Source organism: Dendrobates tinctorius, unplaced genomic scaffold (assembly GCF_039654945.1).
Source record: "Dendrobates tinctorius isolate UK_male_01 unplaced genomic scaffold, ASM3965494v1 ptg000054l, whole genome shotgun sequence".
NCBI classification, from domain to species: domain Eukaryota; kingdom Metazoa; phylum Chordata; class Amphibia; order Anura; family Dendrobatidae; genus Dendrobates; species Dendrobates tinctorius.
In genome coordinates this window covers 18,701,772-18,773,860 of record NW_027361722.1, presented here as the reverse complement: position 1 = coordinate 18,773,860, position 72,089 = coordinate 18,701,772, and the positions used below count along the sequence as shown (strand labels likewise).

Here is a 72,089-nt window from a genome sequence, read left to right as displayed (position 1 = left end):
TGTACTATACCGCTATTTCTCTGCCGTATCGGAGCATGATGAGTTGTGGTATGTGTTAAAGGGGCGCTCTTTCGCCCAGGGCACATGAAAACCTGCAGCCAGCCCTCCCCCCCCACAACTTTAGCCAAATAACCCCCATTTTTCAGTGCGTAACTTGTATTATGAAGTTAATTAAGGTTGACAAGCTTAAGTAAGAAGAATTGATGCTTTTGGCATTCAAATGGGCACTGTAGGTGTGTTTCCTGTCATCCTCTCACTGCCGACTTTTATTCCCCATTGACTTACATTGGGTTTCGTGTTTCGGGACAACCCCGACTTTTCCCTATAATCGGACGATCTTGCTCGACCCGACTTTTGGAAAAGTCGGGTTTCACGAAACGAAACGCGACCCTAAAAAAACAAAAGTCGCTCAACTCTACTGCTCACTATTAATTTAGGATATAGTCACTTTGCCCATATGCCAGCACCACCCATAACGACAGCCCAGTTTTCAGTCATACGGTAATCCTCAAATTATGGTCTTTGTCACAGGCAAAAATGTAAAGCATTCCCATGTGAAATGTTAAACCTAATTGCACACAGTGAGAAGAGCAATCACTCATCACCATGCTGATAGGAATCATACAAACTCGACAGTAGGCCAAGGCGTGACACCTTTAAAATATTATATTGCCCCTGGGATGTTCTTAAACAAAGAGTTACCAACTTGTTGGTTTTGTCCTTTTGATGAGTGCAAGCTTAGACGTAAGTTCTTCACTTTTGCGTTTGCTGGTTCCATATTTCCATCTGATGGTATTCTTCAGAAAAAAAAAATACAGGTTGAGAGGAGTGAAGCTTTCCAGAAGACCTTGGTCAAGTGGCCATGTCAGTAGTCCATGGCTGCTGGACAGGAGCCTTGTGAGCCTCCTACAACCTTCTGGAATAACCAGTGCCTGTGAGTTTTAGGCCCAGCATGATGTCATCTTTGAAGAGTAAAGAAGTATGACCTTGTGCTGGGCCTGCTAATCAGAAGAGACGCCGTTAATATTGGAAGATATGAGTTGCTTCACAAGGCTCATGTATGATCACCACTGACAACTGAGGTGACTGCTGGACTAGCATACTGCCAATCTATTTGTTCATCTCTATAGGTCTTCTATGACGTAAGAATACGGATTGCCATAAGGTAAAAAACCTGATAAAACATGTTTCAGTGCACTAGTTACATATTGAAATTTTTGTGTCCCACATGTGCCTGCCATATTTTGATTAACAAGGACCATAATTGTTCCCTTCATGTCTCCATATGAGGGCTTACTTTTTTGTGTTTGAATAATTTTTTTGGATACAATATGAAGAACCATTATTTTTTTGGGGGTGGACAGGGATTCAAAGAGAAAAGTAATTCCTCTTTTTATTTTACAAATCTTTACACATTTTTTTGATTTTTTTAATACCTCCTTTAACCTACCCGGTTAGTGTACCTAGGAAAGAACAGAGAGAGAAAAAACAGAGAGAAAGAAAGAAAGAAAGAACAGAGAGAGAAAGAAGAAAGAACAGAGAGAGAGAAAGAGGGGAAAGAACAGAGAGAACAGAGAGAATGAAAGAACAGAGAGAGAAAGAAAGAATAGAGAGCAAGGAAGAACAGAGAGAGAAAGAAAGAGGGGAAGAAAGAAAGAACAGAGAGAGAAAGAAAGGGGACAGAAAAAAGAACAGATAGAAAGAAAGAAAGAAAGAACAGAGAGAGAAAGAAAGAGAGGAAGAAAGAAAGAGGGGAAAGAAAGAACAGATAGAGAGAACAGATAGAAAGAAAAAAAGAAAGAGAGGAAAGAAAGAACAGAGACAGAGAAAGAAAGAACAGAGAGAGAAAGAAAACAAGAAAGATTAGAGAGAGAAAGAAAGAACAGAGAGAGAGAAAGAAAGAGGGGAAAGAACAGAGAGCAAAAGAAAGAACAGAGAGAGAATGAAAGAGGGGAAAGAAAGAAAGAAAGAACAGAGAAAAAGAAAGAACAGAGAGAGAAAGAAAGAGGGGAAAGGAAGAAAAGAAAGATAGAACAGATAGAAAGAAAGAACAGAGAGAAAGAGAAGGGAAGAACAGAGAGAGAAAGAAAGAGGGGAATGAAAGAAAGAACAAAGAGCAAAAGAAAGAACATGGAGAGAGAGATAGAAAGGGGAAAGAAAGAACAGAGAGAAAGAAAGAATTGGGGGAAAGAAAAAAGAAACAGGGAGAAAGAAAGAACAAAGAGAGGGAAAGAAAGAACAGAGAGAGAAAGAAAGAGGGGATAGAAAAAAGAACAGAGGGAGAGCGAAAGAAAGAAAGAGGGGAAAGAAAGAACAGAGAGAGAAAGAAAGAGAAAGAGAAAAAACAGAGAGATAGAGAGAAAGAAAGATGGGAAAAAAAGAAAGAACAGAGAGAAACAGAGAAAGAACAGAGACAGAGAAAGAAGTAAAGAAAGAAAGAGAAAGAACAGAGAGAGAGAGAAAGAAAGAAAGAGGGAAAAGAAATAGAAAGAAAAAAAGAAAGAGGGGAAAGAAAGAACAGAGACAGAGAAAGAAAGAACAGAGAGAGAAAGAAAACAAGAAAGATTAGAGAGAGAAAGAAAGAACAGAGAAAGAGAGAAAGAAAGAAAGAAAGAGAGGGAAAGAAAGAACAGAGAGAGAGAAAAAAACAGAGAGAGAAAGAAAGAACAGAGAAAGAAACAGAGAGAAAGAAAGATTCTATAAAGATACTATAGCAGCCCAGCTCCCTTTGTAGTGCCCACCTGAGCCTCCTGATGCAGGACATATCATGATCTGCTCACATGCCCGGCATCCCCGATTCCAAGGCAATCCCGCTGTCTGCGCTGTCAGCGGAGGAGGACATGGTGATGGATCTGAAGCATTCCCTGAAGTGCCTCCTTGTGTTGTGAATTCACTTTCTGGCCTACCTCTGGTTACTAATGAAGGTAGTGGAGCTGGTTATATTGACAGAGGGGTCGCAAGTTCTCTTTCTGGGCTCCCTCTGGTGGTTACAGGAGGTAATGGAGCTGATCTAATTAACAGAGGTCTGCCACCTGATAATGAGGAGGATGATTGGATATCTGGAGTTTCTGATTGGATTTAAGACAGCCGACTTCCCTGCTGGTGATTTTTTCCTGCCTCCTGAGGTCTTAGTTTCCAGCTCAGTCCCTGCTTGCTCAAGCTAAGTGTTCTTTTGCTATTGCTCACATTTGATTTGATTTTGTCTATTTCAGTTTTGTGTGGTCAGCCAGCCCCTGCTGAGGCTGTGCTGAATTTCCATCCTTATGTTACTGTTTGTGCCAGTTTGTTTTTGTCCCTTATTAGTTTGGCCACTCTTTGCTCTGTTTTTAGAATATACCAGAGTGATGATATAGTGGGCGAAGTCTAGTGACTTCAGTGTTTTTTCTATCAGACGCGTTGGGCATTTTTGCAGGGTTTTTTTGCGTGATTGCATACAATGTCTTTCCTTTCCTGTCCTGTCTAGTTAGTTTGGGCCCCATCGTTTGCTCAGCCTATTTTCCCACCTGCGTTTGTGTTTTCATCTTGTCTCACCGACAATATATGTTTGGGGGCTATCTATTCCTTTGGGGTCTACTCTGGGGCAGTTTAGATTTCCCCTTTCTTGCATTAGGCTTATTTAGTTCTCCGGCTGTGTCGAGGCATCTAGAATCATCGTAGGTACGCTTCACGGCTACTGCTAGTTGTGTGGATAGGATCAGGGGTCTGCAATCCACTTAGTTACCAACCTCTCTGGTTTTCTGTGGCTTAGCTTGGTCTTGCTTTCCTCCTCGGTGACCCAATCATAACATCCATGGTTCTGTCACAATCTCCTCATGAAATTACCTAATTTCCGGTCAGCTTCCAGCACATCATTTCCGGTGGACCGTCATGTGCGAGTTTTAAAGAGGCTCCTTGGGGCTCCGCCATATACTCCTGTGTCCGCGGGAAAAGTAAGCTCCCGGCCGGGACAGCAGAGCAGACTCTCAAAATTGGGACTGTCCCGCTGGATTCGGGATGGTTGGGAAGTATGAATGCTCCCCACCATACACCTTGTACATGCACAGCTCCACACACCTCACACTCACACGGTTCCACTTTGTATGCCTTGTACACACTTGGCTCCGCTCCGTATATCCCGTACACACATGGCTCCACTCCGTACACTCCATACACATGGCTCCGCTTCGCACACCCCATACACACATGACTCCGCTCCGCATACCCCATACACACGCGGCTCCGCTCCGTACACTTTGTACACACACGGCTCCGCACACCTCGTACACACATGGCTCCGCTCCATACATCCCGTACACACACGGCTTCGCTCCGTACATCTCGTACACACACGGCTCCGCTCCATACACCTCGTACACACACAAGGCTACGCTCCGTACACCTCATACACACACAGCTCTGCTACATCCACCCTGTAAACCCCTCCTGACCCCACACAGAAACTTCACCTCATCAGCACCATGACAACCAGCACAGCAGAGTCCTGCAGAAAGACAGGAGGCCCCTGATCATGTGACCCCTGACTCCTCCCCTCCTGTGACCTCATCACAGGTCCTGTGCACACAGCCAAAGAACAGCCTAGCGACGTCATTGCAGGCTGCAGTGGGTCTCTCTGGGAGGGCGAGGATGGGGTCGGTGCATGGGGAGGCGTGGCAGCTCAGTGTAGTGCAGGAAAAATAGAGTCCTGGGCGGGACGCGGAGGGGGTCAAAAACGGTACTGTCCAGCGAGAATCGGAACGGTTGGGAGATATGCTTCCATAGGAGGCATCACTCAGCTTTCCTATAAAAAGGCAGCAGGTGCAGAAATATCTGTTAGTTTGTTACAACGTATCAGTCTAAAACATCAAATATACCAGCGGTACATATATAATTATATACAGGAGATGCCCAGGTTATACCAGTTGTACATATACAGTATGGAAAGTATTCAGACCCCGTTAAATTTTTCACTCTTTGTTTCATAGCAGCCCTTTGGTAAATTCAAAAAAGTTCATTTTTTCCTCATTATTGTACACTCTGCGCCCCATCTTGACTGAAAAAAACAGAAATGTAGAAATTTTTGAAAATTTATAAAAAAAGAAAAACTGAAATCTCACATGGTCATAAGTATTCAGCCCCTTTGCTTAGTATTGCATCAAGTTTTTCACCCCTGGATTTGGGGATCCTCGGCCATTCTTACTTGCAGATCCTCTCCAGTTCCGTCAGGTTGGATGGTGAACGTTGGTGGACAGCCATTTTCAGGTCTCTCCAGAGATGATCAATTGGGTTTAGGTCAGGGCTCTGGCTGGGCTAGTCAAAAATGGTCACAGAGTTGTTCTGAAGTCACTCCTTTGTTATTTTTTAGCTGTGTGCTTAGGGTCATTGTCTTGTTGGAAGGTGAACCTTCAGCCAAATCTGAGGTCCAGAGCACTCCGGAAGAGGTTTTCATCCAAGATATCTCTGTACTTGGCTGCATTCATGTTTTCTTCAATTGTCGACCTGTCCCTGCAGCTGAAAAACACCCCCATAGAATGATTCTGCCACCACCATGTTTCACTGTTGGGATTGTATTGGGCATGTGATGAGCAGTGCCTGGTTTTCTCCACACATACCACTAAGAATTATTACCAAAAAGTTTTATCTTTTCCTCATTAGACAAGAGAATCTTATTTCTCATAGTCTGGGAGTCCTTCATGTGTTTTTTAGTACAGTTAGGTCCATATATATTTGGACAGAGACAACATTTTTCTAATTTTGGTTCTAGACATTACCACAATGAATTTTAAACAAAACAATTCAGATGCTGTTGAAGTTCAGACTTTCAGCTTTCATTTGAGGGTATCCACATTAAAATGGGATGAAGGGTTTAGGAGTTTCTGCTCCTTAACATGTGCCACCCTGTTTTTAAAGGGACCAAAAGTAATTGGACAGATTAAATAATTGTAAATAAAATGTTCATTTCTAGTACTTGGTTGAAAACCCTTTGTTGGCACTGACTGCCTGAAGTCTTGGACTCATGGACATCACCAGACGCTGTGTTTCCTCCTTCTTGATGCTCGGCCAGGCCTTCACGGCGGTGGTTTTCAGTTGCTGTTTGTTTGTGGGCCTTTCTGTCTGAAGTTTAGTCTTTAACAAGTGAAATCCATGCTCAACTGGACTGAGATCAGGTGACTGACTTGGCCATTCAAGAATATTCCATTTCTTTGCTTTAATTCCTGGGTTGCTTTGGCTTTATGTTTTGGGTCATTGTCCATCTGTAGTATGAAATGACGACCAATCAGTTTGGCTGCATTTGGCTGGATCTGAGCACACAGTATGGCTCTGAATACCTCAGAATTCATTCAGCTGCTTCTGTCCTGTGTCACATCATCAATAAACACTAGTGACCCAGTGCCACTGGCAGCCATGCATGCCCAAGCCATCACACTGCCTCCGCCGTGTTTTACAGATGATGTGGTATGCTTTGGATCATGAGCTGTACCACGCCTTGGCCATATTTTCTCTTTCCATCATTCTGGTAGAGGTTGATCTTGGTTTCATCTGTCCAAAGAATGTTCTTCCAGAACTGTGCTCGCTTTTTTAGATGTTTTTTAGCAAAGTCCAGTCTAGCCTTTTGATTCTTGATGCTTATGAGTGGCTTGCACCGTGCAGTGACCCCTCTGTATTTACTTTCATGCAGTCTTCTCTTTATGGTAGATTTGGATATTGATACGCCAACCTCCTGGAGAGTGTTGGTCACTTGGTTGGCTGTTGTGAATGGGTTTCTCTTCACCATGGAGACTATTCTGCGATCATCCACCACTGTTGCCTTCCGTGGGCGCCCAGGTCTTTTTGCATTGATGAGTTCACCAGTGCTTGCTTTCTTTCTCAGGATGTACCAAACTGTAGATTTTGCCACTCCTAATGTTGTAGCAATTTCTCGGATGGGTTTTTTCTGTTTTTGCAGCTTAAGGATGGCTTGTTTCACCTGCATGGAGAGCTCCTTTGACCGCAAGTTTCCTTCACATGTTTCCTTCACCAATGTCTCTACCTTGTGCCAGTCATTACACTGGCTACCCATCCACTCCAGAATCCAGTATAAACTTATTACCCTCACCCACAAAGCCCTCCATGGCTCAGCACCACCCTACATCTCCTCCCTCGTTTCAGTATACCACCCTACCCTCGCCCTCCGTTCTGCAGTTGACCTGAGGTTAGCATCCTCAATAATCAGAACCTCCCACTCCTGTCTCCAAGATTATACACGTGCTGCGCCAATTCTTTGGAATGCACTCCCCTGGTCAATACCATTAGTCCCGAATCCCTTCAATTTTAAGCGTGCCCTGAAAACGCATTTATTCACACTGGCCTACCACCTCAACACATTAACCTAATCTATCCCTGTGTGGCACAGCCAAAAGTTTTACCATAACCAGGTTCCCTGCATCATGTTCCCACATGCTTTATACATCCATTAGCCCTCTGTGTCTGTACTGTTACACATTTAACATTATGGCTGGTCCAAACAATCAGGGCAACTGTTACCACCCACATTTCGTGTCTCCCTTTTTTTTCCTCATAGATTGTAAGCTTGCGAGCAGGGCCCTCATTCCTCTTGGTATCTGTTATGATCTATGTGATTATTGTTATGCTGTAATGTCTATCGTCTGTACAAATCCCCTCTGAAATGTAAAGCGCTGCGGAATATGTCGGCGCTATAGAAATAAAATTTATTATTATTCACAGCAAAACCTCCAAATGCAAGCACCACACCTCAAATCAACTCCAGGCCTTTTATCTGCTTAATTGAGAATGACATAACGAAGGGATTGCCCACACCTGTCCATGAAATGGCCTTGGAGTCAATTGTCCAGTTACTTTTGGTCCCTTTAAAAACAGGGTGGCACATGTTAAGGAGCTGAAACTCCTAAACCCTTCATCCAATTTTAATGTGGATACCCTCAAATGAAAGCTGAAAGTCTGAACTTCAACTGCATCTGAATTGTTTTGTAGAAAATTCATTGTGGTAATGTCTAGAACCAAAATTAGAAAAATGATGTCTCTGTCCAAATATATATGGACCTAACTGTATACTCTATGCGGGCTTTCATATGTCTGGCACTGAGGAGAGGCTTCTGCTGGGCCACTCTGCCATAAAGGCCCGACTGGTGGAGGTCTGCAGTGATAGTTGACTTTGTGGACCTTTCTCCCATCTCCCTACTGCATCTCTGGAGTTCAGCCACAGTGATCTTGGGGTTCTTCTTTACCTCTCTCACCAAGGCTCTTCTCCCACGATTGCTCAGTTTGGCTGGACGGCCAGGTCTAGGAAGACTTCTGGTGGTCCCAAACGTCTTCCATTTAAGGATTATGGAGGCCACTGTGCTCTTAGGAACCTTGAGTACTGCAGACATTCTTTTGTAACCTTGGCCAGATCTGTGCCTTGCCACAATTCTGTCTCTGAGCTCCTTGGCCAGTTCCTTTGACCTCATGATTCCCATTTGGTCTGACATGAACTGTGAGCTGTGAGGTCTTATATAGACAGGTGTGCGCCTTTACAAATCAAGTCCTATCAGTATAATTAAACACAGCTGGACTCCGATGAAGGAGTCGAACCAACTCAAGGAGGATCACAAGGAAATGGACAGCATGTGACTTAAATATGAGTGTCTGAGCTAAGGGTCTGAATACTTATGACCATGTGATATTTCAGTTTTTCTTTTTCAATAAATTTGCAAAAATTTCTACATTTCTATTTTTTTCAGTCAAGATGGGGTGCAGAGTGTACATTAATGAGGAAAAAAAAGGAACTTTTTTGAATTTACCAAATGGCTGCAATGAAACAAAGAGTGAACATTTTAAAAATTATATACAGGAGATAAAAACTAATTCTTAAAAAATCCTTTATTGTCAAATCTTTAAAAAATGAGAAAAAATCTCAAGAAGGCACAAAAACACTGATCAATATTTAAAAAAAATCCCGCTTAAATCCATGATATGATACCACGTCAGGCAGTGGTATATACCCTAATTTGACCCTATAGGGCCCTATAATTCTTCCCTGCCTGACAGCGGAGGTTGGCACCCTCTTGGAACGCAAGTGGCGCCCTCACTCCACGGTGGCTGTCCCTACTCACCCTATTAAGTTCTGTATCTAGAATATAACAGATTGCGGAACAGACATATGGCTGAGTTCAATAAACCATACTCAGAAAACTCATGTCAAAAACCAGCAATAGGATGCAAAAAAGGGGTGAAATACAGTAGCTGGAATAATCATTATTTTATGGGAACATAGTGCATAGGGAGACAAATTACACTATACTATCGGTCCCTAATTATGGATAGCCCTACTTATCAGCGGAGCTGTTTCACCCTAAGTTGTTCTGGTGCCCCCGCTCCACGTGGACTATCCCTTTCTGACCCTCCATAATATTGAAGATTTCTATATGGGTACATATAGGGCCAGAAAAGCAATATTGAAAATTGCTGTCACAAAAATCCCCCCCAAATAAATCAAAAAATACGTCAAACAGAATCCCCTTAATGAGGGGCGGGTTAATAACATGTGCCAATAGTGACCAATGATATCTATGGGAGATCAACCTTAACCTTTTAGATACCGGTTTCAACTAACAACAACATTATTCTCCCATGAAAAGGAAACCACTAGCAATATAACCCATACCCTTCATGTTCAATAGAATTGCACTATGCCCAAAAACAAAAACCAGCAAAAAGTCATATAGATGTAACTTAGCTCATCACTGATAAAGTATCGCCTCAACGCGTTTCCCTCCTAAGCACGGACTTCATCAGGAGGCCCATGATGCCAATAAATGCTCCCACAGAGCATCCGATGTTGCGCCTGGTTGCAGGTGTCAATCAGAGTGTAGTGACCATTACCAATTTACAGTTACCTCGCCGCTTACTACAAATGATAGAGTAGAAGGTCATAATGTTATCCCCTCCTACATGCCCCCCCCTTTCAGTAGTACGCCTGCGCTGGATAGCTTAAACCCTAGAGGTATCTTATTCATATTTCACTTCCTGTCAGGCAAACCCCCAGAGCTCTATTGCGCCTGCGTTCCTCAATCCAGCGCGTCCCCCATCTACCACTGCGCATGTCCAGACTCTCCCAATACATCCGCATGGAGTCCATCCATCGTGAGCGTCCGGTATCCTCCCGTCAGACGTATCACGCATGCCCACTTTCTCAGTCAGGAGATGCGCATGTCCAGACCAAACTAGATGATCGGCCTATCGCGTCCATCCCCCTGGCGTCCGATGGACACTCCTCCAGAGTGCGGTGCGCGCCCGGATTTGGCCAGGGGAGCTACCCCACTCTCTCGATAGCAATCCTGGGTGCACGCTCCCATATCATAGCGCGCCCGCCCAGATTCTCAATCCATGGACGAGCGCACCATAACTTATTACCAGGATAGCCACCCTGGTCCTCCTTCATCCTCCGGGCACTCGCAGTCGTCCGGACACACACGTATTATGCAGCCCCATCCCTATGTAGAGTATTAACCCTGTTAAAGTGAATATCATAAGTCCGCTGTCTTGGTACGCATTATTAACACATGATGTTGTTAACCCACTGCAGCAGTCAAAGACCTTACTGGAATATACTCCACCTGAAGGGGCACATAGACGTACAGAAATACACTCCACATAGAGGTGCGCATAGATGTAAGGATAAATAGATTGAGGCAACCAAACCCTTAACCCCTTTCTGCCATCCGACGTACTATCCCGTCCATGGGACCCGGGCCCCTATGCCCATGGACGGGATAGTACGTCGACGCGATCAGCGGCGCCCACGTGGTGAGCGCCGCTGATCGCGGCCGGGTGTCAGCTGATTATCACAGCTGACACCCGGCACAATGTGTCAGGGGCGGTCACGGACCGCCCCCGACACGTTAACCCCTTGCACACCGCGATCAAACATGATCGCGGTGTACCCGGGGGTTAAAGGGAAGCATCGGCAGGGAGGGGGCTCCCACGGCAGCGCAATGTGCAGCGCTGCTGAGGGGGGCTCCTTTTCTCCAGGCCCCCGAATCCAAGATGGCGACGGGGGCCTTCGGGGGCCTGCAGGAAGCTGGCTTCCTCAGTGCCTGCAAAGCGCAGGCATGAGGAAGTCTGCAGAACTGCCTGTGACAGATCGCGCAGACTTTCACAGTGATCTGTGAGGTGACAGATCAGCGATCTGTCACAGGACAGTGATGTCCCACCTGGGACTATTTAATAAAGTAAAAAAAAAATAAAAAAAGTGTTAAAATAATTTTAAAAAAATCGCCAAATAAATTAGAAAAAAAAAAAAAATATTCCCCCAATAAATCCATTTTTTGGAAATAATAAAAAAAAACAACAATAAAAGTACACATATTAGGTATCACCGCGTCCGTAACGACCCGCCCTATAAAACTGTCCCATTAGTTAACCCCTTTAGCAAACCCCTTAAAAAATGAAAATAAAAAACGAAGCAAAAAATAATGATTTATTATCATACCGCCAAACAAAAAGTGTAATAACGCGCGATCAAAAAGACGCATATAAATATCCATGGTACCGCTGAAAACGTCATCTTGTCCCGCAAAAAATGCACACAGCATCATCAGCGAAAAAATAAAAAAGTTATAGCTCGCAGAATAAAGCGATGCAAAAGTAATTATTTTTAATATAAAATAGTTTTCATTGCATAAAACCGACAAAAACATAAAAAAATGACCTAAATGAGGTATCGCTGTAACCGTACTGACCCGAAGAATAAAACCGCTTTATCAATTTTACCGCACGCGGAACGGTGTAAACGCACCCCCCCAAAAGAAATTCATGAAACGCTGGTTTTTGTTCATTCTGCGTCCCAAAAATCGGAATAAAAAGCGATCAAAAAAGTCACGTGCCCGAAAATGGTACTAATAAAAACGTCAGCTCGTCCCGCAAAAAATAAGACCTCACATGACTCGGTGGGTCAAAATACGGAAAAATTATAGCTCTCAATATGTGGTGATGCAAAAACTATTTTTACAATGAAAAGCGTCTTTTAGCGTGCGACAGCTGCCAAATATAAAAACCGCCATAAATAGTAAATCAAACCCCCCGTTATCACCCCCTTAGTTAGGGAAAAATAATAAAATAAAAAAATGTATTTATTTCCATTTTTCCATTAGGGTTAGGGCCAGGGTTAGGGCTAGGGGTGTGTTGGGGTAGGGTTAGGGCTAGGGTTAGGGTAGGGTTAGGGCTAGGGTTAGGGCTAGGGTTAGGGTTAGGGTTAGGGCTAGGGTTAGGGCTAGGGTTAGGGTTAGGGCTAGGGTTAGGGTTAGGGGTGTGTTGGGGTTCGGGTTGGAGTTAGAATTGGGGGTTTCCACTGTTTGGGCACATCAGGGGCTCTCCAAATGCAACATGGCGTCTGATCTCAATTCCAGCCAATTCTGAGTTGAAAAAGTCAAATGGTGCTCCTTCCCTTCCAAGCTCTGACATGCACCCAAACAGTGTTTTACCCCCACATGTAGGGTATCAGCCTACTCAGGACAAATTGCAAAACAATTTTTGGGGTCCAATTTCTCCTGTTACCCTTAGGAAAATAAAAAATTGGGGGCAAAAATATCATTTTTGTGGAAAAAAATGATTTTTTTATTTTCACGTCCGAGTGTTATAAACTTCTGTGAAGCACTTGGGGGTTTAAAGTGCTCACCTCACATTTAGATAAGTTCCGTGGGGGGTCTAGTGTCCAAAATGGGGTCACTTGTGGGGAGTTTCAATAGTTTAGGTACATCAGGGGCTCTCCAAACGCACATGACACCCGCAGACCATTCCATCAAAGTCTGCATTCCAAAACGTCACTGCTTCCCTTCCGAGCCCCGACGTGTGTCCATACAGTAGTTTTCTCCCACATATGGGGTGTCAGCGTACTCAGGCCAAATTGGACAACAACTTTTGGGGGTCCAATTTCTCCTGTTACCCTTGGGAAAATGAAAAAATTGGGGACTATTTGATCATGTTTCTGGAAAAAATACGATTTTTTTATTTTCATGCCCGGGCATTATAAACTTCTGTGAAGCCCTTGGGGGTTCAAAGCGCTCACCACACATCTAGATAAGTTCCTTAGGGGGTCTCGCTTCCAAAATGGGGTCACTTTTGGGGGTTTCCACTGTTTAGGTACATTAGGGGCTCTCCAAAGGCAACATGACACCCGCAGACCATTCCATCAAAGTCTGCATTCCAAAACGTCACTACTTCCCTTCCGAGCCCTGACGTGTGCCCATACAGTAGTTTTCTCCCACATATGGGGTATCAGCATACTCAGGACAAATTGGACAACAACTTTTGGAGTCCAATTTCTCCTGGTACCCTTGGGAAAATAAAAAAATGGTGACTAAAAGATCATGTTTGTGGAAAAAATACGAATTTTTTATTTTCACGCCCGGGCGTTATAAACTTCTGTGAAGCACTAGGGGGTTCAAAGTGCTCATCACACATCTAGATAAGTTCCTTGGGGGGTCTAGTTTACAAAATGGTGTCATTTGTGGGGGGTTTCCACTGTTTAGGTACATTAGGGGCTCTCCAAAGGCAACATGACACCCGCAGACCATTCCATCAAAGTCTGCATTCCAAAATGTCACTACTTCCCTTCCGAGCCCCGACGTGTGCCCATACAGTAGTTTTCTCCCACATATGGGGTATCAGCATACTCAGGACAAATTGGACAACAACTTTTGGGGTCCAATTTCTCCTGGTACCCTTGGGAAAATAAAAAAATGGTGACTAAAAGATCATGTTTGTGGAAAAAATACGGATTTTTTATTTTCACGCCCGGGCGTTATAAACTTCTGTGAAGCACTGGGGGGGTCAAAGTGCTCACCACACATCTAGATAAGTTCCTTAGGGGGTCTAGTTTCCAAAATGGTGTCATCTGTGGGGGGTTTCCACTGTTTTGGTACATCAGGGGTTTTCCAAACGCGACATGGTGTCCGATCTCAATTCCAGTCAAAAATGTCAAATGGCGCTGCTTCCCTTCCGAGCTCTGCCATGCGCCCAAATAGTGGTTTACCCCCACATGTGGGGTATCAGCGTACTCAGGACAAATTGCACAATAACTTTTAGGGTCCTGTTACCCTTGGGAAAATAAAAATTGGGGTGAAAAGATCATTTTTGTGGAAAAAATATGATTTTTTAATTGTACCGCTGTACGTTATAAACTTCTGTAAAGCCCTTGTGGGTTCAAAGTTCTCACCACATATCTAGATAAGTTACTTGGGGGGTCTAGTTTCCAAAATGGGGTCACTTGTAGGGGGTTTCCACTGTTTAGGTACATCAGGGACTCTCCAAACGTGACATGGCGTCCAATCTGAATTCCAGCCAATATTGCATTGAAAAAGTCAAACGGCGCTCCTTCCATTCTGAGCTCTGCCATGCGCCGAAACAGTCGTTCCCCCCCACATATCAGGTATCTGCGTACTCAGGACAAATTGCACAATAACTTTTGCAGTCCAATTTCTCCTGTTAACCTTGGTAAAATAAAAAAAATTGAACCTGAAGTATTTTTTTTATGAAAAAAAGTTAGATGTTCATTTTTTTTTAAATATTCAAAAAAATTCCTGTGACGCACCTAAAGGGTTAATAAACTTCTTGAATGTGGTTTTGAGCACCTTAAGGGGTGCAGTTTTTAGAATGGTGTCACTTTTGGGTATTTTCTATCATATAGACCCCTCAAAGTGGCTTCAAATGTGATGTGGTCCTAAAAATAAAATCGTGTTGTAAAAATGAGAAATCGCTGGTCAACTTTTAACCCTTATAACTTCCTAACAAATAAAAATTTTGGTTCCAAAATTGTGCTGATGTAAAGTAAACATGTGGGAAATGTTAGTTATCAAGTTTTTTGTGTGCCGTATCTCTGTGATTTAAGGGCATAAAAATTCAAAGTTGGAAAATTGCGAAATGTTCAAAATTTTCGCCAAATTTCCGTTTTTCTCACAAATAAACGCAAGTTATTTGAATGAAATTTTACCATTAACATGAAGCACAATATGTCACGAGAAAACAACGTCAGAATCACCGGGATCCATGGAAGCGTACCAGAGTTATGACCTCATAAATGTACAGTGGTCAGAATTGTAAAAATTGGCCCGGTCCTGAACGTGCAAACCACCCTTGGGGGTGAAGGGGTTAAGATTAGCCCATACCACACCTTTCAGTGTAGAACCATGTATGAAATAATTTGATCTACCCCCTAAATAACCCTATGACTCTTAGTAGATACATATAAAGGTCTCATTACTCCCCAAGGTATGATATAAAATAACAACGGGTTCCCACACTCATGATTCCCCTTAGTCTTATGATAACCTGATATAACAAAACTCATCATAGGGGTCAATAATCATCATAGGCTGTTTATATATAATTATATACAGGAGATGCCCAGGTTATACCAGCTGTACATATATAATTATATACAGGAGATGTCCAGGTTATACCAGCTGTAGATATATAATGATATACAGGAGATAAACAGGTTATACCAGCTGTACATATATAATTATATACAGGAGATGCCCAGGTTATACCGGCTGTACATATAAAATGATATACAGGAGATGCCCAGGTTATACCAGCTGTACATATATAATTATATACAGGAGATGCCCAGGTTATACCGGCTGTACATATAAAATGATATACAGGAGATGCCCAGGTTATACCAGCTGTACATATATAATTATATACAGGAGATGCCCAGGTTATGCCTGCTGTACATATATAATTATATACAGGAGATACCCAGGTTATACCAGCTGTACATATATAATTATATACAGGAGATTCCCAGGTTATACCAGCTGTACATGTATAATTATATACACGTGATGCCCAGGTTATACCAGCTGTACATATATAATTATATACAGGAGATGCCCAGGTTATACCAGCTGTACATATATAATTATATACAGGAGATGCCCAGGTTATACCAGCTGTACATATGTGATTATATACAGGAGATGCCCAGGTTATACCAGTTGTACATATATGATTACATATAGGAGATGCCCAGGTTATACCAGCTGTACATATATAATTATATACACGTGATGCCCAGGTTATACCAGCTGTACATATATAATTATATACAGGAGATGCCCAGGTTATTCCAGCTGCACATTTATGATTATATACAGGAGATGCCCAGGTTATACCAGCTGTACATATATGATTATATATAGGAGATGCCCAGGTTATACCAGCTGTACATATATGATTATATACAGGAGATGACCAGGTTGTATCAGCTGTAGATATATAATGATATACAGGAGATGCCCAGGTTATACCAGCTGTACATATATAATTATATACAGGAGATGCCCAGGTTATACCGGCTGTACATATAAAATGATATACAGGAGATGCCCAGGTTATACCAGCTGTACATATATAATTATATACAGGAGATGCCCAGGTTATGCCTGCTGTACATATATAATTATGTACAGGAGATACCCAGGTTATACCAGCTGTACATATATAATTATATACAGGAGATTCCCAGGTTATACCAGCTGTACATGTATAATTATATACACGTGATGCCCAGGTTATACCAGCTGTACATATATAATTATATACAGGAGATGCCCAGGTTATACCAGCTGTACATATGTGATTATATACAGGAGATGCCCAGGTTATACCAGTTGTACATATATGATTACATATAGGAGATGCCCAGGTTATACCAGCTGTACATATATAATTATATACACGTGATGCCCAGGTTATACCAGCTGTACATATATAAATATATACAGGAGATGCCCAGGTTATTCCAGCTGCACATTTATGATTGTATACAGGAGATGCCCAGGTTATACCAGCTGTACATATATGATTATATATAGGAGATGCCCAGGTTATACCAGCTGTACATATATGATTATATACAGGAGATGACCAGGTTGTATCAGCTGTAGATATATAATGATATACAGGAGATGCCCAGGTTATACCAGCTGTACATATATGATTATATACAGGAGATGCCCAGGTTATACCAGCTGTACATATATGATTACACATAGGAGATGCCCAGGTTATACCAGCTGTAGATATATAACTATATACAGGATATACCCAGATTATACCAGCTGTAGATATATAATGATATACAGGATATACCCAGATTATACCAGCTGTAGATATATAATGATATACAGGAGATGCCCAGGTTATGCCAGCTGTAGATATATAATGATATACAGGAGATGCCCAGGTTATACCAGCTGTACATATATAGTTACATACAGGAGATTCCCAGGTTAAACCGGCTGTACAGATATAATTATATTCAGGAGATACCCGGGTTATACCGGCTGTACATATATAATTATATACAGGAGATGCCCAGGTTATACCAGCTGTACATATATAACGATATACAGGAGATGCCCAGGTTATACCAGCTGTAGATATATAATGATATACAGGAGATGCCCAGATTATACCAGCTGTAGATATATAATGATATACAGGAGATGCCCAGGTTATACCAGCTGTACATATATGATTATATACAGGAGATGCCCAGGTTATACCAGCTGTACATATATAATGATATACAGGAGATGCCCAGGTTATACCAGCTGTAGATATATAATGATATACAGGAGATGCCCAGGTTATACCAGTTGTACATATATAACGATATACAGGAGATGCCCAGGTTATACCAGCTGTAGATATATAATGATATACAGGAGATGCCCAGATTATACCAGCTGTAGATATATAATGATATACAGGAGATGCCCAGGTTATACCAGCTGTACATATATAACGATATACAGGAGATGCCCAGGTTATACCAGCTGTAGATATATAATGATATACAGGAGATGCCCAGATTATACCAGCTGTACATATATAGTTACATACAGGAGATGCCCAGGTTAAACCGGCTGTACAGATATAATTCTATACAGGAGATGCCCGGGTTATACCGGCTGTACATATATAATTATATACAGGAGATGCCCAGGTTATACCAGCTGTACATATATGATTATATACAGGAGATGCCCAGGTTATACCAGTTGTACATATATAATGATATACAGGAGATGCCCAGGTTATACCAGCTGTAGATATATAATGATATACAGGAGATGCCCAGGTTATACCAGTTGTACATATATAATTATATACAGGAGATGCCCAGGTTATACCAGCTGTACATATATAATGATATACAGGAGATGCCCAGGTTATACCAGCTGTACATATATAATGATATACAGGAGATGCCCAGGTTATACCAGCTGTACATATATAATTAAATACAGGAGATGCCCAGGTTATACCAGTTGTACATATATAATTATATACAGGAGATGCCCAGGTTATACCAGCTGTACATATATAATGATATACAGGAGATGCCCAGGTAATACCAGCTGTACATATATAATGATATACAGGAGATGCCCAGGTTATACCAGCTGTACATATATAATTAAATACAGGAGATGCCCAGGTTATACCAGCTGTACATATATAATTATATACAGGAGATGCCCAGGTTATACCAGCTGTAGATATATAATGATATACAGGAGATGCCCAGGTTATACCAGTGTGGTCCATCTCGCCATACAGGGTGCAGTATGTGGTCACAGCCATTGTAGTCAGTCTCTGGGACGTTCTTAGTGACAATGTGACTTTCTACACCTGGTGCTCGGGCTCTCGCACCTCTAGTGGCGCTTCATCCAATTTCGTAAGAGGAAGACAAAGAGACGATAAACATCAGATGGAAACGCGTCGCTGCAGGATATTTATAACCTCATTGTACCTCAGTGGCCAAACACAGGTATTACCGAGGACAGGTGCCTCTTCAGAGATTTCCTGCTCTGTTCTCTCCATGGCCTCACCCACCTGTAACACACAGGCTTCATAACCCCACACTCCAGGGCTGCAGCACATTCACTCCCGGGGAGACCCACACACTGCCGGCCATGGGAGCCAGGAGCTATTTATTGCTTATTATTGCCCTCAGCTCATGTAAGTCATGCCTCACACCTTTATACATCTGTTACATTTAGATTCATTTTTTTTTTATATATTTTTTCCTCTATTATTATTAAGAAAATAGATAATTGTCTTCAATAATATTGAGCAGAATTTTTTTTTTTCATTTTTTAACATTTTTATTACATATTTGAATATAATTTTTAATATACCGTCTGAAAACGTAACATTTTGCCTTTCGGCAAATTATTTTTAGCTAATATATATATAATATAATAATAATAAAATATATATATATTGTGCTGAGAGACAGAAAATGTCAGGAACTGAAGTGAGTGTTCATACTAAGGTTTCTGATTTATGGAAATGAAGCAAAAACTAATGACAATGAAACTTTTTAATATAAGGATGTTCGTATAGGATTTTTCTTATTATTGCTATGGTTATTGCTAATTTATTACAAATTTTTTAAAAGATATTAACAAAAAAATATTTTTTTCAAGTAATATTTTTTTTCATGTCAAGTAGATCTGTCTCTGAAATAAAAAGATATAGAATCGTACAATAAACAATTATTAACTGTTAATAATAATAACAACATGTTATGACACTTATTTGCATTATTATTGCTATTTTTTACACTTAAAAAATGACAATATTATTGAAATTAATAATAATAATAAAAATAATAATATAATGTACTATTGATAAAAAAAAGAAAAATCATAAAAACTTAAAATGATTTAAAAATTATTAAAAATTATAATATTTAGTGCATTTTATTTGTCCTATTATCAGAGTGTTTTGCAATCTATTAAAAACCTTTATTTGAAATCTTGACATATATTTATATTATTATTAGTAATATAAAAATAAATTAAGTATTATATATTTATTAACAATATGTATTATTTAATATACCGCAATTATATTATTGTAAAATAAAATCGTAAAATAATAATAATAATAATAATATTAATATAATAATAATAATAATAATAATAATAATAATAATAATAATAACATTAATAATATTTTATAATATTATAATAATTCTAAAAATGTAGTTCTATAACTTTTAAATACTAAATATATGTGTCCTGATTAATAAGGAAGTTTATGGGTTGAGGTTTACTGGTTAGGATTAGGAATGGAGATCATCAGGATTTGCTCCGATGTGGCAGAGTTGTCACATGATTGCGGAGGAGAAGTTTACATTATATTATTAGTGGACATGTGTTTTCAAAAACTCCCACCACACCCAGTGGGAGAAAAAAAAAATATCTGCAGAAATATGAACACGCTATAGATTTTCCAATCTACTACATGCTCGATTGTGGGAGAAACCGCACAAATGGATTTGCAGAAACTATCCGCCACTTCTAGACTATTGACCCCCAATTATGGGAACGTAACTTTACCGGTTGACCCGTGAATGGATCGAGAGGTCTCCTCCATTCCTTACCTGTATTAAGATGATATACCAGGGGGGGAGGGATACAACAAGAAAACACGGAATGACAGATTTGCAAAAATACTCTGCAATAAAAAATGGCAGTAATCAGCAAGTGCTGGATAACAAACACAGGGTATTTAGTCGATACGTTTTTTTTGCACAAAAAAATGTATACCAAGCTGCTCCACCACGTCAAGGTAACCCCTATCGAAGCAGGGGGGGGAGGGAGTAGATATTTATGATTCCTGTTGTTAATGAAATAGAAAAGATTGTTATTGGCTTCGACGTAAGAGTTTGGAAATATCAATTCATCAAACTTTGTCCCGTTTGATCTCCCCGATATTATAAGTATAAAGAATAGGAAGGCAATGGGATAATAGAGAAATTTATGAAGGAGCCGTCAACATATGTCTGTTTAGTTTTCAGAAATAGCGCCACTGTGGTCTACAGGTTGTGTCTGGTAATGCAGGTATTCACTTAAAGGGATTTTCCCAATTTAAATGATATTCTATCCACCTGTTGGGACTAGCCCTTTAAGTGGGGCACAGACGCACTAAGCCCTCATAGGGTGTATGGACAATTCCTTGACGTCTTTCCCATGAAACATTATTTACAGGGTAGATTTTATAAGCATTATGTGCAAATAAAAAAATTCTTTTACTTGGCAGCACGTAATGGTCAATATTGGTGATAGTCATCGTCTGTGCCGTAAACTTGTGAAAGTAGACGCAAAATATGAGTATAAGGAATCCGCAGTTAAATATTAATCCTGAAGAAGGATCTGATGCATAAAGTGTCAATGTTTGCAGTGAGAACGTAGCCAGGGACGGTCCAGATATCCGTGAGACAAACCCTAAGATTCAAATCATCACATGCTTCAAGCGAGACGGCAAAACTTGTACAGAATAGTCACAGCCAACCTGTTTTTCACGTATTTAGAAGAGGTTACAGCATCCGGTTCTTGCTTTTAGCAGCGCTGAAGAGGAAAATAGTTTTGTTGAAATTCTCGACCTTTGACAGTATAATTACAGGATAACCCCTTATCTAATTTAAGTAGGTTTTATCTTACTTTTTTTCATTTTTCAAAAAGAAATGACTGTAAAGTGACGATCCGATATGTACAGTGCTGTCAGGTATATGGGGCCATATTTATGATAGGAGATAAAGATGTAGCTAAATATATAAAACGGACGTATCCTGTTCTGAGAATGGAGCTCCGTCTTGCGCAGTTCTGTCTGTTTACTTTTTTGGGGGAGTTTTTTTTTTCTAGCATAATATTTGAATGTTAAAATATCTGTAATCTACCTAATTTGAAGTGATTTGATTTCCTGTCTGCAGGTTCTCTGTAAAAGTTCAAGAGTAGCAAAAAACAAATCTGTGTAAATTCATACACTAAATAGTAGAAAAAGTGGAGGGGAGAGTATGGGGATGAAGCTGCAGTTTCAATTTCACAGTGTGTCTCTGAGACTGCGTGCTGTGAGAGGGGAGAGGGAGCTGCCCATGGAATTTCTGACACTGATAAGGAGGAAACGTCTTCTGATTTTGCATTTGGTTCTTTGAAAATCCAGTATGACTGTACAGTTTAGTGCGGTTTTATGCAGTTTTACCTGATTGTGTCGGTTTATTACCTCTTGATTGTGTTTCCTTACCCTCTTTCAAAACACAAAGCAAACACATGACACAATCCAAATATAAAATGCAAGGTAAGGAGGCCAGGGTCAGGATGAATGTGTCTCTCTTCTTTGTGTTTCTCCATATAAGAGAGCTCTGTGTGATGAAAATGTCAATGTTTTATTTTTTAGTTTGTTTTAGAAAAGTTTTTTTGTTTTTTTTCCTTTGTGTTTTACTAGAGCCGTGTCCTCTACTGTTGGTGTTCTCACTGTGCTCTCATAGGTTTTGAAGAGGCTGCCTGGTAGAACTTACGGAAAGTGGTTAAGATGATACTACTAAAAAGCCTTTGAGATGTTCCTGTTTCTCCAAGAAAGTACAATATTAATGTTCTTTACATGGGAGATTTCATTATTTATAAAAAATAATCGGATTAAAATTAGCCAGTCCGGTCAGTGGGATTGTCCCCAAACGTTCTTAGGTCTCCAACTTAAATGAAACTTGCTCTAAACTGAAGGCAGAATACAGGTGACAAACTAGGACCGGTCTTCTCTATCAAAGGTATTGTCCAAAGTAGAAAACCTATTTCCATGCTCTATAATATCTATAATAGTGATACTGGAGTCCACATGTTTATGATCTTCACCTTATGAATAAAAGGGAGAGCAATTATAAGTACCATCTCTGTCTGGAGGACCTTTCCTGACCAGCATTAAACAGTAACCCAACGATTGGTTTCGGTTGACAGCTTATTGTCATGAAACCTTTCCAAAAAGTAGGGATTCTCCAAAATAGAGAATTCATTTAACTCTACACTATGAGGGATATCTTTCAAAATAACAAGGCACATTAAAGATCACTTGGAGATACATTATTTAGCTCAAAATCCAATCATTCTCCATGCAAGTTTTCATAGTGAGATTCAAATGTGTAACATAATTTTTGATAAAAGAAAACATTTTGAAACACAACCTGACCTCTATGCTGTCTTTCTTATGTGATAGTCCATCTGATTCAGTAGATTCAGTGAGGGAATTCTTTATTACCTGGGCTCAGGCACTATATAAATGGGTGTGCAAAGGGCAAAATAATACTAATTGCCGACGAGGATTCGTACTGATCAACATCATTGATAAAATGCATACTTTAATTTCCTAAAAAGTTTCTCAAAGATTGATTTTGTGATGTTTTATATGTTTTTATAGATATTATAAATGTTACTACCCAAGACTTTACATCCACAAATGTATCCACTACTTCCTCACTTGAAGATTCAACAATATCTTCTACAACATCAAGTGACTTAGAATCACCATCCACTGAAATTACGACAAGTGTGACACAATCAGAAACAGCAGCAAGCACTGCCGAAACTGAAACTTCCCAAGATATTTCTTCAACCACTGTAGACAGTGTCTCCACAGATATTTCTTCCTCTGAACCATCTTCAGCAACATCAAATAACTTAGAGTCATCAACCACGCCATCCACTGAAATCACTACGAGTGTGACACAATCAGAAACTGCTGTAACCACTGCTGAACCTGAAACTTCCCAAGATATATCTTCAACCACTATAGACAGTGTCTCCACAGATATTTCATCATCTGAAACATCTTCAACAACATCAAGTAGCTTAGATTCATCAACCACACCATCCACTGAAATCACTACAAGAGAGACACAATCAGAAACAGCAGCAAGCACTGCTGAACCTGAAACTTCCCAAGATATTTCTTCAGCCACTAAAGACAGCATCTCCACAGACTTCTCAACCTCTGAAACATCTTCAGCAACATTAAGTAACTTGGATTCATCAACCACGCCATCCACTGAAATCACTACAAGTGTGACACAATCAGAAACAGCAACAACCACTGATGAACCTCAAACTTCCCAAGATATATCTTCAACCACTATAGACAGTATCTCCACAGATATTTCATCATCTGAAACATCTTCAACAACATCAAGTAGCTTAGATTCATCAACCACACCATCCACTGAAATCACTACAAGTGTGACACAATCAGAAACAGCAACAACCACTGCTGAACCTCAAACTTCCCAAGATATATCTTCAACCACTATAGAAAGTGTCTCCACAGATATTTCATCATCTGAAACATCTTCAACAACATCAAGTAGCTTAGATTCATCAACCACACCATCCACTGAAATCACTACAAGTGTGACACAATCAGAAACAGCAGCAAGCACTGCTGAACCTGAAACTTCCCAAGATATTTCTTCAACCACTAAAGACAGCATCTCCACAGACTTCTCAACCTCTGAAATATCTTCAACAACATCAAGTAACTTGGATTCATCAACCACGCCATCCACTGAAATCACTACAAGTGTGACACAATCACAAACAGCAACAACCACTGATGAACCTATAACTTCTCAAGATATTTCTTCAACCACTAAAGACAGCATCTCCACAGACTTCTCAACCTCTGAAACATCTTCAGCAACATTAAGTAACTTGGATTCATCAACCACGCCATCCACTGAAATCACTACAAGTGTGACAAAATCAGAAACAGCAACAACCACTGATGAACCTCAAACTTCCCAAGATATATCTTCAACCACTATAGACAGTATCTCCACAGATATTTCATCATCTGAAACATCTTCAACAACATCAAGTAGCTTAGATTCATCAACCACACCATTCACTGAAATCACTACAAGTGTGACACAATCAGAAACAGCAACAACCACTGCTGAACCTCAAACTTCCCAAGATATATCTTCAACCACTATAGACAGTATCTCCACAGATATTTCATCATCTGAAACATCTTCAACAACATCAAGTAGCTTAGATTCATCAACCACACTATCCACTGAAATCACTACAAGTGTGACACAATCAGAAACAGCAACAACCACTGCTGAACCTCAAACTTCCCAAGATATATCTTCAACCACTATAGACAGTATCTCCACAGATATTTCATCATCTGAAACATCTTCAACAACATCAAGTAGCTTAGATTCATCAACCACACCAACCACTGACATCACTACAAGTGAGACACAATCAGAAACAGCAGCAAGCACTGCTGAACCTGAAACTTCCCAAGATATTTCTTCAACCACTAAAGACAGTATCTCCACAGACTTCTCAACCTCTGAAACATCCTCAGCAACATCAAGTAACTTTGAGTCGTCAACCACACCGTCCACTGAAATCACTACGAGTGTGACACAATCTGAAACTGCAGCAACCACTGCTGAACCTGTAACTTCTCAAGATATTTCTTCATCCACTAAAGACAGTGTCTCCACAGATATTTCATCATCTGAAACATCTTCAACAACATCAAGTAGCTTAGATTCATCAACCACACCATCCACTGAAATCACTACAAGAGAGACACAGTCTGAAACTGCAGCAACCACTGCTGAAACTGTAGCTTCCCAAGATATTTCCTCAACGACTACAGACAGCATCTCCACAGACTTCTCAACCTCTGAAATATCTTCAACAACATCAAGTAACTTGGATTCATCAACCACGTCATCCACTGAAATCACTACAAGTGTGACACAATCAGAAACCGCAACAACCACTGATGAACCTATAACTTCTCAAGATATTTCTTCAACCACTAAAGACAGCATCTCCACAGACTTCTCAACCTCTGAAACATCTTCAGCAACATTAAGTAACTTGGATTCATCAACCACGCCATCCACTGAAATCACTACAAGTGAGACACAATCAGAAACAGAAGCAAGCACTGCTGAACCTGAAACTTCCCAAGATATTTCTTCAATCACTAAAGACAGTATCGCCACAGACTTCTCAACCTCTGAAACATCCTCAGCAACATCAAGTAACTTAGAGTCGTCAACCACACCATCCACTGAAATCACTACAAGAGAGACACAGTCTGAAACTGCAGCAACCACTGCTGAACCTGTAACTTCCCAAGATATTTCTTCAACCACTAAAGACAGCATCTCCACAGACTTCTCAACCTCTGAAACATCTTCAGCAACCTCAAGCTTAGAGTCGTCAACCACACTATCCACTGAAATCACTACGAGTGTGACACAATCTGAAACTGCAGCAACCACTGCTGAAACTGTAGCTTCCAAAGATATTTCCTCAACGACTACAGACAGCATCTCCACAGACTTCTCAACCTCTGAAATATCTTCAACAACATCAAGTAACTTGGATTCATCAACCACGTCATCCACTGAAATCACTACAAGTGTGACACAATCAGAAACAGCAACAACCACTGATGAACCTATAACTTCTCAAGATATTTCTTCAACCACTAAAGACAGCATCTCCACAGACTTCTCAACCTCTGAAACATCTTCAGCAACATTAAGTAACTTGGATTCATCAACCACGCCATCCACTGAAATCACTACAAGTGAGACACAATCAGAAACAGAAGCAAGCACTGCTGAACCTGAAACTTCCCAAGATATTTCTTCAATCACTAAAGACAGTATCGCCACAGACTTCTCAACCTCTGAAACATCCTCAGCAACATCAAGTAACTTAGAGTCGTCAACCACACCATCCACTGAAATCACTACAAGAGAGACACAGTCTGAAACTGCAGCAACCACTGCTGAACCTGTAACTTCCCAAGATATTTCTTCAACCACTAAAGACAGCATCTCCACAGACTTCTCAACCTCTGAAACATCTTCAGCAACCTCAAGCTTAGAGTCGTCAACCACACTATCCACTGAAATCACTACGAGTGTGACACAATCTGAAACTGCAGCAACCACTGCTGAAACTGTAGCTTCCCAAGATATTTCCTCAATGACTACAGACAGCATCTCCACAGACTTCTCAACCTCTGAAATATCTTCAACAACATCAAGTAACTTGGATTCATCAACCACGTCATCCACTGAAATCACTACAAGTGTGACACAATCAGAAACAGCAACAACCACTGCTGAACCTCAAACTTCCCAAGATATACCTTCAACCACTATAGACAGTATCTCCACAGATATTTCATCATCTGAAACATCTTCAACAACATCAAGTAGCTTAGATTCATCAACCGCACAATCCACTGAAATCACTACAAGTGAGACACAATCAGAAACAGCAGCAAGCACTGCTGAACCTGAAACTTCCCAAGATATCTCTTCAATCACTAAAGACAGTATCTCCACAGACTTCTCAACCTCTGAAACATCCTCAGCAACATCAAGTAACTTAGAGTCGTCAACCACACCATCCACTGAAATCACTACGAGTGTGACACAATCTGAAACTGCAGCAACCAGTGCTGAACCTGTAACTTCTCAAGATATTTCTTCAACCACTAAAGACAGTGTCTCCACAGATATTTCATCATCTGAAACATCTTCAACAACATCAAGTAGCTTAGATTCATCAACCACACCATCCACTGAAATCACTACAAGAGAGACACAGTCTGAAACTGCAGCAACCACTGCTGAACCTGTAACTTTCCAAGATATTTCTTCAACCACTACAGACAGCATCTCCACAGACATCTCAACCTCTGAAACATCCTCAGCAACATCAAGTAACTTAGAGTCGTCAACCACACCATCCACTGAAATCACTACGAGTGTGACACAATCTGAAACTGCAGCAACCACTGCTGAACCTGTAACTTCTCAAGATATTTCTTCATCCACTAAAGACAGTGTCTCCACAGATATTTCATCATCTGAAACATCTTTAACAACATCAAGTAGCTTAGATTCATCAACCACACCATCCACTGAAATCACTACAAGAGAGACACAGTCTGAAACTGCAGCAACCACTGCTGAACCTGTAACTTCCCAAGATATTTCTTCAACCACTAAAGACAGTATCTCCACAGACTTCTCAATTTCTGAAACATCTTCAGCAACATCAAGCTTAGAGTCGTCAACCACACTATCCACTGAAATCACTACGAGTGTGACACAATCTGAAACTGCAGCAACCACTGCTGAAACTGTAGCTTCCCAAGATATTTCCTCAACGACTACAGACAGCATTTCCACAGACTTCTCAACCCCTGAAACATCTTCAGCAACATCAAATAACGTAGCGTCAACCACACTATCTACTGAAATAACTACACGTGTGACACAATCAGAAACAGCAACAACCACTGATGAACCTGTAACTTCCCAAGATATTTCTTCAACCACTAAAGCCAGTGTCTCCACAGACTTTTCAACCTCTGAAACATCTTCAGCATCATCAAGTAACTTAAATTCATCAACCACGCCATCCAATGAAATCACTACAAGTGTGACACAATCAGAAACATCAACAAACACTGCTGAACCTAAAACTTCCCAAGATATAACTTCAACCACTAAAGACAGTGTCTCCACAGATATTTCAGCAACTGAAACATCTTCATCAACATCAAGTAACTTTGAGTCATCAACCACACCATCCAATGAAATCACTACGAATGTGACACAATCTGAAACTGCAGCAACCACTGCTGAACCTATAACTTCCCAAGATATTTCTTCCACCACTAAAGACAGCATCTCCACAGACTTCTCAACTTCTGAAACATCTTCAGCAACATCAAGTGACTTAGAGTCGTCAACCACACTATCCACTGAAATCACTACAAGTGAGACACAATCAGAAACAGCAGCAAGCACTGCTGAACCTGTAACTTCCCAAGATATTTCTTCAACCACTAAAGACAGTATCTCCACAGACTTCTCAACCTCTGAAACATCTTCAGCAACATCAAGTAACTTAGAGTCGTCAACCACACCATCCACTGAAATCACTACGAGTGTGACACAATCTGAAACTGCAGCAACCACTGCTGAACCTGTAACTTCCCAAGATAGTTCCTCAACCACTACAGATAGCGTCTCCACAGACTTCTCAACCTCTGAAACATCTTCAACAACATCAAATAACGTAGCGTCAACCACGCTATCTACTGAAATCACTACACGTGTGACACAATCAGAAACAGCAACAGCCACTGATGAACCTGTAACTTCCCAAGATATTTCTTTAACTACTAAACCCAGTGTCTCCACAGACTTTTCAACCTCTGAAACATCTTCAGCATCATCAAGTAACTTAAATTCATCAACCACGCCATCCACTGAAATCACTACAGGTGTGACACAGTCAGAAACATCAACAAAAACTGCTGAACCTGAAACTTCCCAAGATATATCTTCAACCACTAAAGACAGTGTCTCCACAGATATTTCAGCAACTGAAACATCTTCATCAACATCAAGTAACTTTGAGTCGTCAACCACACCATCCACTAAAGTCACTACGAGTGTGACAGATCCTGAAACTGCAGCAACCACTGCAGAACCTGTGACTTCCCAAGATATTTCTGCAACCACTAAAGACAGCATCTCCACAGACTTCTCAACTTCTGAAACATCTTCAGCAACATCAAGTGACTACGAGTCGTCAACCACACTATCCACTGAAATCACTACGAGTTTGACACAATCTGAAACTGCAGCAAGCACTGTTGAACCTGTAACTTCCCAAGATATTTCTTCAACCACTAAAGACAGTGTCTCCACTGATATCTCAACCTCTGAACCATCTTCTGCAACATCAAGTAACTTAGATTCATCAACGACACTATCCACTGAAATCACTACAAGTGTGACACAATCAGTAACAGCAGCAAACACAACTGAAACTGTAACTTCCCAAGATATTTCTTCAACCACTAAAGACAGTGTCTCCACAGACTTCTCAAACTCTGAACCATCTTCAGCAACATTAGGTAACCTAGTGTCAACCACACTGTCTACTGAAATCACTACAAGTGTGACAGAATCTGAAACTGCAGAAACCACTGCTGAAACTGTAACTTCCCATGTTCTTTCTTCAACCTCTAAAGACAGTGTCTCCACTGATATCTCGACCTCTGAACCATCTTCAGTAACATCTAGTAACTTGGAGTTATCAACCACTCCATCCACTCAAATCACTACAAGGGTCACACAATCAGAAACAGCAGCAACCACTGCTGAAACTGTAACTTCCCAAGATATTTCTTCAACCACTAAAGACAGTGTCTCCACACACTTCTCAACCTCTGAAACATCATCTGCAACATCTAGTAACTTAGGGTCACCAATCATATCATCCACTGAAATCACTACGAGTGTTACGCAACCAGAATCGACAGCAACCACCTCTGAACCTAAAACTTCTCAAGATTCAATCTCTTCTGCCAGCACAGACATTGTCTCCACAGACTTCTCAACTTCTGAAATATCTTCAGCCACATCAAGTAGTTTAGCGTCAACCACACCATCCACTGAAATCACTACAAGTGTGACACAATCTGAAACTGTAGCAACCACTGCTGAACCTGTAATTTCCCAAGATACTTCTTCAACCACTAAAATCAGTGTCACCATAAACTTCTCAACCTCTGAATCATCTTCAGCAACAACAAGTAACTTAGACTCATCCACCACACCATCCACTGAAATTTCAAGTGTGACACATTCTGAAACTGCAGCAACCACTACTGAAACTGTAACTTCCCATGTTCTTTCTTCAACCACTAAAGACAGTGTCTCCACCGACATATCAACCTCTGAACCATCTTCACTAACATCTAGTAACATGAAGTCATCAACCACACCATCCACTCAAATCACTACAAGTGTCACACAATCAGAAACCACTGCACAAACTATAACTTCCCAAGATATTTCTTCAACCACTAAAGACAGTGTCTCCACAGATGTCTCAACCTCTGAAACTTCGTCAGCAACATCAAGTAACTTCGAGTCAACCACACCATCCACTGAAATCTCTACAAGTGTGGCACAATCAGAAATGACAGCAACCACTGCAGAAAATGTAACTTCCCAAGATATTTCTTCAGGCACTAAAGTAAGTGTCTCCACTGACTTCTCAACCTCTGAAACAACTTCATCAACATCAAGTAGCTTAGAGTCATCAGCCACGCTATCCACTGAAATTAATACAAGTGTGAAACAGTCTGAAACTGCAGCCAACACTGTTAAACCTGTAACCTCTCAAAACCTTATTTCTTCAGCCAGCACAGATAGTGTATCCACAGATATCTTAGAGTCATCTACAACATCATCCACTGAAATTACTACAAGTGTGATACAATCAGAATCTCCAGCAACCACTAGGGAGCCTTTAACTTCTCCAGTTATTGTTTCTTCACCCATTGCAGACAGTTTCTCTACAGTTTTCTTAGCTTCTGAAACATCTTCAGTGACATCAAGCAATTTATTGTCTTCATCTACAATTACTGAAACCTCAACTGCAGTACCATCATCTCCCAGCTCTTCATTGACTTCTGAAGCATCTAATTTGAGTTCTACAGACACAACTCTTGAGACAAGTCCAGTTGGGTCATCCACCATGACAACTTCAACTGGGGCTAACCAAGAATTCCCAGTCACAACTACAGAATCTTCTACATCTTCATATTTTGTGACTTCCGCAACCCCATCTTCATCATCACCTTCAAGTCTTTCAGAACAACCCACTGGGACAGGTTCAATTACTGATGCAACAAGTAGATTAATTGTTAGCTCAACTAAAGACACAGCATCCTCCACAGTACTTACAACTAAAGCAGTCACAGAAACATTGTCTACACAAGGTAATATTGTAACATCTTCAAATGTTGAGACATCACCAAATACCGTGTTCTCTGAAACACCATCACCAAGTTCATCAATTAGTCCAACTGCATCCACATCATCATTTACAAGCCTCCCTAATATGCTTAGTACTAGATTTACACCGATTATCTCAGTAGTAACATCCTTTCTGTCTACCACCACTGGAACAAATGCAGAATTGTCTACTACAAGCTCCACAACATCTGTTGTGCCAACATCTGAAACCACGAGTAGCCTAATGTCAACCATTATAACTGAATCTACAACTACAGTACCAACAAACACTATTACTGATAATTCAGGTGTCCTTACGTCAGATTCTACAAGTAGTCTGACAACACTTGGGCCAACAACTTCTGAATCTAAGATACCAGATACGACAAATCTGCCAGAGACCTCTTCTCAGAGTGTACACACGAATGTGCAATCAACAGTATCACAAACCATTACAACTGGTCAAATTTCTACGAATGCATTGCAAACTACTAGTACTAATGACTCGACAGGCGTCCCAACTGCAAGCCTCGCATCTTCCTCTACAATGTCTCCAGTGACTCTTGAATCTACTACAAGCAGTTTTAGCATTTCTACATCGGCTAACGTGCCTACAACTATTTCAAACACTGTAGTTGACTCAGAGTCAAGAGTGACATCAACGCCAGTTGTGACTTTTACTACCAACACAACAACAACATCATCTTTGAGCTCAACTACATCCATAACAGAAAATATTACTGGTACTAGTCTAAACACAGCTGGGGTCAATTCTACAGAACCTTCTACAGCAAGTACCACATTAGATACCGCTGGAACCATTTTAGCAACCACCTCTACTGCACCAACACCTGTCACATCTGGTTCTCAATCTACAATGACTTCAACATCAACACCTTCTTTGGTTACAACAACAATCTCAGGTGATAGCAGTACAAGTGAATATACTGCTGGGAACAATTATACAGAAGTTTCTACAGCAAGTACCACATTAGATATGGCAACAACCACTACTGCCACCAGCGCTTCTGTACCAAGTGTCACAATTGTCAATTCAACATCGACAAGTGTCGTTTCCACTTCTTCATCTACGGTAACATCAACGCCTTCTTTGACTACAACAGCAGCAGGTGACAGCAGTAGTAGTGTAAACACAGCAGGGAGCAGTTCTACAGAAGCTTCTACAGCCAGTACCACATTAGATACAGCCACGACCACTACTACCACCACTAGTTCCACTGAACTACCAACTGGCACATCTATCAACTCAACAGGGTCAAGCATCCTTTCAAGTTCTACAACTACATTAACAACAACAACATCCTCTTTAAGCTCAACTGCATCTCCAACAAATAATGCCAGTACTATCCTAAGTACAGCTGGGATCAATTCAACAGAAGTTTCTACAGCAAGTATCACATTAGATACAACCACTTCTACTACCACCACTACTATTACTGAGCTATCAACTGGCATATCTCTCAGTTCTGCAACTACAAGCACTGTTTCAACTCCTACATCTACGGAAATGACCACCACCAGCAACACCTCAACATCCTCTTCAAGATTGACTACAGCAGCAACAGCAAATAATGTCAGTACTGGTATAAGCACAGCTGGAAACAATTCTACAGGACTTTATACAGCAAGTAGCACATTAGATACAGCCACGACCACTATTGAAACCACTACTACTGAACTTCCAGTTGTCACATCTATCAACTCAACAGGGACAAGCATCCTTTCAAGTTCTACAACTACATTAACAACAACAACCTCTTTAAGCTCAACTGCACCTCCATCAAATAATACCAGCACTATCCAAAGTACAGCTGGGATCAATTCAACGGAAGCTTCTACAGCAAGTGCCACATTAGATACTGCAACAACCATTACTGCCACCAGCACTTCTGTGCCAAGTGTCAATTCAACATCGACAAGTATGGTTTCCACTTCTTCATCTATGGTAACATCAACACCTTCCTTCACTACAACAGGAGCAGGTGTCAGCAGTAGTAGTGTAATCACAGCAGGGAGCAATTCTACAGAAGCTTCTTCAGCCAGTACCACATTAGAAACAGCCACAACCACTACTACCACTAGTTCCACTGAACTACCAACTGGCACATCTATCAACTCAACAGTGTCAAGCACCCTTTCAAGTTCTACAACTACATTAACAACAACATCCTCTTTAAGCTCACCTGCATCTCCAACAAATAATGCCAGTACTATCCAAAGTACAGCTGGGATCAATTCAACAGAAGTTTCTACAGCAAGTACCACATTAGATGCAACCACTTCAACCATCACCAATACTACAGAACTAAGAACTGGCACATCTCTCAGTTCTACAACTACAAGCTCTGTTTCAACTCCTTCATCTATAGAAATGACCACCACCAGCAACTCCTCAACATCCTCTACAAGATTGACGACACCAACAACAGCAAATAATGTCAGTACTGGTGTTAGCACAGCTGTAAACAATTCTACAGAACTTTCTACAACAAGTAGCACGTTAGATACAGCTACAACCACTATTGCCACCAGTACTTCTGCGCCAAGTGGCACAACTGTCAACTCAACAGCCACAAGTATCCTTTCCACTTCTATATCTACAATATCCTCAACAACATCGAAACATTCGTCGACTACAACAACAGGAGCAGGTGACAGCAGTACTAGTGTAATCACAGCTGGGAACAATTCTACAGAACCTTCTACAGCAAGTAGCACATTAGATACAGCCACAACCCCTTCTGCCACCACCACCACTACTGAACTTCCAGTTGGCACATCTATCAACTCAACAGGGACAAGCATCCTTTCAAGTTCTACATCTACATTAACAACACCTTCTTTAAGCTCAACTATATCTCCAACAACGAATAAGACGAGTACTATCCTGAGTACAGCTGGGATCAATTCCACAGAAGCTTCTACAGCAAGTACCACATTAAATACAACCACTACCACCACCACCGCTACTAACACTGAACTAACAACTGGCACATCTGTCAACTACACAACTATAAGCACTGTTTCAAGTACTACATCTACAGAAATGACCACAACACCCTCTTCAAGCTTAACCTCATCAGTAACAACAAGTAAGGCCAGTAGTAGTTTAAGCACAGCTGGAAACAATTCTACAGAACCATCTACCACAAGTAGTACAGCTCAGACATCTGTCAGTTCCACAGCGACAAGTGTTCCTTCAAGTCCTGCCACACCTACTGCTACAGCAATGCCATCAATGACCACATTGCCAACAACATCAGCGACAAGCACAATACCATCAACACCGACAACCACTACACCAACACACACCACACCAACAACTACAACAGTAACAAACACTACAAGAACAAACACCACACCAACAACTACAACATCAACAACACCAACCACAAATCAAACAACGACGCCAACTACAAAGCCAACAACAAAGACAACCGCAAAAGCAACAACAACATCGGTTTGTGGTAAGTTAATAATACTGTCCTTCTCTCTTTCCCAGTCTGATGCTACACATGTAGAGTATATACACACTTTTTATAAATAGTAAAATAGATTTCAGCAGCATTGGTGTAAATTGAAACAGAATCTTTTTTTTTTACGATGAGGACCTATAGTTATGCTCTGAATCCCCTAAACATTAAAATATCATAATGTATCACCTTTTCATAATTTATCTTTATAGCAGTCAGATTTGGAACTCTGATACAGCATTCCCCATCTCCTGCATAAGCAGAGTTAATATATTCCAATGCATGTGGTCACCACAAGAGGGAGCTCACTGCATACTGTTTTTTTTTCATAGAGTTCAATGTGTAATCTGTATGCAGTAAGCTCTTTGGCTCCCTCTAGTGGTGTCTGAACTCTGATCACTATGAAGATATGTTAGGAAATGAATCAGGACAGAATGTCGGACTTAAAGGAAACATTATGTAGCTCAATTCTGAAGATTCAATATAATATGCCTGCTGTGGACTAATGGCTTCAATTCTTTTTGCAGCTGTTGCCTCTGTTTCTGTAGAACTACTCAATGTCACCAGTGATTTGATTACCTTTAAGCTTATCAAACAAAATGCGCCAATCAACGCTGTCTACAGAGTGGTAGTGTCCACCAGCGGCCAAGTCATAAAGCAGATTGATACGTCTGACACAAAACTGAATATCACCAATCTTTCGCCTTCAACTCAGTATCAAATATCTGTGCAGCAGACATTTTGCCCTCAGAAAGCAAATTATACCATAGCCGTCTGGACAAGTAAGTGGCTGGTTTTCATAAACTGCTAAAAATACACTCATTTCCTTTTTGTGGTATACATAATTTAATAGATTTCCAAATTTTTCACAGATTAATTTAATAAATTTATTTTATGGCGGCGGTCACTCTATTCGTAGCTCAAAACACATTGCATAAGAATAGCCACATGAACATTTTTTTTAGTTATCTGCAGTCACCACTAGGGAGCGCTAGAGAGCTTACTGCATACAGGTTATCTATTGAACTTCATTAAAAAGCAGTATACGCTAAGCTCATAGGCTCCCTCTAGTGGTGGCCAAAGGTAGCATTTTTTTGCTATTTGAGTCTGTGTCTGCAGATTTCTCCATGTGATCTTCTCACACATATATATATATATATATATGCATGTGAAGATCATTATTGCCCGATTTCTTCTAAAAATGATGCCACATATCTTTGAATCGGCATGACTAGAGTTGAGCAAATCTTCTGAAATCTGATTTGGGCAGATTTGCTCACTTGAGGGGGGGGGGATGGAAGGAAAGAAGGGATTAAGAAAATATAAAAAAATTTATACTCACCTCTCCTCGGCCCTCTCTGAACCTATACCTGTCCCATAGCAGCCAGCCCTTGGATCGGCTCCTGTATCTTCTGTCTTCTATTTACCCTCCGGCTGCGTCCTTCTGTTCACTAGATCCCACGTCGTTACATGGGGCGCACTGTACGTCATTAACGTGGGCTCTCGTGAACGGAAGATTTGGCCAGAAGAGAGATAGAGGAACGAAGGTAGAAGATAACAGAGCCAGATGAAGGACCGCCATAGCTGGGACCGGTACGGAGAAGACCAAGGAGAGAAAAATATAATTTATCAATTTGCTGGATTCTCCAGGGAAAAAAAATTGTGTTCTGGTCAATTGTAATTTTTGCTAAAAATTTGATTTACTCATCTCTAGTTGTGACCAGTATTGAAGCTCCACTGAAGCGAATAGAGCTAGGGTGCAATACCGCTCACAACCTGTGGTCAGGTGCGGCGCTGTTTTGAATCCTGGCCAATGAATTTTAGTTTGCCCGAGGTGTTAACAGTTGATTAAATATATTTCTTACTGTTCTTCTATTATGTAAGCATTTACCTTGTATCTAATCCCCACCTGCGGGATTTAATATGTTACTTGCCTTGTGTAAAGACTACTCAGATAAACATCATTTAACTGCATCGGGAGCTTACACTTCAGGGATAAATATGGCATTTCCTGAGATCTTGTGGATATTGTGACATGATACCTAAGAAGACGTTACCTGTGAATCCTCGTCTTCTTTGTAAATGTAAAAATACATAGAAAAAAAGTACAAAAAGTAACATAAAGCATACAGAGAGGTGACGCAATGGTGCGATGTTCTGCTAAGAGGAAGTGACTGATCCTCCAGGCGCGGCGGAACGTAACGTGACCGGTCCAGTGATGAGATTCACGCTGCTGATTGATGACTGTCACCCATTTTCCACTATGTGACATTGCCCCCTCCACACACAGACACACTTGCTTGTTTGGATTTTCCACTGCAATATATGACCTATGTCACCGGTGCCCGTCCCACGCACTCGGCCTCCGCCCGGAAAGTGCAGCAGGGCGTGATGTATGGATGGTGTGGGGTGAAATGTGCACATCTCCATGTGTTATAGTACGTGAGATGCAGCGTATATCAGGCCGATAAGGTATTATAATGACCCGTAGATTATAACCGCGACTCCACGCTTTACCGTGTCTGATGTACCTGTTAACGCCTGTTTTGCCTCATCAGCTGCCAGAATATTTACAGCACAAGTCAAGGTGATAAATCAGAATTACAAAGACGGATACGCCGACAAAAACAGCTTAGAGTTCCAGGAATTTGAGAAAAACTTCATTAATGAGGTGAGAAAAGGCAGATGGTGACCACATAAGAGATAGATAGATAATAATAATAATCTTTATTTTTATATAGCACTAACATATTCCGCAGCGCTTTACAGTTTGCACACATCACCACCACTGTCCCCGATGAGGCTCACAATCTAGATTCCCTATCAGTATGTCTTTGGAATGTGGGAGGAAACCGGAGAACCCCGAGGAAACCCACACAAACACGAGGAGAACATACAAACTCCTTGCAGATGTTGTCCTTGGTGGGATTCGAACCCAGGACTCCAGCGCTGCAAGGCTGCAGTGCTAACCACTATTATAGATAGATAATAGATAGATGATATATACAGTAGATGGATAATAGACAGAGTGTATGATAGATAGATAGATAGATAGACAGATAGATAGATAGATAGCAGTGGCGTACCGCCAATGGCGGCAGACCTCGTGGATGCTATGTGGCCTGTGGGCTCCCTCTCCCATCATTCCCCCTGTGCTTCTGAGCTCTGTGACATCTCAGCGCAGGGGGTGCAATGACATCCTTACAGTGCGCCTTCTGTGCTGAGCTGTGCAGAGGATCAGGAGATGTTGAGGAGACTGGAGCTGCGGGGGATAGGGGAGAGGTAAGTATTTATTTATTTTGGTGTATGGAGGGCTATATGGGGCCCATAATACTGTATGGAGGACTATAAGATGCTCATAATACTGTATGGAGGACTGCTTGGAGACCATAATACTGTATGGAGGACTATATGGGGCCCATGATACTAAAAGGGGAAATAAAAGGGGTCCACAATACTGTATTTAACACTGTATGGAACCCATTAGACTGTATGGAGGACTATATGAGGCCCCTTATACTGAAAGGAACATTATATGGTACCCATAATACTGGATGGAACACTATATGGTGCCTATTATACTGTACGGAGGACTATATGGTGCCTATAATAATGTATGGAGCTCTATATGGGGCCCATTATACTGCATGGAGAACTATTTGGTGCCCATAATACTGTATGGAGGACTTTGTAGAACCCATTATACTGTAAGGAGGGCTATGTGTGCCCCATTATACTATTTGGAGGGCTATGTGTGCCCCATTATACTATTTGGAGGGTTATGTGGGGACCATTATACTGCTTGGAGGGCTCTGTCGGGCTCATTATACTGTTTGGAGGGCTATTTTATTGTTTGGAGGGCTAGTTTGGGGCCATTATACTGTATGCAAGCAATTATACAGTGTGAAGGTTGTAGAGGGCTGTGTGTGGGTCAGTATGCTGTCAGGACGTCTGTGTGGAGGCCACCTTACTATTTCTAATGTGGTACTATACTAGTAGAGGCCATTATACAGTATGGATGGTTGTATTGGGTCCATTATACAGTGTGGATGGTTGTATTGGGTTCATTATACAGTGTGGATGGTTGTATTGGGGCCATTATACAGTGTGGATGGTTGTATTGGGGCCATTATACAGTGTGGATGGTTGTATTGGGTCCATTATACAGTGTGGATGGTTGTATTGGGGCCATTATACAGTGTGGATGGTTGTATTGGGGCCATTATACAGTGTGGATAGTTGTATTGGGGCCATTATACAGTGTGGATAGTTGTATTGGGGCCATTATACAGTGTGGATAGTTGTATTGGGGCCATTATACAGTGTGGATGGTTGTATTGGGGCCATTATACAGTGTGGATGGTTATATTGGGTCCATTATACAGTGTGGATGGTTGTATTGGGTCCATTATACAGTGTGGATGGTTGTATTGGGGCCATTATACAGTGTGGATGGTTGTATTGGGTCCATTATACAGTGTGGATGGTTGTATTGGGGCCATTATACAGTGTGGATGGTTGTATTGGGTCCATTATACAGTGTGGATGGTTGTATTGGGGCCATTATACAGTGTGGATGGTTGTATTGGGGCCATTATACAGTGTGGATGGTTGTATTGGGTCCATTATACAGTGTGGATGGTTGTATTGGGTCCATTATACAGTGTGGATGGTTGTATTGGGGCCATTATACAGTGTGGATGGTTGTATTGGGGCCATTATACAGTGTGGATGGTTGTATTGGGTCCATTATACAGTGTGGATGGTTGTATTGGGGCCATTATACAGTGTGGATGGTTGTATTGGGGCCATTATACAGTGTGGATGGTTGTATTGGGTCCATTATACAGTGTGGATGGTTGTATTGGGTCCATTATACAGTGTGGATGGTTGTATTGGGTCCATTATACAGTGTGGATGGTTGTATTGGGTCCATTATACAGTGTGGATGGTTGTATTGGGTCCATTATACAGTGTGGATGGTTGTATTGGGGCCATTATACAGTGTGGATGGTTGTATTGGGGCCATTATACAGTGTGGATGGTTGTATTGGGTCCATTATACAGTGTGGATGGTTGTATTGGGGCCATTATACAGTGTGGATGGTTGTATTGGGGCCATTATACAGTGTGGATGGTTGTATTGGGGCCATTATACAGTGTGGATGGTTGTATTGGGGCCATTATACAGTGTGGATGGTTGTATTGGGGCCATTATACAGTGTGGATGGTTGTATTGGGTCCATTATACAGTGTGGATGGTTGTATTGGGGCCATTATACAGTGTGGATGGTTGTATTGGGGCCATTATACAGTGTGGATGGTTGTATTGGGTCCATTATACAGTGTGGATGGTTGTATTGGGTCCATTATACAGTGTGGATGGTTGTATTGGGTCCATTATACAGTGTGGATGGTTGTATTGGGTCCATTATACAGTGTGGATGGTTGTATTGGGGCCATTATACAGTGTGGATGGTTGTATTGGGGCCATTATACAGTGTGGATAGTTGTATTGGGGCCATTATACAGTGTGGATAGTTGTATTGGGTCCATTATACAGTGTGGATGGTTGTATTGGGTCCATTATACAGTGTGGATAGTTGTATTGGGTCCATTATACAGTGTGGATGGTTGTATTGGGGCCATTATACAGTGTGGATGGTTGTATTGGGGCCATTATACAGTGTGGATGGTTGTATTGGGGCCATTATACAGTGTGGATGGTTGTATTGGGGCCATTATACAGTGTGGATAGTTGTATTGGGGCCATTATACAGTGTGGATAGTTGTATTGGGGCCATTATACTGTATGGAGGACTGTGTGGCGATCACAGTTGGGGGATCATACCGTGTGTGGAGGGTACAATGAACGGACAATCTAGGGACTTCAATAGGAGAAAAATGACTTTGTAAGGGGGGGGCAAAGTTGTGAGATATTCTCTTCTGTGACCCTGCCGATTAGAATTTTGTTTTTGAGGGGTGGGATGATTAGAACGTGTCCTATGGGGCCCCATGATATCTGTGTACAATGACTTATTGTGGAAGCTTCTTCTCTTCACGTCAGACATTAGCTGGAGGCACTGGCACCGCTGACACATGAGGCAATTATGTAGATGTGTGTAAATGCAGTAATTCAGCTTTTACAATAGTTCCTTATGAAGACAAATATTTACTGACATGATTCAGCCGTGAGATGATGACAGGTTATGTACACTTACTTTCTTGTGAAAGTGGCTACTCTGGATCTAAGTATGCGGTACAAATAATCCCAAGGGTACAGAAGCATTATATAAACATTCTATTTATCCTCTGTACGTAGCTTACTGTAACTTATACTCCAGAGCTGAATTCACAATTCTACACTGAAAGTAATATTTAGACATTGGGCCGATTATCACACGTCCTAACGTTCTGTCTCACGATTATCTTTTCATTTCCAGTTACTAATATTCCTGAGCGCTTTTTTGAGAGACTTGATTAACGCTGGTCGAATGAGAGTTGTGTTGAACAGCCTGACAAACGGCAGCGTCAATGTGGATTACGACATTATCACCAACGTCGCTGACAATATCACGCTGGATACTGTGAGGACAGGATTCAACGATGCCCTAAATCAAAGCACTATTCTGGTGATAGATCCGACATCTTACAAGTATGATGGTACGTAGAGATAATAAGTTAGGAGCTAAGATACAGGCTCAAAGCCGGAGGCCGCACTACTGAAAGTTGGTCCTGCTCTGATTTCAGCCAGGTTCAAAATTCTTCTCCTATCTGACTTCACAGTGACAGATACTTCTAGATAACACACAGACGACTGGAATAGGACAAATAAATGTTCTCATCAAAATCTGGCAGTAGTTCAGCATTAGATATTAGGCCTGTACTACCAAGAAATCATTGTTAAATACAAGCGTTTATCTCTGTTATTGTTGATGATTATGCCTTACAGCCAATGAAAACCCAAAATCATTATCTCAGTAAATTAGGATAATAAAAAAACACCTGCAAATGGCTTCCTAAGCGTTTAAAAAAGTCTGTATAAAATACTGCCCCCTATGTTCAAGAATATAACTACTATAATACTGCCCCTATATACAAGAATATAACTACTATAATACTGCCCCTATGTACAAGAATATAACTACTATAATACTGCCCCTATGTACAAGAATATAACTACTATAATACTGCCCCTATATACAAGAATATAACTACTATAATACTGCCCCTATGTACAAGAATATAACTACTATAATACTGCCCCTATGTACAAGAATATAACTACTATAATACTGCCCCTATATACAAGAATATAACTACTATAATACTGCCCCTATATACAAGAATATAACTACTATAATACTGCCCCTATATACAAGAATATAACTACTATAATACTGCTCCTCTGTACAAGAATATAACTACTATAATACTGCCCCTATGTACAAGACTATAACTACTATAATACTGCTCCTATATACAAGAATATAACTACTATAATACTGCTCCTATGTACAAGAATATAACTACTATAATACTGCCCCTATGTACAAGAATATAACTTCTATAATACTGCTCCTATATACAAGAATATAACTACTATAATACTGCTCCTATATACAAGAATATATAATACTGCTCCCTATGTACAAGAATATAACTACTATAATACTGCTCCTATGTACAAGAATATAACTACTATAATACTGCCCCTATGTACAAGAATATAACTTCTATAATACTGCTCCTATATACAAGAATATAACTACTATAATACTGCTCCTATATACAAGAATATAACTACTATAATACTGCTCCTGTATACAAGAATATAACTACTATAATACTGCTCCTATGTACAAGAATATAGCTACTATAATACTGCCCCTATGTACAAGAATATAACTACTATAATACTGCCCCTATGTACAAGAATATAACTACTATAATACTGCTCCTCTGTACAAGAATATAACTACTATAATACTGCTCCTATGTACAAGAATATAGCTACTATAATACTGCCCCTATGTACAAGAATATAACTACTATAATACTACCCCTATATACAAGAATATAACTACTATAATACTGCTCCCTATGTACAAGAATATAACTACAATAATACTGCCCCTATATACAAGAATATCACAACTATAATACTGCCCCTATGTACAAGAATATAACTGCTATAATACTGCCTACTATGTACAAGAATATAACTACTATAATACTGCCCCTATGTACAAGAATATAACTACTATAATACTGCCCCCAATGTACAAGAATATAACTACTATAATACTGCCCCTATATACAAGAATATAGCTACTATAATACTGCCCCTATGTACAAGAATATAATTACTATAATGTATATGTACAAGAATATAACTACTATAATACTGATCCCTATGTACAAGAATATAACTACTATAATACTGCTCCTATGTACGAGAATGTAACTACTATAATACTGCCCCCTATGTACAAGAATATAACTACTATAATACTGCTCCTATGTACAAGAATATAACTACTATAATACTGCTCCTATATACAAGAATATAACTACTATAATACTGCACCTATATACAAGAATATAACTACTATAATACTGCCCCTATGTACAAGAATATAACTACTATAATACTGCCCCTATGTACAAGAATATAACTACTATAATACTGCCCCTATACACAAGAATATAACTACTATAATACTGCCCCTATGTACAAGAATATAACTACTATAATACTGCCCCTATTTACAAGAATATATCTACTATAATACTGCCTCCTATATACAAGAATATAACTACTATAATACTGCCTCCTATGTACAAGAAAATAACTACTATAATACTGCCCCTATGTACAAGAATATAACTACTATAATACTGCTCCCTATGAACAAGAATATAGCTACTATAATGCTGCCCCTATGTACAAGAATATAGCTACTATAATACTGCCCCTATGTACAAGAATATAACTACTATAATACTGCCCCTATTTACAAGAATATAACTTCTATAATACTGCCCCTATGTACAATAATATAACTACTATAATACTGCCCCTATATACAAGAATATAACTACTATAATACTGCTCCTATGTACATGAATATAGCTACTATAATACTGCTCCTATGTACAAGAATATAACTACTATAATACTGCCCCAATGTACAAGAATATAACTACTATAATACTGCCCCTATAAACAAGAATATAACTACTATAATACTGCCCCCTATGTACAAGAATATAACTACTATAATACTGCCCCTATGTACAAGAATATAACTACTATAATACTGCCCCTATTTGCAAGAATATAGCTACTATAATACTGCCCCCTATATACAAGAATATAACTACTATAATACTGCCTCCTATGTACAAGAATATAACTACTATAATACTGCCCCTATGTACAAGAATATAGCTACTATAATACTGCCCCCTATGTACAAGAATATAGCTACTATAATACTACTCCCTATGTACAAGAATATAACTACTATAAAACTGCCCCTATGTACAAGAATATAACTACTATAATACTGCCCCCTATGTACAAGAATATAGCTACTATAATACTGCTCCCTATGAACAAGAATATAATTACTATAATACTGCTCCTATATACAAGAATATAGCTACTATAATTCTACTCCCTATGTACCAGAATATAACTACTATAAAACTGCTCCTATATACAAGAATATAACTACTATAATACTACTCCCTATGTACAAGAATATAACTACTATAAAACTGCCCCTATGTACAAGAATATAACTACTATAATGCTGCCCCTATGTACAAGAATATAGCTACTATAATACTGCTCCCTAGGAACAAGAATATAATTACTATAATACTGCTCCTATATACAAGAATATAGCTACTATAATACTACTCCCTATGTACAAGAATATAACTACTATAATACTACCCCCTATGTACAAGAATATAACTACTATAATACTGTCCCTATGTACAAGAATATAACTACTATAATACTGCTCCTATGTACAAGAATATAACTACTATAATACTGCCCCTATGTACAAGAATATAACTACTATAATACTGCCTCCTATGTACAAGAATATAGCTACTATAATACTACTCCCTATGTACAAGAATATAACTACTATAATACTACCCCCTATGTACAAGAATATAACTACTATAATACTGTCCCTATGTACAAGAATATAACTACTATAATACTGCTCCTATGTACAAGAATATAACTACTATAATACTGCCCCTATGTACAAGAATATAACTACTATAATACTGCTCCTACGTACAAGAATATAACTACTATAATACTGCTCCTATGTACAAGAATATAACTACTATAATACTGCTCCTATGTGCAAGAATATAACTACTACAATACTGCCCCCTATGTGCAAGAATATAACTACTATAATAGTGCTCCTATGTGCAAGAATATAACTACTATAATACTGCCCCCTATGTGCAAGAATATAACTACTATAATACTGCTCCTATGTGCAAGAATATAACTACTATAATACTGCTCCTATGTACAAGAATATAACTACTATAATACTGCCCCTATGTACAAGAATATAACTACTATAATACTGCCCCCTATGTGCAAGAATATAACTACTATAATACTGCTCCTATGTGCAAGAATATAACTACTATAATACTGCTCCTATGTGCAAGAATATAACTACTATAATACTGCTCCTATGTGCAAGAATATAACTACTATAATACTGCCCCTATGTACAAGAATATAACTACTATAATACTGCCCCCTATGTGCAAGAATATAACTACTATAATACTGCTCCTATGTGCAAGAATATAACTACTATAATACTGCCCCCTATGTGCAAGAATATAACTACTATAATGCTGCTCCTATGTGCAAGAATATAACTACTATAATACTGCCCCTATGTACAAGAATATATCTACTATAATACTGCCCCTATGTACAAGAATATAACTACTATAATACTGCCCCTATGTACAAGAATATAACTACTATAATACTGCCCCCTATGTACAAGAATATAACTACTATAATACTGCCCCTATGTACAAGAATATAACTACTATAATACTGCCCCCTATGTACAAGAATATAACTACTATAATACTGCTCCTATGTGCAAGAATATAACTACTATAATACTGCCCCTATGTACAAGAATATAACTACTATAATACTGCCCCCTATGTACAAGAATATAACTACTATAATACTGCCCCTATGTACAAGAATATAACTACTATAATACTGCCCCTATGTACAAGAATATAACTACTATAATACTGCTCCTATGTGCAAGAATATAACTACTATAATACTGCCCCTATGTACAAGAATATAACTACTATAATACTGCCCCCTATGTACAAGAATATAACTACTATAATACTGCTCCTATGTACAAGAATATAACTACTATAATACTGCCCCCTATGTACAAGAATATAACTATTATAATACTGCTCCTATGTACAAGAATATAAGTAGTATATAGATAAATACATTTATTTCTGACTTATCAATATTCTTCTATACATTTATACTTTATTTATACATTTGTATATTTTATTTTTGCAGTTCAGGACAGCTGTGTATCTGGGCTGAATGGATGCTCTGAGAATGCCACCTGCACACCATATGGTGGATCATACACTTGTGAATGCTTTTCTGGATTTGCTGACACCAGTCCCAGTGTCCCAGGGATCACATGTGAAGGTACAGCAGAGCCGCGGCACCGATGATGTATTTTAGTATTAGACTCACTGACAGAAGGAGTTTATTCTTTCTTTTTAATGTTACCTTTGTTTTTATTTCATGCCATGCTTGTGCAGATATAGACGAGTGTGCCACGGCAAGCAGCAACAACTGCTCCCAGCTGGCGACCTGCACCAACAATGTTGGCAGCTATCAATGTCAGTGCATACCAGGAACCCAAGATCGTAACCCCTCCAGCCCCGGGCGGGACTGTGTAGGTGAGTACGGACACTACAGGACAAAATATTCACATTATTTTCATTTTCAAAACCTCCGCTGTGTTGGTAGGAGACTGAGAATAGTGGGTGTTACCGTTTGCGTGGAGTTACCCTTTAAAGGTGTAATCTGGGTTTTAAAATTAAGATAATCTGTTAAAAAAAAAGCCAAAAAACCCCACGAAAACAGTATTCAACATTTATTTCTCCGCCTCTCCCGAGTTAGTGAAACACAGGTGCTAATCTGTCCCTGTCACTGCTATCATCTGTACTCCTGTTCTGATATCAATGCAGATGAAGGCAGGCGAATAGACTGGGGAACAGCAAGGGTTTGAAAGCCATGATACAGACAAGGTTATGACAATATCATTTGAAGTACAGATGATGGCAGTGATTGGTCAGCTCTTGTCTTCTCCTCTGAGTGTTGTGCTTATTAGATCAATCCCCTGCAGCCACTTATCCCCAGAGTTATTGAGACACAAGTGATCATTTGACCCTGTCACTGCCATCATTTGTACTCCAGTTCTGATATCAATGCAGATGAAGGCAGTAGAACAGACTGAGGAAAAGCAGGCATTTTGAAACCATGTACATGCAATGTTTTTTCTCCTGGAATGAAGAACATTTTCTATCTAATAAAATGATTTGCAAAGTTTCAGAACTTTACATACTGTAAAAAAATATAAAAAAAATAAATGAATAAACATTTAGTTACTCTTTAAAGTGAAACTCTATACTTGGCGTTTCCATATTGTGATATGCTCAGGATCATGACAATATCTAATTTTTATTTCAGTATGGTTTTTTTCTTATTTGACATTATTGCATATTTTATGCTCATGTGCAGATATAGGTCTCTTTCACACATCAGTATTTTTGTCAGTATTTCATCAGTATTTGTATGCCAAAACCAGGAATGTCTCCAAAATAAAGAACAGGAGTCAGTCTCTCAATTATATTTTTTTCTTGGTAAGTTCCATTCCTGGCTTTGACATACAAACACTGATGCAAAATACTGACGTGTGAATGAGCCTATAGACGAGTGTGCCACGGCAAGCAGCAGCAACTGCTCCCAGCTGGCGAACTGCACCAACAATGTTGGCAGCTATCAATGTCAGTGCATACCAGGAACCCAAGATCGCAACCCCTCCAGCCCCGGGCGGGACTGTGTAGGTGAGTCCGGACACTACAAGACAAAATATTCACATTATTTGGTTTTTTTTAAATCCTCCAATGTGATTGTAGGAGACCAAGAATAGAAGATGCCTTGGTGGAGTTACCCCTTTAAGGTCGGGATCACACATGCGAGGAATACGGATGAGTCTAGCATGTTAATAGCCGGCACTGCCACTGGCAGTCAGGAGCGGAGTGTGCGGCTGTATAGCAATACATGGAGCTGCACGCTCTGCCCCTGAGTGCCGGCGGCAGTGCCGGCTATTAACATGCTAGACTCATCCGTATTCCTCGCATGTGTGATCCCGACCTAAGGCCGGGGTCACACTAACTGACGCAAAATATGGTCCGCAGTTTACAGGCGTAATACGGATGACAGACCCCTAAACAGTGCTCCGTATGTCATCCGTAAGCAAGGTGTGGTCGCGTATCTTGCGCATGTCAGCATCCGTATGTAATCCGTATGGCATCCGTATGCTGAGATTTTCTCGCCGGCTTGCAAAATGGACATATAATGGAGCCCTATGACAGGTTTTATAACACAAACGAAAGAATAGATATAGACACATAGAATGCATATATATATATTTATATACATACATGTAATTGAGACACATATACAGTATATATATATTTATATTTCATAGAGTTCTACATAGCAGAATAGCCGCAAAATCAATTGCCGGCTTTTGTCAAATCATTCCCCAACCCGACTGGAAATGACACATGGTTACATACAGTAAACCATTTCATTTCATGTTTTGTTTTGCATGTCTTTCATTAGTAATTAGATGAGGGTTGATGTGTAAAATTTGGGAGGTGTAGGTGTTAATTTAAGGGGTTAATTCGTTGTTAAAAAATGTGTGGGCTCCCGCAGTAATTTGTCAATGCGGGAGCCCACACATATTTTAACAACGAATTAACCCCTTAAATTAACACCTACACCTCCCAAATTTTACACATCAACCCTCATCTAATTACTATTGAAAGACATACAGAAAAAAACAAGAAATGAAATGGTTTACTGTATGTAACCATGTGTCATTTCATGTCGGGTTGGGGAATGATTTGACAAAAGCCGGCAATTGAATTAGCGGCTATTCTGCTATGAAGAACTCTGTGAAATATAAATATATATATATATATATATATATGTGTCTCACTGACAAGTATATATATATATATATATATGTATTCTATGTGTTTATATCTATTCTTTCGTTTGTGTTATAAAACCTGTCAGTGTGAGTTTACTGTATCGCGCACTGAATTGCCGGCTTTTCTAAAGGACACCGGGTGCGTATTGCTCGCAAGTCACAGGTGTGGTCCGTGTGTAATGCGTATTTTTTGCGCACCCATAGACTTGCATTGGCGTACTACGGGCGTAGTACGCTGACAATCGCAGCATGCTGCGATTGGCACGTACCGTAGAATACGCCTGAGAAATATACGGCTGTTGGGAGCTGCCCCATAGAGGATCATTTGTCCGTGTGTAATGCGCGCTTCTCTCACTCGTCTGTATTCCTCTCTAGTGTGACCCCGGCCTAAAGGGGGTTATCTGCGTTTAAAAAAAGAAGGCAATGTGGTTTAAAAAAAAAAGCAAATAAAAAAATTAAGGCAAAAATAATGCTGAACTTTTATTTCTCCCGCCTCTCCAGAGTAAGATCCAGGTGCTGATCTAACCCTGTCACTGCCATCTTCTGTACTCTGGTTCTGATATTAAATTAGATAAAGGCAATAGTAGAATAGACTGGGGAATAGCAGGGGTTTGGAAGCTGTGATATGGGCAGAGTTATGACAATATCATTTTCATTTTAGTATGACTATTTTATTTTTTATTTCACATTGGTTTATATTTTATGTTCATGTGCAGATATAGACGAGTGTGCCACGGCAAGCAGCAACAACTGCTCCCAGCTGGCGACCTGCACCAACAATGTTGGCAGCTATCAATGTCAGTGCATACCAGGAACCCAAGATCGCAACCCCTCCAGCCCCGGGCGGGACTGTGTAGGTGAGTACGGACACTACAGGACAAAATATTCACATTATTTTCATTTTCAAAACCTCCGCTGTGTTGGTAGGAGACTTAGGCTGTGTGCACACGCTGCGGATTAGGTGCGGATTCATCCGCGCGGATTTTGTAAAATCCGCAGGTGAAACCGCAGGTCAAAAGACCTGCGGTTTTACCTGCGGATTGCGCTGCGGTTTTGTCCTGCGGTTTTTCATCTCCTCAATAGAGGAGATGGCAAACCGCAGGAGAATCCGCAGAAAGAATTGACATGTCAATTCTTTCTGCGGATTGAAAACCGCAGATAATCCGCGCGGAAAATTCCGCACCGTCTGCACTGCGGTTTTTGATTCCCATAGGGAATCATGGTACTGTACACCGCAGCAAAAACTGCTGCGGGTCCGCAGCGGCCAAAACCGCTGCGGAACCGCAGCAAAATCCGCAGCGTGTGCACACAGCCTCATAGTGGGTGATGCCGTTTGCATGGAGTTACCCTTTAAAGGTGTAATCTGGGTTTTAAAATTAAGACAATCTGTTAAAAAAAGCCAAAAAAACCCACGAAAACAGTATTCAACATTTATTTCTCCGCCTCTCCCGAGTTAGTGAAACACAGGTGCTAATCTGTCCCTGTCACTGCTATCATCTGTACTCCTGTTCTGATATCAATGCAGATGAAGGCAGGCAAATAGACTAGGGAACAGCAAGGGTTTGAAAGCCATGATACAGACAGGGTTATGACAATATCATTTGAAGTACAGATGATGGCAGTGATTGGTCAGCTCTTGTCTTCTCCTCTGAGTGTTGTGCTTATTAGAACAATCCCCTGCAGCCGCTTATCCCCAGAGTTAGTGAGACACAAGTGATCATTTGACCCTGTCACTGCCATCATTTGTACTCCAGTTCTGATATCAATGCAGATGAAGGCAGTAGAACAGACTGAGGAAAAGCAGGCATTTTGAAACCATGTACACGCAATGTTTTTTCTCCTGGAATGAAGAACATTTTCTAATAAAATGATTTGCAAAGTTTCAGAACTTTACATACTGGAAAAAAATATAAAAAAATAAATCAATAAACGTTTAGTTACTCTTTAAAGTGAAACTCTATACTTGGTGTTTCCATTGTGATATGCTCAGGATCATGACAATATCTAATTTTTATTTCAGTATGTTTTTTTTTCTTATTTGACATTATTGCATATTTTATGCTCATGTGCAGATATAGACGAGTGTGCCACGGCAAGCAGCAACAACTGCTCCCAGCTGGCGAACTGCACCAACAATGTTGGCAGCTATCAATGTCAGTGCATGTCAGGAACCAAAGATAACAACCCATCCAGCCCCGGGCGGGACTGTGTAGGTGAGTACAGACCAGGGGTGGACACTGACAGCTTGGAGCACCTGTACAAGAAATGTATCTGGATCCCCCCTCCTTCTATGGTGGCAAAGCTACAGATACTTATATATATAGCCACACACACATATATATATACAGTATATGTCACATAGTCTCCTTTGTTATGTATATTGCTGCCACTTATTACACAGTGCCGTCTATTGTTATAAGCAGCTCTGTTCCTATCGGATTATATAGAGACCTGTCTTATTACATACCGTCCTCTCTTGTTAGATATATAATGCAATGATGGTTGATGGAGTATGAGGAAAGCTTCTTTTCTAATGGAGGAGCTGACGGACTGGTCCTCTGGTCACCAGCTGCTCCATCTTCAGGCATTTTATATCTAAGAAGAGACAACTATATAATAAAAGAGGATTCTGTAAATAACAAAAATAACAAAAATACACTATGTAAGAAAAAGTGCTGTACATAACAGCAGAAGAAACTTTATAATAAGGGACAACATTACATATAACTAGAGAGGATGGTACGTAATAAGGGATGGTATTATATATAATAAAAGAGAAAACTATGAAACTAAGGATGGCATTATACATAATAAGTGAGTGCACTATATACTAAGGGACTGTGCTATACATAAGTGAGTACACTATATACTAACAGACTGCGCTATACATAATAAGTGAGTACACTATATACTATGGGACTGTGCTATATACATAATAAGTGAGTGCACTATATACTAAGAGACTGCGCTGTACATAATAAGTGAGTGCACTATATACTGAGACTGTGCTATACATAAGTGATTACACTATATACTAAGGGGCTGTGCTATACATCAGGGTTCCCCAACTCCAGTCCTCAATTCCCACCAACAGATCATGTTTTCAGGATTTCCTTTGTATTGCACAGGTGATGCAATTATCACCTGAGCAATACTAAGGAAATCCTGAAAACATGATCTGTTGGTGGGCCTTGAGGACTGGAGTTGGTTAACCCCGCTATACATAATAAGTGAGTACACTATATGCTAAGGGCTTGTGCTATACATAATAAGTAAGTACCCTATAAACTAAGGGACTGTGCTATACACAATAAGTGAGTACACTATATACTAAGGGACTGTGCCATACATAATAAGGCTACATTCCACTATCTGCGTGCAGTATCAGTGTGCTGAAAGCTTTTTCCAGAGCCATTGAGAATACCATATTCTGATCCTCAAGATCGAAATCAGAACAGGACATTCTCTGGCCCTCACGGATCTCATTCTCAGATCTGTGATTTTCACGGATGTGTGAATGGACCTATAAAACTCTACAAGTTCGTATGCAGTCTGATAAAAAAATCTGGAAGCACACAGATATATCACATGAATGCAAGAATGTATCCTAAGGAATTTTACAGATAACATTATTGCTCAGAACAGATACAGAATAATATTTACATCCAGGAACTTACAGCTGAGATCTCTTAGAGCCGCTTTCTGCTGTTTCTCCTCCATCTGGTCAGACCTTCATGTTGACATCTACCTGTCACGTCTTCTCACGATGATCATTGCAGCCCAGAAAACAACAAGGTTACATACATTGTATACATACATGTGTCCCCTGAATACAGATATGTACCCCACCATTACAAATATAAAGTGATAAGCAGCACTGTGCCCCCATTAACTATAATCTCTGCCGCCCAATAATATAAATTATTCAGCCTGTGACTCTCCGCAATTAACTGTAAGGCTGTGTGCACACGGAATATATGCAAGATTTTACAGTACAAGCGAAGTGAATGAGATCCATGAAGTCTCATGCCCATGTTGCATATTTTTTCTTTGCAGATTTGCAGCAGATTAAAACCTGCATAATGTCAATTCTTGCAGCGTATTTCACCCATACTAATGAGTGGGGGAAATACGTAACTAAAGCATGGCAAAAACGTTGCAAAAACAAAAAGTATTTTACTCAGCGTCCTTCCTGCCAACACATTAGGATATGAATTTTATCCTGCAAATCCTAAAACGTGTTGTGTGCACATAGCCTTAGTCCCTGTCCTGTGCCCTCCCCACATTCATCATTATAAGTCCTTGATAGCATCAAAATGAATTTCGGGGTGAGAGAAGACACCATCAGGTACTGAGCATCCTCCGCCACCTCCCAATTCATTACAAGTCCCTGACAGCGTCTTCTCCCACCTTTCAGTTTATTATAAAGTGTCCTATGCACCTTATCGCCTCCTCTCCCACTATGCTATCAGAGGATTATCACCGTCCTCCATCACCAAATTCATTTTACAGGTGCATCTCACAAAATTAGAATATCATCAAAAAGTTAATTTATTTCAGTTCTTCAATACAAAACGTGACTCTCCTCTATTCTATAGAGTCATTACACACAGAGTGATCTATTTCACGTGTTTATTTCTGTTAATGTTGATGATTATGGCTTACAGCCAATGAAAACCCAAAAGTCATTATCTCAGTAAATTAGAATATTTTATAGCACCAGCTTGAAAAATGATTGTAAAATCCGAAATGTTGGTGTACAGAAATGTATGTTCAGTAAATGCACTCAATACTTGGTCGGGGCTCCTTTTGCATCAATTACTGCATCAATGCGGCGTGGCATGGAGGCAATCAGCCTGTGGCACTGCTGAGGGGCTATGGAAGCCCAGGTTGCTTTGATAGCAGCCTTCAGCTCATCTGCATTGTTGGGTCTGACGTCTCTCATCTTCCTCTTGATAAGTAGAACAATCTCCCGCCGTAGATGATCCCCAGGATTAATGAGACACAGGTGCTAATCTGACCCTGTCACTGCCATCATTTGTACTCCAGTTCTGATAGCAATGCAGATGAAGGCAGGCGAATAGACTGGGTAAAAGCTGGGTTTGGAAGCCACTTATATGTCAATTTTTTACTGAATGAACAATATTTCCTAATAAAGTGATTTACAAAGTTTCATAACTTTCTACGCTGGACAAAATTCTAAAACTAAACAAAAGATTAGTTATTCTTTAAAAGGGAAATCCATTAATGGAGCTTCTCCATTAAGATATCAGCAGGGTTATGACAATATATCATTTTTTATTTTAGTATGGCTGTTTTTTTTAAATTTCACATTGGTTTATATTTTATGTCCCTGTACAGATATAAATGAGTGTGACGCAGCTAACACGTGCTCAGTGCTGGCAGCCTGCACCAACACTATTGGAAGCTATTCATGTCAGTGCTACCCAGGAATTCAGGATCTCACCCCTTCCGATCCCGGACAGGACTGTTTAGGTGAGTACAGCTTGGCATCTCTGTATTTCCATTGCTTTGGACTTTTTTCGGGGGAATCGGTGTAACCGGTTGTGCAGAACTAACCAGAACAGATTAGAAAACCTTCATTTCTGTGAAAACCCTCCATTTACTAAAGCTTATCCTTACACTATATCATTATCGGAATGTCTAGAATAACGAACATGCCCCTTCCCCTATAGACAATGGGTAGAAAAGAGCCGAGGTCACCCTGCTTTGCACGACCCCTGAATGATAAACTATCCCTTAGCAGATTTCCTATATAGGAGTTTGGGAAAGTTGGGTAAGGTTGACAACCTTCGTGGCTGTGAAAACAGTAAAAAAAAAAAAGGGGGGTTGTATTGACGCTACGCTTCCCAGTAGGGTGTCTCGTGGCAGCCAATCAGGGTCAGCCACTGTTTTATACCGCTGGATAAAGTGGCGCCATGCAGGACTCCAAAAATGGCCAGGGGGAGGGAGAAGATATAACATTTATAGTAAAGCTGGATATATAGCAAAACATTTTACAATTTTAGGCTGATTTTCATCAATTTACATATTATAAAAAAGAAAAACGATATTAGTTTAAAAAAATTACCAGCCCCCTTTTTTTTGCCATTTTTGAGGTTTATGATATTGTTAAGAAAAACTATATTAGTTACAAAATCTACCAAACTTTTTTTTTTTTTTTTTTTTGCAGTTTAAGATATTAAAAAAAAAATACAAAAAAAATGCAGTGTACTGTAGGTATCTGCATAGGACTTAAAAAGCATCATAAAACACGTCATAAAGGGAATGACCAAAAAAATGACTGTTAAAGAAGAAAAGTAACTAAAAACACAGAAAACAATACTAAAAAATAATGCAAGTTAAGGATGCCTTAGGGTGTGTGCACACGCTGCGGATTCTGGTGCGGATTTTTCCGCGCAGATTTGTCAAAAAACGCAGGTAAGGGTATGTGCACACGGTGCGTATTCTGCTTTGCAATTTTCTGCGCAGATTTCACTAAATCTGTAGGTCAAATGACCTGCATATTTCCTACGTATTTAGTGCTTTTTTTGTGCGGTTTCACTGCATGTTTTGTGCAGTTTTCTCCTGCGGTTTTCCACCTGCGGATTTCTAGAATGGAGCAGGTGGAAAACTGCACCAAAAGCGCACAACAGAAGTGACATGCTGCTTTTTTCATTCTGCACCAAATCTGTGCAGAAAAAAAAAGCAGCATGATTTTGTTTCACATAGGCTACAATGGTGCTGTACATCACATGCAGTTCTGTGTATACGCAGGGCCAAATCTGCTGCGTATATGCAGCAGAAATGCACCGTGTGCACATAGCCTAAATCCGCAGGTCAAAAGACCTGCGGTTTACCTGCAGTTTTTCTGCGGTTTTCTCCTGCGGTTTGACACCTGTCATGGAGCAGGTGCTAAACCGCTGCACAAAGAATTGACATGCTGCGGTTTTGAAACCGCAGCAAATCCGCGCAGAAAAATCTGCACCGTCTGCACTGCGGTTTTCATTTTCCATTGATTATAATGGTACTGTACACCGCAGCAGAAACTGCTGCTGATCTGCAGGACCAAAACCGCTGCGGATCCGCAGCAGAATCCGCAACGTGTGCACACACCCTTAGTAAAAAAAAAAAAACTCTGAAAAAAAATTGTAAGTGAAGGAGGCCTTAGTGTATGTTTCCACAATGCATATGCGGTGCATTTTTTCCAGAGGATTTGCGTGTGGAAAATCTGCTACGTATTCCTTTGGCCGCTGTATTAATATGATATTTCTAAATTATACTGGCTAACCTATCACGTAAGCACCCTCGCCGACATGTTTCACCTTTAATCAGGCTTCATCAGGGGTACAGGGCCTTATATCTAAGCAAAGGGTAAAATGTGCAGAAAATCCACATTAAATTCAAGGGGAAAATTCCACTTCATAAGGTCCTGTGGGAAAGTAACCTATGGTTTACAACAAACAGAGCCCGGATACTACTCAGGATGTATGCAATGATTAGTGGTAATTATGGGTCTGCAATTACCCTTTGACCTCTCTGGGAATTTTTAGACTATTTTAAGCTGCACGATTATTAGCGGATTATCAGATTTACTGTAGTAAATGAATAGACAATAATCATTCATATTAAAGGCGAGGCACTTCATGTTTATGACTTTTGTTTATGTATTCTTTGGGGCTAGGAAAATGGAGGCTTTTGTGAACAAGAAAAACACTAGGCCTCATGAGGCAGTGGTGTTGCCCATAGCAACCAATCAAGTCACTGCTTTCATTTTATAACCTGGACTTGGGAAATGAAAGCTGGAATCTGATTGGTTCGTGGTGACCTGTGATATACAGGTTTTCTGTCACTGTGAAACTCATAAAACACATTACGGAAAATGAGTCTCTAAAATACATTTACTTAGATATATCCCCTTTTAACAAACCCAAGTTTAATGCTGCCCACCTACCATGTGCCACTTACAATACTGGTGTCCACTTATATGTGAAAGTACAGCTCTAAGAGGACCACAGCTGCTTCTGCACCTCTTTTACCTATGTGGTGCCCCTGAGGGCTCAGTCGCCACAGAGGTACTGCACCTCCTCCTGAGGTGTGGTGCCCCACCATCCAGGTAAGGTGGAAATACCTAACCACACTCCAACACCTGCACCCCACACCACAAAGTAGTTCAGCAAAGTACCTTCGGCGGCTCCCTGCTTGGAGTGTAGCATAGCACCCCTTGGTGGCTCCCTGCTTGGAACACAAAACGTGCTGGGAGGCGGGTGGAGTTTAGTTCGCACCAAAAGAGCGGGAAGAGTTGAGTCAGTCTGTCAGTCTTTACACTCAGTCAGTGAGTGAGGATGTAGAAGGACAGATTGTGAGACAGAGAAGAACCTCGGGAGAGGGATGGAAGAAGAAAGTGCTGCAGCAGGCCACAGTGATCTGGGTCTGCTGGCATGGGAAAGAGACAGAGAAAGGAAGCTTGATTCTCCATTGGGAAGAAGGATTAGCACGGAACGTGAGGAGAATAAGAGAACAAGGACCAGGGTTAGAGGAGAACCCTTTTCAAGTTCTAAGCGCAAGGCCGGGGTCCGGTCCCCGAGGTTGTATGGATACTAATGGTCCTGCAGCAGACACCGGAGGAATAGAAGTAGTGACCACTTTATTCCCACACAAGACTTGGGGGCACAACAGCAACTGGATAGTGAGCCGGGACTTAATAGCAAGGAATCCCCGAAGCAGGCTACAGCTGTCTGCCGTACAAGTAGAGTTCATAGGAACATCTGTCAGGAGGAACTCCAGTGTAACTCAGTACTAGGAGTACTTCACTCAAAGGCGCTATAAGAGGAGACGTTCAGAAAAGGCACATGTTGGCGGAGTGTTGGAAAGGAGTATTCCATCTGGCCTGGAGGTTGACTGAGTCCCTAACCCGGAGGACACAGCACGGAGGCAGGCACCTGTGTGTACTACAGACTGTGGGTAAAGCTTTGGAACTACACGCCCTGGTGTCCTCCACTTATTCCTGTGCCAACCTGCCCAGTACTGCTACATCCCTCGCGCCTGACACTACATCATCTAAGTGTCACTTCACCTACTCTGCCCTGGGACTACAGCCCTGCCTGTGGAGGGCTATAACATCATTGCTGCACCACACCATCTGTCCCAGAGGATCTGTCTGCAGCGTCGGCTTACATCTCTATTGCCGAATACCACAGGTGGCGTCACGAATCACTTATAAACTTTCACTACCATAAGCACACTGAACATTCTCCTTTTTACAATCGGCGCCCAGGGCCCCGGTCCGGGTCCCAGCTGCCGTGACATCTCCCATTGAAGCTCATCGGGCCCGGTACCGAGTACCCAACAGCCATGGGTGTGAAGGGCGACCCACCTTCACCAATTGATTATATAACCAGGACACTGTACTAGTGATGATATGGCGGATTAATTCTCACTTTTTTTCATTTGACCTAATTTACACCATTTTCTTTTAAATTATATTTTCCCATCGTCTTAACAATTTTCTTAATTTTTGGGTGTCATTTAAACAGAGGAAATGATGCCGACGGACTTTTACAAAAAGTGCATTTCTTTCTGCCCAAACTACAGTTCAAAGATGTCAGAAGTGGGAAATTCTGCATTTCTTGTAAATCGGCGAAAATTTCTAAAATGTGCCGAATTCACGAAATGTTCAATGTTTCCTTGCATTTGGTGCAAAATTAATACATTTAGACAGAAAAATTACATTAAAAAGTAAAAATGATGAATCAGCCCCATAGACTGTGATATAACAGCAGCATGAGGAGCGTGGATTGTCGAGAATCGGACGTTACATAGATATTTCATGGCGGGCTGGGTTTCATATACCGGGGACCGTCTGCCCAGGCGTCAGGCAGTAGGTTTTGGCATGGCCCCCCCTACACCCGGCCTTCATCTGAACTTATTCTCTTATCCTTGTTATAAAAGGTTTTCTTCCCGTGAAGCTGAGTCAATGTTTTCTTTGTGTGTGAGTCTATTAGCACTAAGACGATGACAAACATTCCCACCGCACATCCCGGACGAACCCCCATATTATAATTACATGTACAATGCTGGGATTAAAGGTTCTAGACAGCCTAAAACGAGGTCCCACCTCACCCCATAGCACATCGCTACCCTCTACTTATGTCACTGTTACGCTTTAACGTTACACATACGTACAATGTGTTTCAGCATGTGTTCATATGTGCATAATGTGGGCGGCACGGTGGCTCAGTGGTTAGTACTGTACGGGGGCTCAGTGGTTAGCGCTGCAGCCTTGCAGCGCTGGGGTCCTGGGTCCGAATCCCACCAAGGACAACATCTGCAAGGAGTTTGTATGTTCTCCCCATCTTTGCGTGGGTTTCCTCCCACATTCTAAAGACATACTAATAGGGAATTTAGATTGTGAGCCCCATCGGGGACAGCGGTGGTGATGTGTGCAAACTGTAAAGCGCTGTGGAATATGTTAGCGCTATATAAAAATAAAGATTATTATTAATATGTGCATGCATGTGTACTGTGTGTGTTTACTATATACAGTATATGTGTATATCATATTTACACTCATATGTAATGTGTATGTGTTAAGTGGGTGAATATTTTTTATATACGGTACTTGTATATGTATACGATGTATGTATATATGTGTGTGTAATGTGCATGTGTGTGAATAATGTGTATTGTGTGTATATATATTTAAGTATGTGTGTGTGTTCGTTTAATATGTATATCTGTGTACTATGCAGATGCATGTGTAGTGTGTATGATTGTGCTTTGTAGTTTATTTTTGAAAAAGGGCGAGCACAAAATGCGTATAAAAAAAAAACTACAACATTACTCGTATTCCATTCTGGACCTCCTTCTGCATCAGTGTGGTCTATTCTGAAATGTCAATCTACTTTTTCTACTAATTCATATTATACGTGTGTGTGAATTTGGATGTATTATGCATATGTGTGCTTAATGTGTATATGTGTATATATATATGTGTTTAGTATGTTTATGTTTGTACTATGTACGGTATATGCATTTGTAATGTGTAGAAATATTCATATAAATATATGTGTGTGTTTAGTATGTACTGTATATGTTTGTACTAGGTATATGCACGTGTAATGTGCATATTTTATGTGTGCATAATGTGAATATATACATATGTAATTTGTACGTTTGTGTGTAATGTTCTCATGTACATATGCATGTCGTGTGTGCGTATTTTTTATATGTTGCTGTATATGTGAGAACTATATAGTATGTATATATGCCAGTACAATGTGTATATGTGTGCGTAACGTGTAAATGAATGCATGTTTGCAGTGAACGTTTGTGTGATGCACATATATGTGTGTGCATAATGTATATATGCTTGTGTGCTCTGTATGTTGGTGTGTAATGTGTATATGTGTGCAGAATGTGAATATCATGTGTATGAATGTGTTTGTAAACGTGGGTGAGGCATGACAGAATTGGTGGCCAGACACACATCCTGCATAAGGGCCCCCTTTATTGTCAGGGGGATATCACTTCAGTTACCCAGCTTTCCCAGAATCCTGAATGCAGAGATACATATATAACAATGCTGAAATAATTAAGCAATTTGCTATTTAGTAGTTTTCTCCAGACTAGATAATTTCCCATTCAGAAATCTATTAAATTAGTTGTCACCCATCTTTCCTTGGACCCGATAAGTGAACACGCAGAATAAAAAGTTCTTGAAGTCTCTTTGCACAGTTGGCGCCGGCCTGCCCGCATTATACCCCAGTCATTATATGGGATGTATTATACTCCGCACAGAGCGGACGAGACAGACTTGTTCTTCCAGCTTATACAAATGTCACTAAGGAGAATACTGGCAGACCTCATTATACAGATGGCAATTGTCAATCATGTCATTTATCTTCCAGAACCTGTCAATTGTTATAGCGATTCCACGCTCTGTTCTGCATCTACCTGTAACTTTGCATCCAAAGCCAATATATGTGCTAGTAAGTATCGGCTACACCTATTTTTTATTTGTGCAGCTGTGCCCAGTTTGTCATTTCACAAAAGTCAATGTTATAACAGGATGTTTTATATGTGCAACACAGGTCGTTCGACTTTAATACCTTTACTTACTAACCACGGAAGAAACAGTTTTGGCTCTGCTACATCTCCATTTATCACACTTTTAGTTACCTTATTTTTTGCCCAGATACCAAAATTGTCTCCATGTTGTAAACTTAGATTGATTTCCGATACAGCAGAATGGAGTTTGTCTGGGGTATTACAGAATGGATATATAACTGTACTCTATGTGTAAGGGGTCAAGGACTTGGGGCTAAATTAGTAGCTAGCTTTCCCTAAACCAGGGCAGAATTTCAGTTTGCAGTCCTAGCCGTGTGTTTAATTACCCTGGCCAAAGTTGCATGTGCCTTTTTAATACTCTCCTATGCACCCAGAACATGGGGCATGTCCCCTGCTGATTGCACCATTGCAGATCCTCCTTCAACCTTGATAGGATATTTTGCTGGTGACCACAGCTCCTGGGAACCTGTCCTGTACAAGTAGAAGGTATTGGGGTCTTTGTGGCATGTGGGCCACCACCATCACCACCACTGTTCAAGAAGCCTAACTAAAAATTTCCAAGGACCAACACATGCCATCCCTTGTCCACTCTAAAATGTATTAAGGTTGACTGCATTTCCAAAATTTGATGCCAATTTAATACACCAGAAAAGGATTAGAAACATTTTTAAGGTCACACAAGCGATGATTCTCTCTTCCGAGAAAATCAGAATCAGAGTTTCATCCGATCGTCAATTTACTGTGATCCGATTCACAGGTGTGAAGATGGAGAACTTCATTTCTCCATCTTTTCTCCATTGTCTGTGTCCACAGACACTAGGATGTGATCCGAGCGCCGTCGGATGGGTCTCATAGATCGGAATTGTCAATCACTTTTGTAAAATTGATGTGTTTATGAAATGATTAAACTCTGTGGGTCAGCGTGCCGTCCGAGGAAAACGAATGTCTGCATTGAGCAGAAGATGAAGATCCAAATTACATGACTTTGCTCTTTTAGCATAGAATTTATTACTAGGGAGTACGAAAATAAGATTTCTAAATTGGACAACCCCTCTAAGTGTCCCACGTCATCATCTCTAATGATCCTTCTCTACTTTCCACAGGTAAACAGGCAATCCCATCCACTATCGTGCTGAAGAGCAATACTTTTACCAAAGACTACTATAATCCATCCAGTGAATCCTACCAAAAGCTCTCCATACTGTTCACCCATAACGTAAGCAATTATGAAACCAGCACGACCCAAAGGCATAGATATAATATTATTAAAGACTCATAAGAGTTGGGGGCTGGGTTGGAGATTTTACATTGCGGCCCACAAGTTTCATTGTCTTATCCATATGGACTCGTGGATCTCGTGGTATAAACTATGGACTTACCTTATGCGGACTGACAATTTGTTTTCCCTTTTGCAGCTAACAAATTTCATGAAGAGGGCGCTGAATGAGAGCAGTTACGAGATTGTCATAGTGGGCTTCCGGGAGGGCAGTATCGTTGCCCACTTTGTGTCCATCCTAAACTCGTCTTCGCCAATTAGCTCGACTGTAATGGAGAACGCTCTGAGAAATGGCACCCAAGGAATCTTCTCTTCGGATGTTTTAGTCACTGTAAATTCACGTAAGTAATGTTTATACTTCATATAATATCACTGCAATTCTAGCTGCATGAGACCACCACTAGGAGGAGCTCACTAAACATGGATTTATATAGGTAGCAAAGAACTGTATATATCTGGATGCAGCCACCACTAGGGGGAGCTCACTACATATGGATTTATACAGCCTCCACTAGAGGGCGCTCACTGCATATGATTTTATAAAGGTAGCAAAGAACTGTATCTATCTGCATGCAGCCACCACTAGAGGGCGCTCACTAAATATGGATTTTTATAGGTAGTAAAGAACTATACAGTGGGGTAAATAAGTATTTGATCCCTTGCAGATTTTGTAAGTTTTTGTAAGTTTGCCCACTGACAAAGACGTGAAAAACCTATAATTTCAGGCTGTGTGCCCACGTTGCGTTTTTTAAGCGTTTCCGCAGCATTTTTAGACAAGCGTTTCTGCTGTGGAAACGCTTAAGAAAAGCATCTAATGTAATAGAATGGAAAACGCACATGTTGTGCTAATGGTGCTTTTTTTTTCCACTGCGGAAACGCTTAGTATAAAAAAAACTCATGGGAAAACACATGTCAAAACACTTGACAATCACGTCAAAAACGCGTGTCAAAAAGCGCATGCGTTTTCCCTGGCAAGGGCATGCGTTTCTGCTCAGGAAAAAAACGCTTGAAAAACGCAACGTGGGCACATAGCCAAGGGTAGGTTAATTTTAACATCGAGAGATTGAATATCAAAAATAAAATCCAGAAAATCACATTAAATAAATTATTTAAATTTATTTGCTTTTTGCAGTGAGAAATAAGTATTTGATCCCCTACTAACCATTAAAGAGTTCTGGCTCCTACAGAAACTACATATACTACTATTATTATTACAATAATCTGAAATAATCCATGAATGCTGCACACAAGCGATGATATTAACCCATCTTTACCTTTGATTACAGCGATAACCACAACCCCACCCACGACGCCAAGCGAAGACAACAGCTGGAGGACGGCAACCATCGTCGTCGCCGTCCTGTTGGGAGTCTTCTTATTAATAGTCGTAGTGCTGTCCGCCTTGTGGATATACACCAAGAACAGAGCCGGGAGTTTTTCGCCCTACACAGAGAACATTATAGCCTCCTCCTACAAACATTTATAGGGAAAACGGAACTTTAAGTCGCCAAATATATCTGGATTTGCTCCGTGATAATATATAGTAATATTCTCTTTTCAGAATTCAGATGCCGGATTAAAGGGATTTACCTTATATAAGGGACATGGCTGGGATCCTATATGACGCCTGTTATTTCTATATGACCTATAGAATATATAGTATAATGTGGATAAACTGTATCGGTCATATTTTATATCAGTTCCGGAAACCCGATTACTTATTATAGTGATATATTTGGAACTACTTTTTTTGCACTATTTTTCTATTTGTGTTCTCATTAGCTTCCATGGGGCCGTAATCAGCCAATCATGTGCCAAATAATCAGTATAGGGATCAATGAAAATCCCCGTATTGTCGTAAAGAACAAATGTCGCTCTCTTCGGTTTACATGATGATAGTATAATATATATTGCATTTTTTATTATATTAATATGCATTGATTGCATTTATATTATAAGGTATGGAACCATATGTTCTACATGTTACCCTGGTGGTGCCAAAAATAATAATCTTTACATAGCGCTAACATATTCCGCAGCGCTTTACAGTTTGCACACATTATCATCACTGTCCCTGATGGGGCTCACAATCTAAATTCCCTATCAGTATGTCTTTAGAATGTGGGAGGAAACCGGAGAACCCGGAGGAAACCCACACAAACATGGGGAGAACATTCAAACTCCTTGCAGATGTTGTCCTTAGTGGGATTCGAACCCAGGACCCTAGCGCTGCAAGGTGCCGTGCCGCCCTGACAGCCCATAACTCCCATTCATTTTCATGGTCGATTAATTCTTTATAATTGGCCGGGAACAGTACTGGGATCGGTTGGGTGGCTTATTATCAATGACGTGATTTTTTTTTTTAAGCAACCCTTAGGGGCCATATATGGTGTATGTATATGTTTATACTGTGTAATGCAGAAAGAAATAATATGTATACATTTTTTTATTTATTATGATGCTATTTAAGATGAAGACAATAAACAGATTATTTTTTATTAAAGTGCAGTATCTGCTGAATTGTTTACTAGTAATCAGAGTGTAGTGATAATGGCCACCACTAGGGGGAGCTCACTGAAGACTGATTCAGTTTCCTTTCTTCTCAATAATAAAATCTATCTGTCTGCACTGAGCTCCCCCTAGTGGTGGAAGAACCTGTTTAGCTTAATTTTAGAATCACGCAGGCAATTTAAAGCTACATACACATACGTCTCTAAACAAAGAGGCATTCAGAACCAAATGGAGATTTAAAAACAATAAATAAATCTAAAGATAATTAATAAAAAATCAATTTGTATCAAATCAGAAACAGAAATTGCTTTTTCCTTTTATTTTCTGGGCCTATTGCAAAATAGAATGAATAAGCTCCTCTCCCCTCTGAGAGCTTCTCCACATGTACGACTGTTACTGTATTTATTTATTAGGGGTTGTCTACTACCAGGAAAAAAACATTCTTAAATGCCCAGTCCATCCTTACATATAGGCTGTTAGTCTATATGTAATGAGCTCCCCCTAGTGGTGGCTGTATATTCTTTATGTAGTGATCTCCCTCTAGTGGTGGCTGTATATTCTGTATGTAGTGATCTCCCTCTAGTGGTGGCTGTATAAATCTGTACATAGTGAGCTCCCCCTAGTGGTGGCTGTATAAATCTGTATGTAGTGAACTCTTATTATAAAAATACAAAACTTACAATCAATAAATATAAAAAATCAAAACTCCAGCAAAAGCAACCGTATGAGTCCAACATTACCCCCCCAGTCCAAAGCAAAGTCCGAGTCCAGCATAACTGCCCCCAGCCAAAGCAACCCCCCCAAAACAAACAGAAATCAAACTTTGTCTTCTTCTTTCTCAGAGAAGCTTCCTCCTTCATCTTTCTCTCTTATGCTGTTTTCTGTCCTTTACTCGTCTTTTCACTTTTTGACTTTTGATTCCTCTGGATCTCCTCCTCCCCAGGTTACCTCACCCAAGGAGAGAAGAAACATTTTATTAATACACGCACACATACACACTTCACACCAAACCTGACAAAGAAAACTCTGGTCCATCGGCCAAAAAGAAACATAAAAGCCACCTGGCTTAAAACACATCTATCTAAACCACACAATTTTTTTTTCCCTTTTTATATATTGCTTTGTTTTTTTCCCTTTTATTTTTTTGTTTTTTTCTTCCTTTTTATATATATATATATATATATATATATATATATATATATTTTTTTTTACACAGCAAATACAACTATAACAAACTTACCACCAACCCCCTCCCACCACTAAATAGCCCTACACAATACTAAAATAAGCACACCAAGGAACTCATGACCTCCTGCTTACAAGACAGGTGCATTAACCCTGTAAGCCACAGGATCATCACCCTACAATACAATGGTACATAACTCTCTATATTACAACACTTACCCAGAGCCAGGATTGGTGCCTGTAAGCCCTATATCAGTAATTCAACTTCTGCAAAACAAAAATCTGATAGTGAAACGTCTCCAGCCCGCCACCAGGAAACCAGAGATGACAGGCTTCTATCCTAACAATCCTTACTCTACCATCCGTCCCTACCTGTTTAGACATCTGCCCCTATTTACCTACCTACCTTTCCCTGTCTCTCCCTCCCTGACCCTACTGCCCTACCTAACTCACCACGTGCCTACCTAACTGTCCCTCGGCTGTCCCTTTCCTGCCCCTAACTACCTACCTGTCCCTACTGAAGCTATCTACCTGTCCCTACCACTTACCTGCTTATCTAAGCCCTAGGGTACATTAAATGAGAACCCTCTCCAGAGAAGAAGAGAGGCCCTCGCTGCACCCAGTCTGTCATACTCCAGGGAGCGCATCTTTACCAGGCCACCCAGAATGCTCCTAACAACCTCGTCCCAGGGGAGGATTTTCTGCTGAGCTGACACTAAGCACTGTGTGTTCCACGTGTAAAACCTGACGACTAAACTGACTAGAAATAAAGTGCCCCGATCTCGGCCACCCAAGGATCTGAATGCCTCATATGCCCACTCTGCATAGGAAAGGTGTGCCAGCTGAGGCCAGCCTATGGAAGTACCCACCCTGTTGTAAACCCCTGTATTAAAAGGACACTGAAGGAGGAAGTGCTCCATGCTTTCTAGCGTGTCACAACATTCCTCACAGGGACAACCCCGATCTTCGGAGTTCCTACACTTCAGGTTGTCCCTTACATACAGTTTCCAATGGAAGCAAAGCCAAGCCAAGTTCCAAAACTTCAAGGGGACCCGTGTAGAATTCAATAACCTCAGCCCGCCCTCCAGATCCCGACTTGGGCAATCTTTGAGCACCAGAGGCTTCTGGAAATGGGTCAACAGGACCCTCCTGTCAAGGAATTTCCTCAACATGGTCCTGATCTCCCACATTCCCAGACCCCACAGGCGGATTACCTTCAGAACCGGGGTAGCGTAGGTCCTTCACTTGCCTCCTGTCTCCCATTCCTGGAAGAAGGGCCGAAGCCATCCCCTGCAGGAGAATACCCACGGAGGAGCCCTCTCTGACCAGAGGTTGGCGATGTTAGTCTTGACAAAAATGTTTACTAAAAACACCACTGGGTTGACCATACCCAACCCTCCTTGTCTCCTTGTGCGATATGTGACCTCTCAACTAGGTTCAGCCTATTTCCCCATAACATCTGGAAAAACAGGCTGTAGACTCGTGTCCAGAGTGGCTCTGGCAACATGCAGACAACTGCCTAGGTATATTAACAAGGGTAGCAAAAAACCCTTAACCAGGCTAACCCTTTCACTCAGGGTCAAAGACCAACCCTTCCATTGGTCCACCTTCTGGGCGGCGATCTTAAGTCTGCCCTCCCAATTTTGCTGGGGGTATTCCCCTGGGCCAAATTCGATGCCTAGAATTTTTGCCGATGCCTGGGGATCTGGAAGGGTGTCCGGGAGACCAAAACTAGGGTCTCCCCCTCCCAGCCAGAGACTCTCACACTTTTCCTGATTAATTCTGGACCCAGAAGCCTCCGAGTAGCGACCAACCTCAGACATGACCCACTTCGCCTCCTCACCCGAGCACACGAAAAGGGAGACATCATCGGCATATGCTACAACCCTCAGAGTGGCTTCTGGGGCCTCCTGGTCCATCCTGACTTCCGCCAACAGCCCGCGCTCAATCTTCCTTAAAAGGGGATCTATCGCAAACACGTAAAACAGCGGGCTCAACGGACAGCCCTGGCAGACCCCAGACCCAACCTCAAAAGGGCGGCCAGACCAACCATTCACGAGTGGGAAGGTCTCTGCCCCTGCGTACACGGTCTTTAGCCAATTCACAAACACCCCAGGCAGACCGTACCTCAGAAGGACGGACCAGAGGTACTCATGATTCACCCAATCAAAAGCCTTCACCTGGTCTAAAGACAGCAAATACCCCTTCCAGTGACCCACCCTACCCTGCTCCACTGCCTCCCGGACACCGAGTACTGCACTAAAAGTGCTGCGGCCTGGAACAGAGCAATGCTGGGTCCCCGAAAGGAGCCGGGGTGCAAACTTCATCAGCCGTTTGAACAGCACCTTTGCCAGAACCTTCCGGTCCGTATTGAGAAGCGCTATGGGACGCCAATTCACAATACGGGGCGAGTCCTTAACCTTTGACAGGATAATCAGGGCCGACTGCCTCATTGACTAGGAAAGAGTGCCCGAGGAGAGACACTCGTTAAACACCTCAGTCAAGAGGGGGACCAAGGAGTCCCTTAAGGTCTTATAAAACTCGGATGTTAAGCCATCCAGACCTGGCGATTTCTTAGGCCGAAGCCCATCAATGGCCAGTCGCACTTCCTCTTCCCTGATTGCCTCTGTCAAAACGTGAAGCGAGGGGACATCCCCTGGCTCAGGGATGGCTTCAGCCAGGAAAGCCGACATCACGTTCCGATCCAGATCCCTCTTCCCCAAGAGGTGTGAGTAGAAAGATCTGATCACCTCCAGGATCCCTGATTTGGATCTGTTCAGGGAACCCGTACTGTCGACCAAACCTGTCACCACCTTACAACTCACTGACATCTTACAGTTTCTGTAGGGGTTGGGCGAGCGGTACCTCCCGAAATCCCTCTCAAAAACCAAAGATGTGTGCCTATCGTACTGACACCTCTTGAGTAAAGACTTCACTCTGGAGATTTCCTCACGGTCACCCCCAGTCGAGACGAGCTGTTCGAGTTTCCTCCTCAGTTCCTGATACAGGCGGTACCTCCTCAGGCTCCTGAGGCTCGAGAGCTGGCGGACGAAACTCGCAACCCGTTCCTTGAACATCTCCCACCACTCTGACTTATCGCTACAGATATCCAAAAGCGGTACCTGGCTCTGAATAAAGTCCTCAAAGCATTGTCTTATCTCTGCTTCTTCCAAGAGGGACGAATTCAGCTTCCATGGTCCCTTTCCCATCCGAGGGGTTTCTGAAACATTCAGAGAAAAAGAAATCAGACAGTGATCGGAGAACTCCACCTCAACATTGGACACTGCTGAACAGATGGCTTCCTCCTTCAAAAAAAACCTGTCTATCCTAGACCCTTATTCACATTCACGCCACTTGGCAAGTAAAAAGGTTTTAAATACTAGGGACTGTCCCACAAGGGTTGCCGTGACGTGGCGGGATGGCTTGTACATTATTTTGATCAAAATTATGTTTACTAAATACCCTTATTATCATTATTACCTTTATGCATTATTTGCAGTATATTTTTTACTTTTAGTTCAGGATATTTGTGTTTTTTGCTTTTTGTTTTCTCTGGTTAATGGTCATGTGTTAATATGCACTTACATTGTGCATACACATTAACTTATTTTTCTCAGTTCAGATTTGTTTTTTATTTTTTTTTTTTTCTATCCTAGACCTGCAGCTACCTCTATAAAAGGTGAAACCACTGTGACCTGGGGTGTGCCGGATGTGGACATCCACCAGGCGAGCGTCACTAGCTATGCTATTAAGAGTATTACTATCATAAGCCAGCCGGTCAATGGAGCCTCCCCTATCACGAAGCCTTGTGACAGTATTGAAGTCACCTCCAAAGACCACCTGCCGGCGCGTAAAAAGATAGGGCTTATTCTTCAGGAAGAGACATTTACGGTCCCACTTTGACTGTGGACCATAGATGTTAATAAGCTGAAGCTCCTGTCCCCTCATGAAGATGTCTGACCAGGCACCTCCCCATTTCTACCTCGATAACTCTCCTGCATTCAACCGATGCAGTCTTAAAAAGGACTGCCACCCCACTACACGGCTCGGCCGCAAGAGACCAGTAGGAGCACCTCCACTCGCTCTCCGCCTTGCATATGGCCCCCATATCCGTAAGTCTGGTCTCCTGCAAAAACAAAATGTCAGTCTCAAATCGGGTGAAAAAATCAAAGGCCGCAAATCTAGCTGCATCAGACTTTATACTAGTGACTTTAATGGTCGCCAGAGTCAATGGGGTGGATGCCGCCATCATGAGTGATCAAGTTAGATGGCCTTTTCCTTCCCTCCACCAACTTTCCTAGCCCGTTCATCTCCGGACGATGAAGCCCCCCCTCTTCTTTTCAGAGAGACAGAGGTATCCATCCCTCCCACCTCTTTTTCATCTCTGGACCCAGGGTTGGCCCCACCTCCTGAGGAAGACACACCCTCTGGAGAAGGGTCTCCTTCCCCTCCCAAAGACCCTCCCGATGTTAGCTCCAGAACCTCACCCCCAACCCCCGTCTCAGCAGGGTCGTCAAGGGCTTGGAACCGGTTAGAGAGGGGGATCAGAGGGGAGTCGGTGGGACCTTCCTTAGGCACCTTGGTCAGGGAGAGAGAAGATTTTCCATCTCTCTTCTTTTTCTTCTTTATTTTTACTTTTGGCACTCTTGGCACCCTTGTCACCCCTTTCTTTTGGCTGTTCCCCTCCATCCTCATCAAAACTTTCATATTGTGAGGTATCTGAGAGATCAGCCACCTCCTCATTCTCCATCCGTCTGATCTTCTCATTCACCGCTTCCTCCCCCGGGGCCTCAGTGACATGGGCTGTCACCTCGGAGGAGGGGGCAGCCATCCCCCCAATTTCCCGAGGCTCCTCCTGCCCCCTGCCCTCCTGACGCCTTGCCTGCCTCTGCAGATAAGAGGGGCCCCTAGCCCTGCCATTCCTCATCGGCCCCTCAGCTCCTCCCCCGCTGCCACCTCTAACCTCTGCAGAGGTTGCACCGCCAAGAACTGGGTCGCCCTCCCAGGGCTGTGGGGTACTTGGTACCGGGCCGGCGTCGGCGGGATGTGTCACAGCAGCGGTGACCTGGTCCGTGGCCCTGGGCGCCCAATGTAAAAAGGGGAGATTGAATGGTGGAATGTAGTTAATGGAATAGTTGGTGACGCCACCTGTGGTGTTCGGCAAGTGAGATGTTAGGCCGACGCTGCATGCAGATCCCCTGGGGCTCGTGGTGTGTTGCAGCCAAGATGGTGACGCTCCCCACAGGTGGAGCTGTAGCCCCAGGGCAGTGTAGATGTAGTGGGAGAGGAGAGGCGCAGGCGGTGTAGGAGCTGGTACCCAGATGTAGCGGTGCTGGGTGCGCTGGAGCAAAAATGAATGGAGGACACCAGGGCTTGTAGTTCCTAAGCTTTACTCACAGTCTGTAGTACACACAGGTGACTGCCTCCGTACCGTGACCTCCGGGTCAGGGACTCAGCCAACCTCCAGGCCAGATGGAATGCTCCCTTCCAAC

The 72,089-nt window shown here is 41.1% G+C and overlaps 1 protein-coding gene across 1 annotated transcript; it reads left to right on the top strand.

Moving 5' to 3' along the window:
• The first annotated feature begins 18,932 nt into the window (after nt 1–18,932).
• LOC141091544 (uncharacterized) lies at nt 18,933–65,404 on the top strand. Its single transcript, XM_073577204.1, has 16 exons — nt 18,933–19,011; nt 23,248–35,193; nt 35,727–35,981; nt 37,758–37,870; nt 41,643–41,862; nt 46,835–46,972; nt 47,089–47,229; nt 48,074–48,079; nt 48,265–48,399; nt 50,273–50,413; nt 51,629–51,769; nt 54,918–55,052; nt 61,466–61,546; nt 62,729–62,841; nt 63,041–63,242; nt 64,188–65,404. Exons 1-16 carry the CDS (start codon nt 18,966–18,968, stop codon nt 64,385–64,387), a joined length of 14,013 nt encoding a protein of 4,670 aa, XP_073433305.1. The 5' UTR covers nt 18,933–18,965; the 3' UTR covers nt 64,388–65,404.
• The last annotated feature ends 6,685 nt before the right edge of the window (nt 65,405–72,089 follow it).

Excerpts from the sequence above, each read along its gene's own strand:
- LOC141091544 (XM_073577204.1), top strand. The coding sequence starts at position 18,966 with ATGGGAGCCAGGAGCTATTTATTGCTTATTATTGCCCTCAGCTCAT. Across the intron at positions 37,871-41,642 it reads AGAAAAACTTCATTAATGAG|TTACTAATATTCCTGAGCGC; the intron begins GTGAGAAAAGGC and ends TTTCATTTCCAG. Across the intron at positions 62,842-63,040 it reads CCATACTGTTCACCCATAAC|CTAACAAATTTCATGAAGAG; the intron begins GTAAGCAATTAT and ends TCCCTTTTGCAG.